Below are 72,089 nucleotides of genomic sequence, written 5' to 3'. Positions count from 1 at the left end.
GTATTTATTTTGTTTCCTCACAGTACAACTTATATCTTCCTTTTAATTGTATCTTACTTTATCAGAATCAGAATCAACTTTATTGACCAGGAATGTATGTTATACACACGAGGAATTTGACTTGGTGAACTGTGCTCTCTCTGATAGTGTAAACATTAAATAATAACAATCAACTAGAAAAAATAATAATAAATATAAACATAAATATAAACAGTAGTTAGACTAGAATGTGCAAAACTAAATAAAATAACAAGATGATAATAATAATAATAATAATAATAATAATAATAATATAGTAGTAGTATAAAAAAAGTAAAATCATAATAATAATAAAAAAATATAATAATAAGATAATAGTGGAGTAGTGCATTGATGAGTAGTGCAGGAGAACATTAAATAGTATATACATGAACATTCTCAGTGACAGATTGATCCACGGTTGTTATGTTTAGTTCCAGGTTATTTCACAGAACCAAGTCTGACACTCTATGACTGTTTAGAATTGATCACAGTGACAGCCTGGGGGAAGAAACTGTTTTTATGGCGGGTAGTTTTGGCGTACAGTGATCTGTAGCGTCTGCCGGAGGGGAGGAGTTTTAACAGATTGTGTGCAGGGTGTGAGGGGTCTGCAGTGATGCTACCTGCCTGTTTCCTGACCCTGGACAGGTATAAGTCTTGGATGGAGGGCAGATCAACACCAATGATCTTTTCTGCAGTCCTGATTATCCTTTGTAGTCTGTGTCTGTCTAGTTTGGTTGTAGATCCAAACCAAACTTTTTTTTTTATATACGTTTTTGTTTAATTATGGGTTTTTTATTTATTAGTATTTTGTTTCCTCACAAAGTTAAAAACTAATAATTTCTGAAAAAATTGATTAATATTTCTTAAAAAAACAGAATTTAAAAAAATTGATGTGGAAAACAGAATTTGGTTTAAAAAAAGAATGGAAAAAAAGCACATATGCATTTAAATATTTAAAATATTTTTAAAAATTGTAAATCGAACCGAGCTGGCAATATCTGTCAGAAAAATCGCAATTAGGTTTTTTGTCAAAATTGTGCAGCCCTCGCTGAGTCGGCACAGGGCCACATAGAAGAACAAATAACCTGGATGATGCATTTTAATTACTGAAGGATTGGATAAACATGGCTGCTTCACACCAAGAGCCAAAAGAATGTTTTTTTTTTTTTTTTCATCCATCCGTTTTCTGATCCGCTTGTTCCTGTTTTTATGTTTTATTTCATTCTATCCTGTGTTTCTGAGGCACATTTAATGCATCATCACTGCTTCACACTTAAGACTGAAGCCTGGAAGCACATTTCTACCACAACAAGTGAGAGCAGCTCACCTAAAAACTTTGAATCAGGCGTAGAAAGATGATAAACTTGATTAGACGCAGGTGGTTTATGAAGAATGTCGTGCTGCTAAACCTTACGCAAACTGAGGGGCTCACTTGTGACAAATAATAGTTTTAATCTTTCTTTGCACAAGCAGTTGTGAAATACCTAATAGTGAAAGGTTATTATTATTAGTATTATTCATATTAGAAATGTTAATGTATAAGCCTAATAGCTGCTGAACAGTTCATATTAGCATCTGTGGCAGACAAGAATATGGACGTAGTACTATTGAAAGTGTATTTTTAAGTCACTCATTGAGTGTGATGATGTCACTGTTTACTGTTTAAGTTGTGACAGTGTGATAAACTGGTTCTAAATGTGAGGAACCAGTTCCTGTTCTTTATGTTGAATCTGGTTCCAAATTCCAATGGTACTTGTGAAAAGGCCTGTTTTTTTAATTATGCTTTTTAAGAGGAAAAAAGAATTAGCATAAAGTGATGCAGAGATTATAAGCAAAATGTGCCTTTTTTTGTAAAATTTGCTGCTGATAAGGAACACGATAAACCCTCTGCCTCTAGTACCATACTGAATGGCAGCTACTTATTTACTATTAAATGTTTTTGTCTAATTTTTTGTATCATGCTGAATTGCAGCTATTTATTTACGATTCAATGTTTTTGTCTAATTTTTTTGCATCATGTTGAATCACATTATTCACAATCCAATCGTTCACATTGTGTAGAATTGAATCTCCATCAAATTGAATCAGGAACAAGGATGAATTGTATCAGCAGGGGATTTAATGTATCGTGGATGGGCGATATGGACCAAAACTCATATTTTGATATTTTCCTGGACTTTTGGGCCATTATGGTCAAAACACTTTTGTCACTGAGACAAACCAACCAAAAAATTATGTTGTAAAGATGAGAGCAAACACTGCGGTCGACACGCTCTTGTCTGGATACGGGCTTGCTGTGTTTCACTATCTGAGCACTAAAGGGTTTTCTGAGCAGCGTTTGAGATGGGAGACACAAGTGTTATATATGTTTGTCACGTCAGCACTGTAGTTACGTGTAACCCTCTGGTAACATGTACCCCTATATGGAAGCCTGACGTGTGGCTATGCATCAGCTGCATGAATCTGGTTTCTGTCTGTCAGCGCACATCAATTCACCTACTTAAAACTGTCGCCCTAAATGGGAAAAAATGAATAAAAGATCATTTAAGACACGGCCATTTTCTAATGATTTATAAAAAAGTGTGTTTAAGCAATTTATCAAACTGGTTCCAAGTACAATTAACATCAAACAAAAAGGCTGACAAGTTATTTTAGTCTCAGTCTTTTTACTTTGTTTAACTAAAGTGGTGTAGCATTAGCATCACTTGCTACATAACAAGGCATCATATCAGTCTAGTGATTTGTTTGTTATTGAGTAACACACTCGTATTAATAAAATCCTACTTTAAACGGTGTTTGAACGCCTCATTTCACACAGTTTATACAATCATATCCTTTATAAGATAAAACGTTACTGCTTTGGTTACATTAGGCCTGGGTGATATTACGGAGCGTATTTCTGACCTGTTTAAGCACTTAATAATTCTTTGGTGTCTGTAATGCTGACATGCTGACTAGTAGTGGTGCAACCGATCAAAAAACGAACGGTTCTGATCGTATCACGGTTTTGATTCATGGATCAGATCATTTTTCTGATCAGCAGAAAAAAAAAGAAAAAAACCAGACAAAAAACTTTTCTCTCCATTTATTTAGTAGAACACTTAGTGCAACATTTCTCTGCTCATTAAATACAAACATTTAACTTGAGGTGTCAATCTAATGCTTAAATAACATTTTTAATCATATAAAGTGTAATATAAGGCATGATACATCATCCTTTAAACAGGTAATTACCTGTAATTACTATACACATAAGTGTATGGAGAAAGAAAAAAAAAAAAACAAGTTGACACCTTCTTTTTTAAACATGGAGAGTGAATTAAAAACTAGTCTATGCCCACATCATGAAAAAGAATGAAAGACGTAAAAAAAAAGCAGATCTGAGTTTATAATTTAAATTTCCTACAATAGTCAAGGATGGCCATCTGGACTAGAGCTAATATTTATTTAATAAGAGCTTTAAAAGACATGGATGGAGACATGACGACATTCATACAGACTTATTACGCACACAGAACTGTTCCTTTCTCTGCCTCCCTCTGTGTGTGTGTGTCTCTCTCTCTTCAACTCTCACACAATCACACACAGATACAGGAGCGTGAACCACACATGCGTGGGTACGGTCGCTCTGTTGCGCACACACACACACGGACGTCGCAAATGGAACAGGGTTCATCGAGGCATTACTAATAATGATTTAAAAAAAATAATAATTTCTTCCGTCAACCAATCCGTGGACCAAGTGTGTGCCGAACCGTGGAGAGCGATCCGTGCCGATCATGGATCAATGATGATCTGTTGCACCACTATTGACTAGCAAATGGTGTGATTTGGCAGAGAAAAACCTTGGATGTGCTGTGTATTGACCACAGACGCAAGGATTAAAATGTGAACTACAGACGGTTCTACAATCTCAGTGATTTGGGAGATCGTCATGTTTTAATCTTTAATGATCTAATATCATCAGATCACACATCCTAAGCTCCGATACCAGGTGTCTGCAACCTGCGACTCCAGAGCCTCATGTGGCTCTTTGACTCTTTTGCAATGGCTCCCTATAGGTATTAAAAAATATTAAAAATACCGAATTGTTATTTCTAACAGAGGGCATTAATGATAAATGACTGACACCAAATAAAATCACAATATAACAACTTGTCAACCTAAAAATAAATCGCATTGTGTAATAATAACTCTGCCACCTCCCTATTTCTCCTCCTAAAACATCTACAGACCATCAATTTTCCTTGCACCTGTGGCTAACCTTAAGTTTTAAAACCCAGGTAAGATAACTAAACCAACAAAAAGACTAGTCTGGAAGAAAATAGAGATTTTATTTGTGTGGGGAAAAATGCCAATGTGCCGGCTTAACATGCATGCCTGATATGCTGCAATAAATGAGCAATTAGTATGTGTTGACTGACATGATCATGTATTATCAAATTAAAGATATTTTATGTAGCCCGACAAAAACATCAACTAAAAAAACATTGAGGGCATTTTTTTTTCAGCTCCGGAAGGACTTTAATCCAGGTGAGATGAGGCAAAATGGCTCCTTTCAGAATTAAGGTTGCAGACCGTTGTTCTATACTATATCACCAGATACCAAAGCTCAGCTATCCTGCTCCCTCCTTATTTACTTTTCTGAACATCTAGTCCATCTATGAACATTTAGTACTGCATGAAAAAGTACCTGGTATTTTAGAAGATGCAGGTGCCTTTAATTAGGACATAAGGAAGTCCTTGTCCTTTTTCAGCTCCCTGTTGGTCTCCTCCAGGTCTACAATGTGGTCTTCAAGATTTTTAATTGTCTGTTGATCCTTCTGGGCTTGTTCTTTGAGTTTGATAAACTCCAGAGTCCCAACATGATTTTATGTTTTCAGACATTCATAGGGCTTATTGTGTAAATGATAAATTTATTAGGATGTTGGCAGGTGTACATTTGTAAAGATATATTAAATGTAATAGACTTACATTGGTTCCTTGGTGAACCTTTAATGGTTGTCATTGAGGAGGGACCTCTTCTTTATCTTGTGACTGTTCAGCTACATTTTTCTCAACCTCTTCCATCAGGTCCTGACTGGTTTCATTTGTTTCCATCTCTGCAACATGTGTTCTTTTACTGAAACCAGTTTCTATCTATATGAAGTTATAAAAAACACCATTTGGCTTACTTTGGGATGACTGAGAAGTCCCCGGTGTTTCTCTCATGGTCATGCACTCTTCATGCAGCACACGATGGTGTTGCTTCAGGTGGTGAAACATGTTTGTTGTGCTACCTTGCTTAGTCGCAATTTTTGCAAAACACGACCTGCACAACACCTCACTCTGGTTAACATCGTCCTTTCTGAATCCAAAATACCTCCAAATTATGGAGGATGATCTATGTTTTGGCACCAAATCAGATTCTGCACTGCCACCGGCCGCATTATCTCCCGCACTCATTTTCTTTCTTTCTTTCTTTTTAATTTATCCGCTGTCTCTGTCGTGTGTGCGCGCTGGCCTTAGCGGTGCATTCAAGGGCACTCGTTAAAGTGATGTTTATGCAGGGCGAGCGGGAAGAGGAGAAATCTATATCGTTACTTTTTTCGATATTCATATCTTGAAATTTCATATCTAGATATAGATACGATAACGATATATCTTTCAGCCCTACCGGCAACCCTCCGATTACAAGCCCAGCGTCCTTAACCACTAGGCCACCACTCCATAATATGATGCTACTGATGTCTTTTGTGTGTCTTGTTGCTGAAATGTGATATAAATAACCTTGTCTTACGTTGCCTAAATATAAATCCTTCATTTAAAACCTGACTCACTGATCATGTGACAGTACATTTATCTCCCTGGTCCAGTATAAGAATTCATATCAACAGTCAGACGACAACTATAATGTAACAGTAATGATTTCATCTCCTTCCTAAAATCACCAGTTCTACAGATCAGTAAATGAACAATTATCAGTTGTATAATGCTCCATGCATGCTTTAGAAAAGAAGGTACCACATACAATCATCACCATCAATCTATGATCAGCTGAATCTATACACATGATCAGTGTGAGTGAGTGAGTGATGTCAGTGTTTCTAAGGTGAGTGTGATATGATGAGTGAGTGAGTGAAGGACAATTGTTCTTTGTTCATCTGTCTTTGTGAGTGGATCATTTCTCAATGACTGGTGTTGAAATCATTGATGTCTCATGTTATTTTATTTTTCTATTGAGATCATAACCATTGAGGCCATCTTATGTCATTATATTCCTATGGAAATATTTGATCATCTTTAAAGTTAAGAAGCACATCAACATGCTGATGAATAGTTGACTTATAACTAGCGTACCGTAGTTTAATGAGATTTGTAAAATGTTTGAATGTTTTAGTGTCAATATTAAGTTTTCAAACAGTGGCTGAAATAACAGGTTATTTATTTTATATCATTTTAAAAGATGTAACAAAAATGTTTTAAATAACAGGTTACATGTATTTAATTTTTATTTTTCAGAAATGCTGTACTTGAATTAAGTTAACAGTAGCATAACTTATCATCTGCATTGTTTCACCTCATGAATTAAATTCAGAGGGTCCAGCTCTGATAGTGGGGTCTCCTAACCCTCTTCCCCTGGTCAGGGGTCTGCAACCTTTACTCTACAAGGAACCATTTAACCTCATCTCACCTGGATTAAAGTCCTCCTGGAGCCATAAATACCTTCTCTATGAAGACAATACAGTGTTTTATTACATTATATACAGTTATAATTATATAGAATAATGTTTGATTAAATTTGTATTTTTTATTAATCATGTAAATAGAAACCTAAGAACAGCTTAAAATAAAATAAATCAACATCAAGAAATAAAACAGTATCTTACATCTTCAAATTCTTACACATCTCAGTTTACATGAACATAGGGCTAGGTCATTTTGCCTAAAAAAAATCTCATATTTTTAAAAAGAAAAATTCAAGTTTCAATTTGATTTTCAGTATTTTTTTTAATGCACTTTAAAATGAGTGCAGACATCAGATTTATTGTCAAAAGTGCAACTTTATTTCTGTGATTGTCCTCAAAAGTTAAAATGCATAGAATAATCTCAAAATAAAAGTAAATAAGGCTGTTATTTAACAATTTCAAACTTTAATCCAGGTTTAAGCAAAAGTGCAACAACAACTTCACAGTAGCTTAAATAATCTGATAAAGAAATCATATAACTACATATTCTATAACATTACAGTAAAAAAATAATAAACTCTTCCCTTATCATCTCAGCATAGTGTGAATAAAAAATTGAACATGCCTGTGGCACACACACATATAGCCTACTCAATGGGTAAACAAATCTAAACAAAGAGGAGGCAGGCTCACATCGAAACGCGAAAAAGTAAAAAAAATAAACTGGTGGGAAAAAAATAATTAAAAAAGAAAAAATGTAAATATTAATTGAAACTCAAATTTGCTAATTAAAAATTGTTTTTATCTACAAATTTGATAAATCGATTAAATCGGTTTTTTTTGTCCAGCCCTAGTCTGTAGGTGTTGCAGGAGGTGAAGTAGGAAGGTGCTGAGTCATTGCACAACTTGATTTATTTTAGTTTAACAGATTGTTATATCATGATTTTATTTGTCATTAATCATTAATAGCCTCTGTAAAAAATTACTATTTATTTCAATAGTTTTTTTTAAAGCTATAAGGAGCCATTGCATAGAGTCAAAGAGCCACATTAGGCTCCAGAGCCACAGGTTGCAGACCCCTGTCCTGAGAGAACCACAGCTGAACATCTGGCCTGGCTTTTACTTCATCACTCGAGCTGTTGGTAAAAGCAAAGTCAAATCAAAGACCCGCCCACAGCAAGGGATGTGGGCGGGTCATACTGTCCAGGCTGACGAGTTGATAGCTGATCACACAATTCCTGCTTGTAGTCACTATGTATTAGCAGGCTCGGGGAGTAACGGATTACAAGTAACAGTGTTACGTAACCAGGATACAAAAAACATGTAACTGTAATCTGTGACAGTATATTAAAAAATGTGTAATCAGATTACATGTTGTTTTTATAAAAACTGGGATTATTTTGAGGGATTACATTTTAAAAGCAAGCAGAATATGCATCAGTGCATCAACACACAGTGCACGTTCACTACAACAAAAGAACACGTAAAACAAGCTGTAACAATCTTGTGATGACGTAAACAGCGCAGACACCGTGCGCTTGTCTGGAAACAGACCAACGTGTCCGTGGACTCACAGAGCTGAAGAGTTTTCTAAACAGAGTTGATGGATCAGTACGTGTGTTTTATGTTTCTGTGTCACATCAACACTGTAGTACCGTGGGACCTCTACACAACAATCTGAAGCAGGGCACGTATGGCGTTATATTTGTGCCACAACTCTGCTGTCAGTGCACGTCTGAACTTCATCACGACTGTAAATGGTCCACGTTATAAAGATTATCTGTTGATTGGATTAAAAGTAAACCAGCGAGTTAAAGACATGTACACAGAGCTGTGTGTGCGTCTAAAGCAGGGGTGTCCAAATAGTCCAATAATTCAAATGATTAGGATCGTTATCAGGCTTCTGCAGAGCTGGATGAGGAGTTGATCATTTGAATCAGGTGTGTTGGAAGAGGGAAACATCTAAAACATGCTGGATAGTGGCCCTCGAGGACTGGAATTGGACACCCCTGGTCTAAAGAAATAAATAAAACCAATAGAAGCTGATTTTTCATCAATAACATTAATGCACTTTGTGTTTTAATTAGATAAAATATTTAATGTGACTCTTCCAACAGCTCAGTTATAGGCCTGTACAACATTATTTAATGTATGAGTGGGGTCAGGTTAAACTATTTTATTTTATATTGTTGGAATGTCCGTACTAAATAAACATTTTCTTATTTTTAATGTATTTATTCTTTAAAGCATTAACATTAATTTATACAATTGCAATGTTTTAATTTTAGTGGTTAGTACTAGAGATGGGCGGTATTGACAAAAATAATTAATATCCCGATAATTTCTCGTATTTATCACGATAAATAAAAACTGTAAATAAAAAAATTCACAACTTAGTGTAAACAGGTTCCTTACAAACACAAATATATGTGAATACATCACTAGACACATTTAAAAGGCTACAATAACTGCTGACTCAAACAGCTCATGAGCTGATAATTTATGAAATATATTTGTGCATGTGGATCACTATTAGTGTTACTGTATGTAATTCATTTATTTCCTCACTTGAAATATTATTATTAAAAAAAAGCACATTAAAATCACAAATAATTTCAATAGTGTTTTTACTGCTGATGAAATATAATTAAAAATATTGCGTTTCACAAGTTGGGATGAATTAATAGTGACATTAGTTAATATTTATTTCACACAACGTGTGACATGTTTAGCTTTTATTCTTCCATACAAGTGTTTAATCTGATCATAAACAAATCAATGGCTCTGTGGGTTTATGACAGTAAAAGATGTTTTTTTTACTTGGTCTATTATTCCTTATATGGAGTGGTTAGCGTTAACCCAGTCTGTGTGTTGGTGGGTTAGCTTAGCATAGTTAGCTTTAGTTGAGTTTCCAGTTCATAATCGTTGCTACAGGTTCATCTCTGTCCCTGTGTTTGTAGAACTTTGGGTGGATCTGATGGAGGAACTTGGACTGGTTCACTTTGTTGGATGGTTGTTTGGTTTTAACCCAGTAGTGGTCCATGATGTTTCACTGCAAGGCAGCTTCTGGTAGCCGTGACAACACCTCACACACACACAGACGGTGGTGATGCACGTCAGAGATTCCGTAAACAACGTTCCGCTCCAGAGAATAATAAGTTGTTGACAACAGTCGCAGTTTTGGTCCGTGGAACATGTTTTTTTGGGGCATTCTTGGCTAAATTGAGGGACAAATGGCTCGTGGCCCTAGCTAATTTCTGAATTTATTGTTTATATTGAGGTATGACAAATTCTTACCGGTCATAAACGATAAAATATCGCACATTCCTACTTTGTACACATTCAGAGCCAGAAATGCAATGGGGGACTAATAATTTGCATAATTTCTTTTGGTGTTTCAGTTTCGGCCAAAAAATTTCATTTGGGTGCATCCCTAATGGAAACTCCTGCATCATGTTTCATCAATGACCCGCCATTTGACTTTGCTTTTATCGACAGCTTGAGTCATGAAGTAAAAACACAAATGGAAAAGACAAAGACAAAATGAAAAAGCAAAATGGAAAAAGAATGACTTCATTTGTATATTTTTTCATTATTGATTCTCTTTATATTTCCACATGCATTTCCTTTTAATTTTGGCATTCCTGTGATTCCATAGAATCTAACCTTTTAATATGTCTTGCTGCCTGTAGATTAGTAGGAGGGCATGGGGAGGGACCACACCACAGCTCTGCCCAAAAGGTTTTGTAAGGATGTGATTATCACAGTTTTACAGGCTTTAATGGAGGTCATAGTAACCTGTAGACAATAATTGATGCTAAAGATAAACAATCAAACACACAAAGAACGTCTAACACCGTCATTCACTCACACTTCCCTGTGGGAACGGAATGTAAGACACTGTGACTCTTTCTTCGCTTATGCCCCGCCCATTCCCCAGCCTTCCAGCCAATCAACACTCAGAACACATGTAAACAAGACTCACATTAGCAGAGAAAGCTGCATATAAACATGATGCCTTCATGACCATGGGAAACTATAGTTGTTCCCTGTGATCCAGCAGCAAATGATGAGAATGAGCAATGAAAAAAAAAAGTGAAAAATGAAGTTTTCTTTAACTTTACTGTTCACAGGAATTTTAAAGTATTTTCTTACATTTACCGAAGACCTGAGTTATTGCACTTTAAGACAATTCAGAATTATTTTAATTTCTGGATGTTTGCTTTTATTTACAATTATTTATTTATGTTTATGGTTGTCTCTTATTATACAGTTATATTTGTTGTGCAATTACTGGAACATTAGAACAAAACCTTTGTGAGATTCAAAGGAATGAGAATGTGTTGAGTTTACAATGTGTCTGTTACCACTTTATTTACACAGCCTGTCCTGTGCTTTGAATTGATTTAAGTCATTGCAGTTTTGGTGTGTGATCTGACAATATTAGATCATTAAGGATTAGAACATGACGATGATCTCCCAAATCACAGAGATCTTAGAACCGTCTGTAGTTCACATTTGAACCCTTGCGGTGCCTTGTCTGTGTCATGTCTGTGGTTCATACACAGAACATCCAAAGGTTTTTTTCTCTGCCAAATCACACCATTTACTAGTCAGCATTACAGACATTACAGAATTATTAAGCACTTAAACAGAGCAGAAATACGCTCACAGTATCGATGTGAATCATGATACCAATGAATCGATTTTTAACTGCCTTACGATTAATTGTTACATCCCTAATGAGATTTAATTATTAATGTAAATATTCAAATTTTTACTAATGCACCAAGATAAAGCTGTAGTTTCTACTATTTACATCATTAGTTTTAATGAGAATGTTTTTCATATCCAAGTAAAATTGGTACTGCTTGACATCCTTAAATCAATCAAAAGTGAATCGTGAATCAAATCGAATCGGGCACTTGTTATTCTAATCGATACCCAGCCCTAATGATACTGATACCGTTGCTATTTTTATGACACCACAGTATGACCGTATTACCGCCCATGCCTAGTGTGTGTGTGGAGTGAATTTCTCCCTGACGTGGTGTCAGTTTGGCCTGAAACTTTTTTTAACAGCTTCCACATAGTGGTGTAACAATACATTGATCCACATCAATTAGTTAATTAACGATCCATTTACATTGATGCACAATGAAGACATGGATAAACATCATCTTTAAGATACACCTTTATTTTGAAATAAACATACGTCCCTGCCACTACTTCCTGGTTGGAAATAGACTGAAGCTCCGGTGTTAGCCCCGCCCCATCGCGACCAGTAAATGAATGATGAACCTTTTCCATCAGTGTTATATGGTTGGGTTTAGATCTTAACTTGTCATGTGGCAGTAGATTGATGCCCTACATTACCTAAATGACATGTGACCTTTCATCTACAATAGTTTAAAGTAGGGATGTTCCATTCTGATATAGATATCTGATACTAGTCCAATATTAACAAAAAACTATTATCCATCCATCCATTTTCATACACGCTTATTCCCTTTTAACAGGGTCGCGGGGGTCTGCCGGTGCCAATCTCCGGCTCTCATAGGGCGCTGGGCGGGGTTACACCCTGGACAGGGCGCCAGTCCATCACAGGGCAACACAGACAGACAACCACGCACTCACTCATTCACTCCTATGGGCAATTTAGAGACTCCAATCAACCTTACAGTCATGTTTTTGGATTGTGGGAGGACACAGAAAGGACCCAAGTGTCCACCCCAGGGCTTTAACCCAGGACCTTCTTGCTGTGAGGCGGACGTGCTAACCACTAAGCCACCGTGCTTAGTTTTTTTCTTTTCTGTTTTTCCTCAACGTTGCAGAATCAGTAAAGTTAAACTGTTTCCACTGAAGACCTTCATTTTCCTCCACATCATGTGATCTCTGAACAAACTGATCGTTTTAGTCAATTTCAAAGTGATGACACTGCAAAGGATGGATGAATATTTCTAGATCCTTCATGTTCATTCTGTCTCTTCCATCCTTCAGGTGGAGCTGATTCCATGCTGATGTTACAGGTGAATGGAGGATTGTGGAACCACTCAGCCGTGACAGCAAACATGGACTCCTCAGAAAAGGTGAGAAATGAGTGGAACAAAACCAGTGAATGTAGAACCAGTGAAAGACACCATTATGGGTGTACTCATACTGCCAGCTCAGGCTGTTCCAAGCTCACAGCAGGAATCCCCCCTCTCTGTCCCTTTTCTGGTACGGTACAACGGACGTGATCACCAGCTCAACTCGGTTCACACAGAGAAACTCGTCATCTCGTTCATTTACGACACACATGGCATTACGTCATCATTAAGCGACTCTGTTCATACCTGTCAAGTTTTGGATTTGAAAAAAAGGGAATTTTTCTGGCGTCCACTATGAGCCGTCCCACCCGCCCAACCGAGCTCCAGTATTTTATTTATTTTTTTCTGGAAAAAAAGATAATACAAAATAAGTACTAATGAATAAAAAAACTAAATTAAACAAACGTATGTCAAAAATAAAATAAGATACAATTAAAAGGTAGATATAAATTGTAGTGACAGTGATTATTCTGACTGCTCATTTTTAATTATGTCATATAAAAATGTATGAGAACAACATTAATGTCACAGTCATCATATTTCCCCTCAGGGATCAATGGTTTACTGAATCTGATCAGGTTTATTGTTTAGGTTCATTTAAATTAAGTTTATCAAAACTTAATTTAAATGGTCCTGATGACATCATTCTAGACCATAATGATTACACAAAAACAAATGGAGGCAAGGATGCATCAGTTATTTCACCACTAGGGGTCAGAATATTTGACAGTATCAGAAGTTATCATTAATCTACGATGTTTCAGACTCTACAATCCCTGGTATTGATGGTCTAGTACACACATTATCAGTGCTCCCCAGAACATTTTCCCATAAAAAAACATTCCTTGTCTCACGGTGACAGCGTTTCATGTTGATTCTGTCCATTTCCGCGTTTAACCGTTTTCATTGGTCGACTCCGTGATTTATAGTTCCCTATTGGTGTTCAGCTGCAGCTGAGGGGAGGGGCTTCATGTGTGTCTGTTTATGTCTGCAGCAGTGAATGAAGTTGTCAATTGAAACAGGTGAGGGGGAAAAAACTAGAGATGAACCATAGATATATTAAGAGATAGACATGGTGCTGTTAGTATCGATACCTTTGTGAGAAAGTATAGTATCTGATACTAACTTTTTGGTATTGACACTTTATTTAGTTTTTTGACAACACTATTCTTACCAGTGGGAAAGTTCTTGATGATATACAGTATCTCTGCTAATCACGTCCATAACGTGCATACAGCTCTGAGCACAGATATATAGAAGGTAGATGAACCACTCCTCATGAAAAACCAATGTTCAGCTCCATTCAACAGTATGAAAAAAATGATTGAACCATGAAAAAAACACATTTAAAATAAATACACAAATGAGGGGAGGGGGGTGCAAGAAAAGCCCCCAGGTCTATAGAGCACTGGAGGAAACCCTGACCCACCAGTTGAGAATTACTGCTCTAAACAACTGACAGTCTGTAGTAGGTCTCCATCTACTACACCAAATATATTAACAAAACATATTTTTCTGTTTTTTGAAGAATTGTCGTTGACATAATGATTATTATTGATCATTAACTTATTCAGATATCATTCAACTACATGAAAACAGCAGATCATCAGTATTAAGTCCCTCTCTAACTACTACAGATGAGATGGTAATAAAATACTGTTTAATGGTTTTTAAATCATTTTTATTTGTAAATGATCATAAAAAATAGAATAACTTAAAAATGACTTCTTTAACAGTTACTGTAATAGGCTGAAAACAACCAACAGTCTGTATTATATCTCTCTCTATTCACTACAGCAAAGATATTAATAATAAAACACTCTGATTTTATGATGGTTTTTATTGATTAAATAACCTTAAATACTGTCATTAATCAGCAAGAACTTTTTTTTTTTTTTAAATTACTCTCGTAGCATAAAAATAACTGACAGTCTTTATTAGGTCACATCTACACACACCTCTACTACACCAAATATATATATAGAAAAACACTAAAATATGATAATAATCAACTAAAAATATAACTTTTTTTCATTTAAAAATTATCGTGTTGATGTTTTGAACCCAGTATATCGTATGGTATTCTGCAAATTAAATACGATTAAACATTTGATTTATATTAATTAATTTATAAAACAAGTAAAGGAAACATCTCATTTTCTATATTCATAAAAAGATCATTTATGAAAAGATTTTTAGCTTGTGCTAGTAAGATGATTATTATCATTATGCAGATCTATCCTAGAATTTAATGTAACTAGAGACAGACCTGATAAAGGTAGTTTATGGTTTTCAGGTTAATAGAGTGACCTTTGAATAATTTATTGGTAATAATTACATTATTAATTAGTGATGCACTAAAAATCTGACCAAACATGATGTTATAAAGACGTGAGTAAACGACGCAGTCAGTGCACGCTTGTCTAGAAACAGACCAACATGTCTGTGGACTCATGGAGCGTCTGTATTTAATACATGTGAGCACTACAGAGTTGATGGAGCAGTAAGTGTGTTTTATGTGTGTGTGTCACTTAGACACTGTAGTTACATGTAGCCCTCCATTAACACAGACCTTTAATACATCACAACTGTACTTGGTCCACGTTATAAACATCATTACTCTGATAGAATTAAACGATGTCATCACAGCTTCAATGCATTTTGTGTTTTAATTAGGGCTGCACCATTTTCACAACAAACCTAATTGTGATTTTTCTGACAGATATTGTGATTTGATTTACAATTTTTAAAAAGATTTCATACATTTAAAAGCATTTTTTAATTTCCAAATTCTGTTTTCCACATCAATTTTTTTTAAATTCCGTTTTTTAGAAATATTAATGAATTATTTCAGAAAATATTAGTTTTTAACTCCTGTAAGGAAACAAAATACTAATAAATTAAAAAAAAAAACTTAATTCCTTTTGAGCACAATTATTTTAATTTTGTTTTGTAAAATAAGTTTGTAATATGCTGCTCAAATGAATAAATAAATGAATGAATGAATGAATGAAAAATAAAGTAGATACAATTAAAAAGAAGATATAAGTTGTACTGTGAGAAAACAAAATAAAAACTAATAAAAAAGGAAACTATAATTGAACAAAAATGTATGTCAAAAATTAAAATGTAATTTAAAATAATGGGTAAAATACAATTAAAAGGTAGATATTAGTTGTAGTAACATGGATTATTCTGACTGCTCCTTTTTAATTATTCATGTCATATAAAGATGTATGAGAACAGCATTAATGTCACTATATTTACCCTCAGGGATCAATGATTTACTGAATCTGATCAGGTTTATTGATTAAGTTTTGATCAACTTAATTTAAATTAACCTAATTTAAATGATCCTGATGACATCATTCCAGAACGTAATGATTAAACAAAGCTAAATGTGCAAACATCACGTGTAAGAAGTGTTTTTTCACCACTAGAGGTCAGAATATTTTACAGTATCAGAAGTTATCAATAATCTATGATGTTTCATACTCTACAATCTCTGGTATTGATGGTCTACAACATAACAACTTTATCCAGATGTTCTGTAGCTCTGATCAAGTGAAGCTGATTAAAGCTGAGTCATGTTTTCACGGAGCACAGCAGCGCTATGAGAAACAGACAGAGCTTCACAGACATGTTAAAGTTAAACAGACACTGGTGTCTCTGATGTAGGAGTCAGTGATGATTTGTGTAGTTTTTTACCAGGTTAGACGGTGTTTAGGTGGTGTTTGAAACGACTACAAAGAGAGTTGGAAGGACATTTCTGCATAAAAAACATCCTTTCCCTCACAGTGACGGTGTTTAAACCCAATTCTGTGAATTTCTGTTGTGTTCACCTGAGGTCAGGTGTAGATGTAGTTCTACAATTAGACACTAGATGGAGCCCCAACATAAGTATTAGGTCTAAGCTCCTCCTTCTACTACTTTGACTGAAAATCTATCACACCTGTGTGTTTGGACTCTCAGATAATGTAGTGGAGGAGCTGAGATGTTGTTAGTGAGTGTCTTCAGATTTATTGAATTATTATGGTTTATTTTAAGCTCCTAAAAGCACGTATTTAAGTTAGAATATAGGTCATGTTAAAGTACACAGGCTGATTCCATGTTTATATGTATTTTGACCCAAATATAAGTTAACTCTACAGCCAACGTGTTTGGCTTTACCAGTTTGTTTGTTTAGTGACATCTTAGTCAAAATACATTAAGGTAATATTTAATCCAATTGGTATAATATACTGTATATATATAGTGATTTCATAGTGTAATTTAGGTTAAAACAATGAAGAATAAAATCACAGATATGTTAAGAATAATAAATATTGGTTAAGAGTTTCAGATAAATACATTTACATAAATACTAAAATTAATAAATAAGTTTATGGGTAAAATACATTGTTAAAAAGTTAGACTTTAATTAAAATGGATAAAATTTGTACAGCAAAGCACATGATTTAATTTTACAAATAGAAATAGTTAAACATTGTAGGTTGATTTAAAAACATTAAACATTAAATAGCAGAAAATTAATTAATTTAATAAATAAAATATTTAAAATAGGAAAAGCTCAGGTGGTTCATTCATTTAAAAACATTTGATTAGAACTCATTCTTCCTTTCTCTCTTTTTCATCCTTTTCTTTAAGGTTTTCAACCTGCTACAAAACCTACAACAAAACTGAATAAACTTTTAAAAGCTGAGGTGATCTCACGTCTTACTTGTTCTCCATCCATGTTCTTTCAAGCTGGACAAGCATTGTAGAAAATAAGCTTAACAAGTATCTCGTATGGTATTCTGTAAATTAAATATGATTTAAAATTAGATTTAAATTAATTAATTGATAAAAGAAGTAAAGGAAGTTTATCACTTTCTACATTCATAAAAAATCATTTATAAAAAGCATGTGTGATTTCCCTTGTTTAATTTTATGAGACATGTGCATGATAAATGTGTTTTTTTTTTTGTTTTTTTTTTTCACAAATCTATTTTATTTTGTTTGGTGTATTTTTCTGTAATGTATGTTTTTTGGAGTCATTGTGTGTATTAAAAAAAATTATGCCAAGATTCACGGCTCTGCCCTGCAAACACCATAAAAGTTAACAAAAATCCATGGATCTCTTCTGGTGTCCCACTTCTCTAGATGATCTGCAGCAACTTTAAACCCTGTCAGTGAAACACCCTATGAAAAGTGTTACAATAGGACATTTGTCTCATATTAAATTCTCTTCACTCTGTAGGGGGCGCTAACGCGCCAATATCCATTTTTCCACATTGAGCTGGTTTAGGGCTGGAGGTTTAACAACTGATTCACAAATGTTTGTTTGGTTCCTTCTCTGTGTTTAATCTCTAACTGTTCTACAGGACTCTGGAAGCCAGAACAAAGTGACACCTCAACGTTCTCAGGACCATGAAGCTCAGCCACAACAAAGAAACAAATCTAAGAGAAAAACTTCAGAGCAAAGAGTTCAACAGCAGAGCCAAGCTGGAGTTAAAGCTAAACATACATGTGACCAGTGTGGGAAGGACTTTAGATTTAAATCATTACTCACTAAACATCAAAGAATCCATTCTGGAGAAAAGCCATTTAACTGTGACCAGTGTGGAAAAGCTTTTACCCATAGTTCTACCTTAATAAATCACAAAGTCGTTCATACTGGAGTTAAAAAGTTTGAATGTGATGAATGTGGAAAGACTTTTAGTCGATCTGGACACCTCAGTCTACATGTCCTCATTCATCGTGGAATCAAAGCTCACAGTTGTGAACAGTGTGGAAAGACTTTTACACATAGATCACATTTAACGAGTCACATGCAGACTCACTCCAGAACAGAGTTGTATCGCTGTGACCACTGTGGGAAAATATATAAACACAAACAAACCCTCACTGAACACCTGAGATCTCACACTGGACATGAAGTGTGTCCCTGTGACCAGTGTGACAAAGTTTTTATAACATATCAACAGTTAAAACATCACCAAAGCAGCCACTCATCAGAAAAACCTCATAAATGTGACACATGTGGAAAATCTTACAAGAGCAAATCTTACCTTAATCGACACCAACGAGTTCATGAGAAGAATGTTTTCAGATGTGATGAGTGTGGGAAGACCTTCAGCACTTCATCTGTTCTCCACTCACATCTCTGTGTGGATGGAGACATGGAGCAGGAATCATCTTCAGATCCCAGCGACACACGGATGGTGACGACACCTTCTGGTTCCAGTGTTGGACTGAAGAACCCAGAGATCAGGCTGCACAGGATTCCAACATAAACCTGCTGTCAGCTGGAAAATGGACACCAACAGTTCAGGAAGTTGTTGATCTTTGAAGGTGTGGTCTGAAAGAAAAGATCAATACAATGATCAGTTGGAAAGGAAGAAGTTTCCCTTTGTTCACTTTCTATACAGGATATACATTCTATAGCTTCTGTATTCATACATGATGTATATGAAGAATGATTCACATTATTATTATTATTATTATTATACACTAATGACAGATTCTATATCAGGGCTGTCAAACTCATTTTAGTTGATGGTTCAAATACGGACCAGTTTGGGGTCCAAAGGGCTGCAGATTATAGGAAAACCAGCCTTAGTTTATGAGTAACTTTGTTTTAATTTTCCAAAATGTTGTCGAATAATTTAAGAAAAATTGCATAACTTTAAAAATTTATGCAGTGTGAACATTGCAGTGTTCCTGCAACACTTTGAGTATAAAATAACTCCCATCATGTGATGTCGGCGTGGGAAAACTGAGCTCTGCTAATATTGTGGATTTACTTAAAATTGTGTTTTTAGAGGAGTTGTGATATCTACAACTGAATTAATTAATAATTTACACAATAATTCATGTTTTCTGTCATTTTTACTTTCTCCTGCAGGCTGCATTAGATGCTCTAAAGGGCCGGATTTGGCCCCCATGCCTTGAGTTTAACACACATTCTATATAAAGACAGTCTATGATGTCCATCATGTGTTTGCATACTGTACATAATAATCATCAGTCTATAAAACTATAGACATTCTAAGAGATGTAATAATCAGATCCTAACTTGTAGATGAATATACATGCTGTGTTAATACAGACCATCTTCATCATGTACCTTTGAATCTGTTTCTTTTCTCTGTGTTTATAAAGGATTCATATTTGTAATGAGTTTTAAATGAGTATCTAATACATCACATAATAGTATTTTCTTGATTTTAGATGTGATGTGTTTTATATAAAGTATGTTTTTCTACAGTTGAAGTGAATGTGATGAAATGGTTCCTGACAGGGAAACCCTGCCTAAAGCCTGTGAATGGATCATGCAGTGTGCTGAATGAATATCAGGGGAAGGGGAGCCCAAAGTGTCCAAACACTCCCATTTTATCACCATATTTACATTTCTATCAACTCTGTGATTACAGCTCATAGATTTATTCTAACTCTGAAATGTTCTTTAATCTGTTCTTTAGCCTGTCCAGCCTTTCTTTAGAACTTACAATGTTCTATGTAACCATGATAAATCCTAAAGTTCTTCTTAAATCTTCCTTCTGACATAAAGTTTGAATCAATGTAAATGTAATGATATCAAATGTCCAGTGAAGCTTTGTTCCTTTAAATAAAGACGTGTTATTGTCTGTGCTGGATTTCTTTGAACAGAGAAACATGTCAGAGAGAGGGAGAGCTTTTCATTGGATAGCACATAATCCTCCATCAAACACACATGGTTCCCATGAGAAGAACATCCACTGGATGGATCTAAGAACAGGAAGTGAAGGTTCCTCTGGAAACTGAGTGTTTAGTGAAGCTGAAGGAGTTTAAAAATAGACTTTTAGAGTAACCGCTGCTTTCACATCCAGTCATGATGTCTTTCTAACAAATTCTGATAAAATGAGTCAGACAAGTGCAGAATTCTTTAGTTTGAGATTGTTTCTACATTAATAAGGCTTTTTATTTAAATGTAGTGTATCAACATCTGAGACAGTGAAAGAGTTCCTGTTTTGGTTCTAGAAGGATATGAATTATTCCCAATGAACAGCACTGATTAAAAGGGGGCGGAGTCTCCCTGTATGTGGACTCAGAGTGGAGGTGTGTCCAGGTTAATCACATGTCTAAGTGTGTAAATGAATATAATATAAAGTTGTATATACAGAACACCAGGGTGGTGCATTGACACACTGAAGAACACATTAGCTGACATGTTTCATAACTCTGATGATTCAATAAAATACAAAGTGTTTGGAGTGACTTCATTATTAATATTATGAATCCAAACAGACACATAAAGACTTGTGATGTTCTACATCAATGTACAGCTGTGGCCTGTTCTTAGTCATTCTAAAGCCAAGCAGAGTCACATTAGACACTGACACATCCATCATTAACATTTGGACACATTCAGCTGATTGGAAAGTAGATGGAGGATTATTTAGAAGTGATATCAGTGAACAGCTTCCAGTTACAAACCAGAGCTGGGCTTAGATCTATCAATGTGATCATCCAAACAATGTCTATGATGTCTTCACTTTTTTTGTTGATATATTTTGTTAATACATATTTCATGAGTAATATAGTTGTCTTTGTCACATTTTATTTGGCATGAGTAAATAAACTAGTACAGTGACTATCAGAAGTATGTATTCATATAGTTGGAGCTTTAGTAGAGTCATCATTTATGTCCAAATGAGTATGTGTTTGAAGGTTGGATGTACAAAGAGGTGTACTGTACATACTCTGTACTCTGTAGTGTTATAAATGGGTTTATTTGCAGGTGCAAAGTAAAATAGCATGTGTGATTTCCCTGGTTTAATTCTATGGGACATGAACATGATAAATGTGTTTGTTGTTTTTTCTTTACTCATTTTTATATATTTTTTGTTTGGTGTATTTTTCTGTAATGTATGTTTTTTTTTCTGTGTATTTTTGTATCTTTCTGTTGTGTTTTTGTGCATTTTTTGTATGATTATTATTATTGTTTTTTGCCTTTGTAGTGTGATTCTGGAGTCATTTTGTGTATTTTTGTATAAATATTTAGTTTTTTGTATTTTGAGTCAATTTCATATTTTTGTTGTCATTTGGTGTATTTTTCTGTAATGTATGTTTTTTTGAGTCATTTTGTATATTTTTGTGCATTTCTGTTATCATTTTGTGTACTTTTTGTGTAAATATTGTGTAGTTTTTTGTTTTACGTAGTTTTGTGTATTTTTGTATTTTTAAATTTGACATAAAAAGCTACAAGCTCTTCAGGCAGATGTTGCCAAATGTGTGAAAATAACACAGATGTTTGCTGATGGCTATGGTGGAGCTTCATCTTCAGCAGCATCTGAAGCATCCACAGCCCACAGGTGATGATGGTGGAGGTGGTCGTCAGGTGGATGAGGGGAAGGGGAAACAGGAGGAGGAGAGACCTCCACAGGTGAGAGTGGAGGGAATCTGAACTACAGCTAAGAAGTGATGAACTGTCGTCTACCTGGGTCAGATATCAATCAAGATTGGGTGTCATTTATTTTTGTTGTGCTTGCTAACTTTAACACAATCAGTCATTAGAAGTAGGACATTTTATAATTTAGCTAGCTGTGCATGCTGGGCAAAAAAAAAAAAAAAAAAGATTTATTGAATTTATATATAATTATTATTTTGCAAATTTGAGTTTAAAAAAAAAAAAGATGTATTTTTTTTATTTTTCCCACCACAGTTTGTTCGAACTTTTTTCGCATTTTGTCCTTGTGGGTTACCATAGCGTGATGTGAGCCCGCCCCCTTTTTGTTTACATGTGTTTACTCTTTGAGTAGCTATATGTGTGCCACAGGCATGTTTAATGTTTTATTTACAGGGTCGCTGAGAAGAGTGAACTGTTGAGAAAGTTATTTTGTAGCCTGATGAGGTAAAATTAAATGATCAAAAACTCATTATAATGTATCATAACATTAGATTAAACTTTACTGTCATTGCACAAAGTACAGTCCAGAGAAAATGTTTTGTATCTAACTTGAGAGAAAAACAAGTAAAGAATAAGAATTAGTGCATCTTAATAAGTCTTAATATATAAGACATTAGGTGGTATAAATATAAGAATGAGGTATTGTTTATACAAACAGCTGTTTTCTTCCAGCCTTAACCTCTCACTGTCTCTTATAGGATGATGTCACTCATTTTTGGGAGCCTGTCGTTGTTTCCTCTCAGTAAGTACTGTATAGAATACATGATTCAGCTATTTTTCTAGAGTGAACATATCAATACTGTGATCATCTGATCAAGTCCATCAGGTGTTTCTTTCTCACCTTTCTCTGTTTGTGTCCTTACACTTTTTAAAGGTTGCCATGTATGAGGAAATATTCTGTGTTGATGTGTTGATGTGGTAAATAAATAGTCTATGAAAATATCACTAAATCTGTCATTTATTCATTTTAATATTCATCAATGATCATGTCTCACTTCTATTCCTCTCTGTCCTAATATCAGGATCCCATTATATGTTGTACATTGTTCAGGAGGTTAACTAGACCAAGCAGCTTTTAGGTTTCTGTTAAGTACTGTATAGAATAACAGGACTGGGAGGATGGTGTAGGTTTAAGTTTATTAGACATGTACATTTACACCAACAAGACAGTTTATAAGCATTATTACAATAAAGTTTGTTTTCATTCAGAATACAGAAACAAAGTCAATAATTTACTAAGAGAAAAAAAAAGAGAATACTATGAAAAACAATTAAAAGAGAATAAAAACAAAAACAAAAAATTGTGGGAAATTATAAACAGCATAACCATGCGCAAAAGCACAGAAAAAAATGCAGACCATTTTATAATAAACAATGTAAAAGAATACAATAAAAACATAATAGCACAAAAACTCAACAGTTTTTTCATAAATACTGGAAAAAACACGGAGAAAGGGATTAATAAACACCCAACACTTAAATGGAACCATTTTGACAATGAGAAGAAAGACATTAATAAGTACCTTGTACTTGAAGAAGTAACAGAAGCAGAGGTGGATAGAATAATCACAACCTGTACCTCAAAAAAATCTAGAGACGTTAATAATCTAACTATGAGTCTAATAAAAACCATAACAGCTGAAATAACCCCACCATTAACACATATAAGTAACCTATCATTTAAGAATGGTGTTTTCACAGAAAAAATGAAAATTGCAAAAATCAGACCGATTCACAAGGGTGGAGAAAAATGTAATTTCACTAATTATCGACCTATATCAATATTACCAAAATTATCAAAAATTCTGGAAAAACTGTTTATGAACAGACTCGACAAATTTATAGAAGACAATAATATACTACAAGAAGGACAATATGGATTTAGAAAAGGACGTTCAACAGCAATGGCTATAATTGACATCACAGAGAATATAAGAGAAGCATTAGAAAAAAAACTATTTGTATTCGGAATTTTTCTGGACCTAAAAAAAGCCTTTGACACAATTAACCATGATATTCTAGAAGAAAAACTTCAAAATTATGGAATAAAGCACAACGCCTTAAAATGGATTAAAAGCTATATGACAAATAGGAGACAATATGTTGACTTTGAAGAACACATATCAAAATGCCAAACCATACAATGTGGTGTTCCACAGGGTTCAATTTTAGGGCCAAAACTGTTCATTTTATACATAAACGATATTTTCAAAGTCTCAAATAGCCTTAAACTAACGTTGTTTGCAGATGACACAACCATTCTATGCTCAGGTAAAGATATTAAAACTTTAATAGAGTCAACAAATGATGAACTATCAAAAATTCAAACATGGTTAGATGTAAATAAATTAGCCCTAAACGTCAGTAAAACAAAATTCATCAAATTTGGAAAGAGAAAAATAACAGGAGATATAAGACTGAAACTAAACATGGAAATAATAGAACAAGTAAAAGAATATAGGGTTCTAGGAGTGTGGATGGACGACAAGCTGACCTGGAAAAAACATATACAAATAGTTAAAAACAAAGTTGCTAAAAGCAGTTACATCCTATGGAAGCTTCAACAAATCCTACATACCAAATCACTTAAAACAATCTATTCTTCACTCATAGCATCACACTTAAATTACTGCTCTGAAATATGGGGTAATAACTACAAAACGTATCTTGAACCACTATTTAAGCTACAAAAAAAAGCTATAAGAATTTTACATAAAGCGCCACACAACGCACACACAAACGAACTATTTGAGAAGGCAAAATACCTAAAACTGAGAGAAATAATACACTACAACACACAAATACACGCATTTAGGGCTTCATCTAAGAAATTACCACATCAAATACAAAAATGTTTCACATACAATCTAAATTCCTATGACTTCAGACATAATAATGTGTTCAGACCAAACAGGATCAAATCTAACGTTGGTAAACATAGTACTGTGTATAGAGCCATGAATCTCTGGAATAACCTTGACGCAGAGACACAACAATCTGTAAATCTGAAAGGATTTAAGGAGAAAACGAGGAGAATATTTCTACACGCATACAGATCTCAAGTCAACTCCTCATCGAACTCTACAGCGACGACATGGAACTCATCAACTGGTCACTGAGCGCCATTGAAAAAATATTCACGACGAGGCAATTACTACACCACGAACAAGCGTGTCCAAAGGACACATACCCAAGTGGATACGTCATGGATGCACAAGGGAGAAGCCAGATGCTCTGTCTCTCTCTACTGACGGTAGAAGATGTGGAGGACATCTATCTGCTAGGGGTCATGATCTTTGGCCTGCTAATGACGTGGGTATGGATATGTGCATGTGCCTTTCTGATGGATCGTAAGCTGAGGCGACTTTCAGAGGATATGAAGGTACTCCGAAAGAAGAAGAACTTTTCGTTTGGAGAGTTGGAGGAACGTAAACAACGACTGGAAAAGAAAGCTCGAGGAGATACGGAAAAAAAGGACAGTGAGGAGGAGTAACAACAGGAACAATGACTGAGACGAGAACACATCACATAAAAAAGGACAAAAAAAACGTTAATGAAAAGATGAAATTATGAAGATGAGAATGTTTGACAAGGGAAGAAACGAAGTTTGATGTAAAATGTTTCAGGAGCTCTCACACTCCCGTCTGATAAACACGACCTTGAGCGAACAGCTGCATCTGAAGGGAACCAAAAGACAGCCTGAGCCTGGGAAAAACTGGGCCCAGAACATGTCTACTAAAGGAGACAAAAAAAAAGATATGGAGGAGCTGAAAGAAATGATTAAGGACCTGAGACAGGACATGAGACAGGAGATCATGTCCTTAAGAGAAGATCTATCTCTGAAGATAGAGACCATAACAAAGGCCCTGGAGAAATCATTGGAAGCCGTGGAAAGAGAAGTCAAGGTACTGAAAGAAGAAAATGTAAAGAATGCTGAAAAGATAAAAAAGCTGGATGCGAGGGTTGAAGATCTGGAAAGAAAAGAAAGAGAAAAGGATCTCATCATCACGGGCCTAAAGATTAGGCCAAGGACCTACGCCAGTGAGAAAAATAACAGGAGATATAAGACTGAAACTAAACATGGAAATAATAGAACAAGTAAAAGAATATAGGGTTCTAGGAGTGTGGATGGACGACAAGCTGACCTGGAAAAAACATATACAAATAGTTAAAAACAAAGTTGCTAAAAGCAGTTACATCCTATGGAAGCTTCAACAAATCCTACATACCAAATCACTTAAAACAATCTATTCTTCACTCATAGCATCACACTTAAATTACTGCTCTGAAATATGGGGTAATAACTACAAAACGAATCTTGAACCACTATTTAAGCTACAAAAAAAAGCTATAAGAATTCTACATAAAGCACCATACAACGCACACACAAACGAACTATTCGAGAAGGCAAAATACCTAAAACTGCAAGAAATAATACACTACAACACACAAATACACGCATTTAGGGCCTCATCTAAAAAACTACCACATCAAATACAAAAATGTTTCACATACAATCTAAATTCCTATGACTTCAGACATAATAATGTGTTCAGACCAAACAGGATCAAATCTAACGTTGGTAAACATAGTACTGTGTATAGAGCCATGAACCTCTGGAATAACCTTGATGCAGAGACACAACAATCAGTAAACCTGACAAGATTTAAGGAGAAAACGAGGAGGATATTTCTACACACATACAGATCTCAAGTCAACTCCTCATCAAACTCTACAGCGACGACATGGAACTAATCAACTGGTCATTGAGCGCCATTGACAAAATCTTCACGACGAGGCAATTACTACAGCACGAACCAGCGTGTCCAAAGGACACATACCCAAGTGGATACGTCATGGCACAAGGGAGAAGCCAGATGCTCTGCCTCTCTCTACTGAAGGTAGAAGATGTGGAGGACATCTATCTGCTATGGGTCATGATCTTTGGCCTGCTAATGACGTGGGTATGGATATGTGCATGTGCCTTTCGGATGGATTGTAAGCTGAGGCGACTTTCAGAGGACATGAAGGTACTCCGAAAGAAGAAGAACTTTTCGTTTGGAGAGTTGGAGGAAAGTAAACAACGACTGGAAAAGAAAGCTCGAGGAGATACGGAAGAAAAGGACAATGAGGAGGAGTAACAACAGGAACAATGACTGAGACGAGAATACATCACAAAAAAAAAAAAAAAAAAAAAAAAAAAAAAAAAAAATTTGAGAATGTTTGACAAGGGAAGAAACGAAGTTTGATGCAAAATTATCTGTGATTAAAATAGGGGACGGATCTGGATAAGCATAATGCTTTTTTCCGTCGCCCTTTCCGGCATGCAAAAGGACAAAAAAAAAAAAAAAAAAAAAAAACAATGATGTGATTTTGCTCTGAATGTCAAAATGAATTTCTGTGTTTGCAACCATGTCGGAAATGAACTGAATAAATAAATAAATAAATAAAAAATTATTAGTCTTTACACTGGATTGAAAAAAACGATGATTTTTGAACTAACAAGGGTGATATAATCATTCAAATGTAATGGTTGATGTTAGGGGTGTGCATTGCCATGAATCTTATGATAAGACTCACAATTTGACAATATGATGCAATATCAATGATTACAAATTTTACATTTTCAAGTACAAAATGCTATGAAATACATTTTCAACTTGTGAGAACAAGTACCAATAAATGGTATCTCACTGTAATTCAATTACCAATATCAAAAACAAGTGGTATGTTCATCAAACTGTCAAATTACATTTGAATTTTTGCTTCTGTTAAGTTCTTAAATTCAAAGTGACCACATACATCTATAAAAGTGCTAGTATGTTTTATGAAAATACATTTAAAGCTAAAATGAATTGAGGAGTGAGGTAGTTTAACAAGGTCTGATGAGGTTCACTGACACCTAGTGACCAGGCATTTACGTGCTACGCAGATGTTAGCGCAATTAAATGGGTTTTATTTGTTAAAAAACATGATAATGAAAAAAAATTGATTCAGACATTTTTTGGATCAATGCGACAATCATGCGGGGAAATATCACGGTACTTCACCAAATCCATATTTTCTTAAACCCTTAGTTGATGTGTTCCTAGAAAACTGTGCAGTTAATTATTTAATACAAGCTGCAAAAGAAGACTGGGTCAGGGTTTCCCCTTCATTTGAAATACATTTGAATTCTAAGCCACATTCAGCTGTGTGCATATAATATGGCTCTTTTTTTTTGTCTTTAAACATCACAGGCTTCACATGATTACCAAAAAACAACAAACTAGTCCATGTTTCCCTTTAACACACACCCATGAGTGTTTACCTGAGCTGTAAACAGTAATATAACCACGAGGTGAGGCCTTTTATCTCTGCCAACACACACTGCTGCTGGCTTTGAAATCATCACTTCTTAAACCAAGGTGATCCATGAAAAGCTTAAATCTGCTCACAAACACTGGGTCTCACACTGAAGTAGGTCATTTAAAGGAGAAAAACTAAATAGAGGATTATAATAGAGCTGGGCCATATGGACCAATAATCATATCTCAATATTTTTTCTCAAAATGGCGATATACAATATAAATCTCAATATCAAATAAAGTCAAACCAGAAAGACAATTCAGGGTTAAATTTGCTGATTTAAAATGCCACACAGACTAAAACCACATCACGTGCTTTAAGATTAGTAACAAAAAATAAGTTGTAATGTGCGTGTATCAAACATGGGGAACTAGCGTCCCCCAGAAGTAAATACACAAATGACAGCAAAAGATACAACACGAATACACAAAAGGAGTAAAAACAAAATACTCAATAGGACTGGGACAATTTATTAACAAATGACTGCACAATATGTGCCACTGTTGGCTTTTTCTCCTATAAGGGACAGCACGTGTGAGTGAGTTCTGTAGTGTGGTTTGTTTAGGGGAAAGTCTGGGTTTGGACGCACTCAGAAATTAATCTAACTTTGCTTTTCATGCTGTTCTGAGAAGTCGTGTCTCCTAAAACTATTATTTTAATACAAAATAAGCTATAAAAAAAGATAAAGGCAATATTGTTATTTTCTACATTGCCAAAATAAAGAACTCGATAGATCTTGAATCTCGATATATTGCTCAGCCCTAGATAATAACAGAACTCGCAATAAATACCTTGAAGCACTGTGCTGATCAGCTGTCTCCAGTGTTCACAGACATTTTTAACACCTCACTGGAGACATGCACCGTACCAGCCTGTTTTAAGGCCTCCACCATCGTTCCTGTCCCTAAAAAGCTGAGGATCACAGGACTTAATGACTACAGACCCATCGCTCTGACATCTGTGGTCATGAAGTCCTTTGAACGCCTCATGCTCTCCCACATCAAGGACATCACCGACCCCCACCTGGACCCCCTGCAGTTTGCCTATAGATCCAACAGGTCAGTAGACGATGCTGTAAACCTGGCTCTCCACTTCATCCTCCAGCACCTGGACTCCCCAGGCTCCTACGCCAGGATCCTGTTTGTGGACTTCAGCTCTGCTTTTAATACAATAATCCCAGCTCTCCTTCAGGACAAGCTTTCCCAGCTGAACGTGCCAGACTCCACCTGCAGGTGGATCACAGACTTCCTGTCTGACAGGAAGCAGCACGTGAAGCTGGGAAAAACCATCTCTGCTCCCCGGACCATCAGCACTGGATCTCCTCAGGGCTGTGTTCTTTCTCCTCTGCTCTTCTCCCTGTACACCAACAGCTGCACCTCCTCTCACCAGTCGGTCAAACTCCTGAAGTTTGCAGACGACACGACCATCATCGGTCTCATCGCTGATGGAGACGAGTCCGACTACAGGTGGGAGACAGACCGGCTGGTGTCCTGGTGCAGCCAGAACAACCTGGAGCTCAATGCTTTAAAGACAGTGGAGATGATAGCAGACTTCAGGAAGAACCCAGCCCCCCTCACCCCCCTCACCCTGGGAGACTCTACAGTGAGCTCTGTAGAGTACTTCTGCTTCCTGGGGACCATCATCACTCAGGACCTCAAGTGGGAGCTGAACATCAGCTCCCTTATCAAAAAAGCTCAGCAGAGGATGTACTTTTTGCGGCAGCTGAAGAAGTTCAGTCTGCCAACAAAGATGATGGTGAACTTCTACAGCTCCATCATCCAGTCCATCCTCTGCTCCTCCATCACCATCTGGTACGCTGCAGCTACGGCCAAGGACAAGGCCAGACTGCAGCGTATCATCCACTCTGCAGAGAAGGTCATCGGCTGCAATCTGCCCTCCCTCCAGGACCTGTACGCCTCCAGGATTTTGAGGCGTGCAGGAAAGATTGTGGCCGACCCCTCCCACCCCGGTCATAAACTGTTTCAATCTCTCCCTTCTGGTAGGAGGTTTCGGTCCATCAGGACCAGAACCTCCAGACACAAAAACAGCTTCTTTCCCTCTGCCACCATCCACATGAACACACCCCAAGTCACCCACTGAACCCCCCCCCCCCCCCCCACCCGATCACCACCTCCACCAGCTTGATACCTGCTGCACTGTATATATATATATTTATATTTATATTTATCCTATTTATCCTTTATTCTCTATCTATCCTTTATTTATCCCTCATCCTTTATATTTATCATTATTATTATTATTATTGTTGCTGGGTTGTGCTTTGTTGTTCTGTTTTTATTTCTTTTATTTCTTTTTGTTGCTTGTTTTGTGCACCAACCACCAAGTCAAATTCCTTGTACTGTCCTCAAAACTGTACATGGCAAATAAAACATTTCTGATTCTGATTCTGATTCTGATTCTGACAGAAAAAGTGTTTTATTTTGTATTATTTTGCTGCTGATTAATGGTGATGTTATTGTTTTTTCTTTGTTTTACTTGAACACACATACCTGTCGAGGAAAAAATCAGGCAGAGGAGGGTACGTGCGCATGTCTGGCACCCTCTCGTGCACGATGACCATGACAAAGGACGTGAATCCGAACACAAACACCACGTAGATGGAGCTGAGCACGGTCTTCCAGCACTCAGGATCCAGTCTCCTCATCTGCTGCTTGTACTTCCCGTTGGTGTACTGGTGGTAATCCTCTCCTACTGGTGCAGTCTCTGCTGGACTCTCCGTTACAAAGCCAGTCCAAACTGCCTCCTGAGCCACTGGGAGAGTGGGCGTCAAAGGGCAACACAGCTACATTGTTCTTCTGCAGCTTGCGGATGGACACCATCAGCCTCTTGATGTCGCCCAGAACCTTGAGCTCCAGCGGTGGCGAGCGGAGGTCGTACTCTGTGAGGGCGAGGAGGCTGGTGCCATCCAGTCGATGTCTGTTACATAAAAGTCCAACGTAGTCGCAGAAACCCTCTTCCCTCAGCCACTTAGCCACGTGTTTAGGCGTCCAACGTCGGACGCTCAATGCGGCCATTTCCTCCTCACTCACACAGCTAGAGAGGGACAAACAAACATGTTTTAACTAGAAAAAGCAGATATTTACTAGGGTTTACACCGATCTGATCGGCTACATTGAATCGGTTGATATTTTGCATTTTATGCACATAATGTGATCAGCTGTAATGTCTTAATTTGCCGATCCGATCAATGACGTCATTGTCGTAATGAAACTTCTGTAGATGCTCCCGTTGTTTTATCATCTCATTTACACTGAAGAGTTGTTTGCTTTACGTGACACAGCTCTATAGTATTTCACTCACTTTTGTGCACAAAGGTGAAAATCTATGCGATAACGGCGAAAATGTCTCTGGTTGAAGCAAAGTGGCTGAGCACCAGACTTCCTCCCCAGTCTACTGGGTCTGAAAGTGGGGACAGCGTCTGCTGTTTGTGTGTGTTTGTATATATAAATGTGTGTGTGTGTGTTTTGTTTATTCATCCATGCACTCACACTTACTTTAGCTTTTATACCGGAGACTTCTGTTCCGTTTCAGGGTGATGGTGGACACAGAAGCGTGTGCGCATGCTAGGGATGCACCAAAATATCCATGCAATATATTGCAATATTTCGTCTTGCGGTACGTTATCAATACACTGGTGCCAAATATCCATATTTCTATTATTTCCATTTTCCTTTTATGTAAGTATTAATAACCATAAGTTAAATGTTCTCAGGTTTTCAAGTTTATAAATAACAAATTGATATTAGTATTAGCACTAAGATGTATGAGCAGTAGGGATGTAACGATTAATCGTAAGGCAGTTAAAAATCGATTCATAGGTATCACGATTGACATCGATACTTTGAAAATTGAATCGCAGTACTTTTTTTAAACAGCAGAGGGCGCTACATATTTATCCCTTCTCTTGTCCAGCATTGTACCGGCGGGCAGAATCTGCTACTACTTTCTTTCTGGCCGCCTTCTACTCTTACATGTTAATGTTACATGTTAATGAATGATTTATTACCCCTTTAGCACCGAAAGAATATCTGTAATGTTACGTGAATATCTGTAAAACTCACGTTTTTTTATTAGCTCTGTCAGCTAGCACATATCATCTCTTCTTCACCGCACAGAATATCTGCATGGCAACCGGCCACTGGGTTACCAGCGCCCTCTGCTGGTCCAAACAAATATCTGACGGGTTTTTTTGGTTTTTTTTAAAGTCCAATTGTTAAGGCACAAAATACATTTTCAGTTGCACTTTTAAAAAGAAAAAGAACTATTATGCAGTTTTGTATTGTTTACTATAGAACCAGAATTTAAATTAATAAGCTTCTTCTTCATTTGTATTATTCCTTTATTTATTTCAAGATTTATTTTTAGTTAAATTGCATTGATTTGCATAGTTTATCAAGGGATTGTTTTGACAATAAAAAATAAAAGGAAGATAATACAGTATTTTCTAGTTTTTTCCCCCAAAAAAATAAGGGAATATTTTTCAGTCATCATTTGACTACAGTCCCATTTTGTAAAATAAATCGTGAAAAAATCGTATCGTGAATGGAATCGTATCGGGAGTTGAGTGAATCGTTACATCCCTAATTACTAGACATTTCCCATTTGAATTTTGGGCGACCCCACATGGGGCCACGACCCCAAGGTAGAAAAAAACTGGACTAGACTAAAAAAGAATGTTTGACTTTCATTATGCCCACATTAATTATTAAAGCCCTCTAAGATCATTATTTAAATTATTTATTTGGGATAAATTATAATAATCCCAACTAGACCAGAGATAAAATAAAATAGAATGAAAAATCAAATTAAATAATATTTACATAACAATTTAATTATGTTTGTTTCATTCAAACATTATTTCATAAATGTGATTTTTTTTTTTCAACCCACAACAGAATAAAGCATTTCTTTATTTAAATTTATCCAATACACTTGATTTTGTTTCGTTTATTTATTCAAACAAGTTAAAACAAAAACAAAAATACATAAAATATACAAAGTACTCAGGCAAAAAGCAAAAACAAAACTCTATAAAGAATGCAGGATGAAGTTAATAACACTTAAAAATAATAAAGTCCTCATTCAAAAAAAAAAAAAAAAAATGTCTGTCAGAAGCTAAACAAAGTAACTTAACTGTAGTTTGTTATTATGACCAAGGCAATAATGTTGGTTTAACTTATTAACTAGACTGCATCGACTTTAAGCAGCAAAATGAGATTATTTTTAGGTCAAATAAAAACTATTCTTCACTAAAGCTACATAATTAGAAACTTTTTTCATTAAAGATGCAGAATTCAGATGTTTGCTTTGTTGTTTGCTGCCCCTCAGTGGCGAAAGGCCCACATTACACCATTTATTTACCTCCACAAAAAAAACACTGAAAAACAAAAGCAGCAAATGAGCATCTATCAAAAAAAAATATATACCAGTTTTCATATGACAGAGTTTCCTTTGCCACTTTTACAAAAAAATAACATTTTTACAATACAATATATCAGACATAGGCAACTGGTGGCCCGGGGGCCACATTTGGCCCTTGGTCTAATTTTATGCGGCCCCCAAAGTTAATGTACAAAATAACTGAAAAATACATAAAACAACATCACAAAATTGCAGGAAAATACAGTAAAAGACAAGAAAAAAACACACGGAACTACTGAAAAAATGAACAAAACGACAACAATAATATACAAAATTACAGAAAAGGACAACAAAAGCACACAAAAAGACAAATGAAACACAAAAAATTACCCCGCAAAGCCACAGTATTAACAAACAAGCAAAACGACAACAGAAATACACAAAAAATACTCCAAAGAACGCAAATTGACACACACACAAATACACAATATGACTCCAAAAAACATATAGTTTACAGGAAAAATAGACTAAAGGACTACAGAACAAACAACAACAACATACACAGAATGACAGAAAAACACACAAAATTACTATAAAAACATTTTGTTCTTTCCTGTATTAAACTCAGATAACTCATTATTCTAAATGATAACTCATGAATGTTGATCATGTGACCCTCTGATCAAACAAACACATTTTTGTGGCCCTGCTGTGATGAAAATTGCCGACCTCTGCATTATACAAAATATATTGTATATTCTGTATTATTATTTGGACCCTGTTTGCTGCTTTTCTTTTCTGTCTGTAATGCTGCTGGGAATTTAATTTCCCTGAGGGAGCCTTCCCAAAGGATTAATAAAGTCTATCTAATCACAAATGATTATACTGTGTTGTTAGCACACTGATATACAACGTATATATACCAATAAAGCACCAATGAATCTCTAACAACCAAGATTAAAGAATGACAAAAATTAGAAATTTAATTTTGAGTTGGAAATCTACAGGTATGTTTATTTCATTTAACTTAATTTAAGTTAATTCAACTAACAATTTAGTAACCTATCTAAAGCAGTGTTTCTCAAACTTTTTGGGGCTCTCGTAACCCCTTCCTCTTATTCTGAATTCCACATTTTGCTCAGAAAACGATCTAAAAACATCTATAGATCACATCGATGGTATGAATGAGTGATAACACATATTTTAAAGAACATATCAAGCTTGCATATTAAACCAACATGTTGGCAATTAAATAAATCTTTCCCCACACAATTAAAATCTCTATTTTCTTCCAGAATAGTCTTTTTGTTAGTTTAGTTATCTTACCTGGGATTTAAATGTTAAGGTTAGCCACAGGTGTAAGGAAAGCTGATTGTTTTATCATCATTTTATTTGAAGTTAATGTCATTAATCATCAATACCCTCTGTAAGAAATAACAATTCATTATTTTGATATATTTTTAAAGCTACAAGGAGCCATTGCATGAGGCTCCAGAGCCACATGTTGCAAACCCCTGAGGTTTCCATCATCATTGCCTTTACTGTGTGACAGTGGGCGTTTTATTCATAACCCTATCACGTGACAGGCAGACGGTCATATGACCGTATTAACTCTAAATGACTGCACCCATTCTTAACTGATCAAACAACAACTGGAACCAAACACGGTGAATAGTTGCTACTTGTCGGTGAGTCGTTGTTTTTCTACTTGTTCACGGATTGCGTCATCAATGTTTTCGCTACACGGCTTCACTGCAGCCAGTGTTTTACCTTGTGTGTTGTCCGGTGTTTATCAGGTTTTTACCTTGTTCTTCATTCCTCTTCTATGAACAGTTAGTGGAGCACATTCCACACGGTGTGGTAGCAGCTGTGTTCAGTGTGCAAATAAAGCCATTATGAGCATTCGGTGTCTTTCTACGGTCATGCTTTACGGTAGACTCCTAATGCAGCTCCGTTTACTCCAGACATTACGGTAACGTAGTAAGGCCGCCCGGAAGTGACCTTTTTTTTGCCCGGAAGTGACCTGTGTGCGCTCGATTTAATCTCCTGGATTTATTAATTTCAGATATTCTAGCATCAGGTTTAGTATAGAGGAAGATTTGTGTCTTTATTATTCAATAAAAAATAACTAAAAACTTTTCAATTGAAAAGAGTTTAATTCAATCAAAAACAAATATTTTTTTGTTTTGATTGGACTGATTTTTTTTAAAATTTATTATTGAAAAGCTTTTTTGTTTTTTAATAATTAAAAAAAACAAATCGACCTCTATAGTTTAGAATGCACAAACTAATTCGTTTTTAAATATTAGTTTAAAAGTCATTCAAAAATAGTGATAAATATGGCTTTTTGTTTTTTTTAATATCTACATTAATTAATTTTACTTTAATTAAGTCAAAATAAAAATAGGATTGTACATAACCTTAACTTTTATCTTTATTTTTAAACCAAACCTAATACTGTATAACCAAACTCAAGCGATGGAAAATATAAAAAAGTCGTAAAATGGGCCGACCGGATGTAGACGCGTTTCGCGCATGCGTTGAAAGGATCGGGCAGATTAAAAATCTGACACATGGAGCAATGGACCGCAGCGTTTCCAGAGTCGCGGTTATAGGAAGCCTTACTATTGGGCTTGGTTTTATGATTGGTTACGTTTTTGGTAAGAAACTGAATATAAACACGATGGGGAAATGTGTTTTTAAACTTTTTATCGTCATATAACAGACTGACAACGTGCCTGGTACACTAAATATGTTATGTTCTGGCAAGATATAACGTTGTTATTTGCTTTTATTTCACCAAAATATGTGTAATTATCTTGTTGTTATGTTAATAGCAATATGATTATTTTAGAATTCAATAATAAAAAGGAAAATAGAAAACAAACACTCACTTGGTGATCACGGAAAAGTCAGGAAATTATTGATTTTTTGCGAATATGGGAAATTTTGCAAGTTTTTTGCTCGTGTCTTGTTATTTATTGAATATTTTTTCATACAGGTCCTTCAAGGACCTTTATTACTACTATTACATAACATTTCCTGAAAAAACAGTTGTTTGAATAAATGAAACCATAACATATCAGGCCTTATTTGTAACAAAAAAGTCAAGTAAAAAAAAAAAAAAAGGACTATCTACAGCTGTAAAGAGTGAAGTCCACAGAGAGATCTATCAAAATAAATATTAGTTATTAAAGGAGACATAAGTCACATGATGGTTTTAATCGTGTGTATTATGAGACCAACATGTAGCTTTTGAACCCTTCCAGTGTTCATCTTTTTCTCTGTCAATGTTATGGCAATAATTCAATTTTTCTGATGAGATCATTGAAGTTTGATCTAATCTTAATCCAATAACTGCTGCACAGTAAGTCCACCAGGCTTCTACAAGTCACTCAGAAGATCAACTGACATCATTCAGCTTTTACAGCAGTAGAACTGCATACATGGATTGTTTTTTTGCCCTGAAGGAAAGCGGAAACTATCCAGAATGAGCATCTCCAAGAGTCACTGCGGGGGGAAAGACGACCCACTGATGCAGTACGTCCTCAGCCATTCCATGAGGGAACATCCAGCGTTGAAAAAACTCCGACTGGTGAGAAACTGCAAAACGCTCAGTGTTTCTGACTGCAAGTGTTTGGTTTGTAGGGTCGTTTAAATCCTAGCCATGAACCCCACAATTACACACATTCTGCAATTGTCGATTTATGCCATGTCAGCATGTTTTACAGTTGTCTATAGCAGTGGTTCTCAAATTTCTGTTGGTGGCTTTCAGAGGACGATGGAACACTCCTGGAACGTGATGATGGTCGCGCAAGAACAGTCCCAGTTTATGGCCAATTTGGCGAAACTAATTCAAGCGAAGAAGGCCATAGAGATCGGTACGCGGCGCCATCGCACCCACACAGTGAAGTCGACACATTAATCACTGAAGTGTTGAAACCTGATCGGCTGATTTTGTGTTGCACAAAGTTGACTCGTCCGCCATCTTTTTTGTCTATTATCACATCAATACTTCAAGCCTCCTTATTTTTGACTGTGATGTGTTTTTTTTGCTGATTTACAGGCGTTTACACAGGCTACAACACTCTGAGCATTGCCCTGGCCATGCCTGATGATGGAGTTATTGTGGCGTGTGACATCAGCGAGGAGTACCCAAACATTGGAAAACCATTTTGGAAAGAGGTACAACCTTAAATTGTAATATGGAGGCACCATTATGCTGCTTGTTATGCCACAGCAAATATAGAATGCAGGTCATTCATGATTAGTTCTTGGTTTCTTTGTGGTCAACGCTTTGTTTTCAGTCTGTTTGTGGTCCATTAATGCTTCGTGTGTGGTCTGAACCACGAATGAACCACACACGTTTTTCATGTTTGTGCTTCATTCGTTCTTAGTTCATAGTTGGTGCTTCGTTTGTGTTTCCTTCATGGTCCGTGCTTCGTATCTGGTTCATTTGTGGTTGGAGTCAGAAATGAACCATGGATGAACGAGGAACAAAGCACTATCGCTCATTTGTGGGTCGTTCATGGTTTGTTTTCATTGTAATTCCAGGAAGTTCTTTGTCTTCTTTATGAAGGATATGTTGAGGTTTAATTTATTCAGACAACTAATCTTCAGGAAATTGACTTTGATCTCCTGACATGTTTCAACTGTCAAAGTAAATTTCCCTAAGAACAATTTGTCTCAATAAATGAAACCTGAACATATTATTAAACATGAACTTGCTGGAATTATTACGCGGAAGTCAAGGAAACATCAAAGCGATCAGCAGAGGCTTCTGAAGAAGACTGGCAGTTGACAGTCATATCAGGAGATCAAAGTACATTTCCTGAAGATCACTTGTCTGAATAAATGAAACCTTAAAATATTGTTTTCATTGTAATTCTGAAAAGCAATATCCCATCTGCATTGCACTTTTCACCTTTTAACAGAAAACTGTGATTCTGTGTTTCCAGGCTGGAGTGGAGAACAAAATTGACCTTCGCCTTCAGCCAGCTTCATAAACTCTAGGTACAGCAAATCATTATACACCCACCGAATGTCATATAATAATAATAGACATATTGGATGGCTTGTAAGAGTTCTGTGAAATATATATATATATATATAGTTTTTTTATCTGAGCAAGAAGATCCTGGCCCTTTACTAGAAAGATATTCTAAGTTGAGGTTTTGTTTATTCAGACAAGGTTCTTCAGGAAATGTTTCAACTGTCAACTTCCAGTTATCGTCAGAATAAACAAAACCTCAACTTAACACACTATTAAAAAAGAAGAGAAAATGGATCTCGCTGGAACCATTACATGGAAGTCAAGTGAAACTTCAAAGGAACCATCAAAGGCAATCAGCAGAACTCCTCTGAGGAAGACTGGCAGTTAACAGTTGAAACATGTCAGGAGATTAATACAAATCTTGAAAAACATTGTCTGAATAGGCAAAACCACAATTTAACATACGGTTAAAAAAAGACAAAAATGAATCTCGTTGGAATATTTACAGAAAGATATCCATTTAAGGAGTTCTTTAATAAATCTAATCTCATTATTAATACTCTGGAGTCCAATTTTGAGCAATTGAGTCAATAATGTATTGCTTAACAAACACACCATTGTATTGTAATTTAGAACTGACCTGAAGTTTGGAAACAGCTTCTAATGACATTTTTCTTTACAATGTATTTAAATCATATGTTGGGACAGTTGTGTGCTAATTAATATCTGTCCCCGTCAGATGATCTCCTGTCATCAGGCCAGGCTGGAACCTTCGACTTTGTCTTCATCGACGCGGACAAAGTTAGCTACGACACCTATTATGAGAAGTCTCTGCAGCTGCTGAGAAAAGGAGGCATCGTTGCTATCGACAACGTGAGAACTTTTTGTTAATGTTTGTAAAATCCAAGCAACAGGACGAGTTTGACGCACATGCTTTAAAACTAAACTGTGTGTGTGTTGCTGCAGGTGCTGTGGGGGGGGCGTGTCCTGAACCCGACACCAGACGACAACGACACCGTGGCCATCGATAAACTCAACAAGAAGTTGCTCAAAGATATTGGGATCAGTCTGAGCATGCTCACCGTGGGAGACGGGCTGACTCTGGCGTTTAAACTCTGACAAGGTTTTTTTGTAGCGTGTCGTTAGTTTGTAGTCGACACTGAACTAACGTCAATATACAGCTTATTGGAGCCTTAGAGCAAGTTTTTTTTTTTTTTTACCAACTTGTGATACAGTCGTTGAAATGAAATAAAAGCTCATGATTTTGTTGTTATTTTATTTACTCGCTCGCATTCAATTTTTTTACTGGACCATAAATCAGAACAAAATGAAATGTTTGTTTTCAAAACTTTATTGTAATTTCTTTCCACACCAAAGACATAAACTGTTACTGTTTGTACTTCGGGTTGACACTGGAGAGGACAGCTCAACCTAAGAATTATCAGATAATCCTTAAATTTATAAACGCTTCATGTCTCCATTTCCAAACCAAGGCCAAGTTTGTGTCCACCAGCGTTGATATTCTTCCCGTCCAACAGGGCAGAGAGGGTGAGTTTTATACCTGGGGAAAAATAATTTGGCTTGATAAAACCTGGCTTTTCTTAAGTACTTCAAAAATTGTCCTTACCAGGCCGCAGACTCTGAGTGTATCCCAATCCTAGGAGGCTGGAATTATTCACCTTAGCCTGGAAAACACACACAATTCAATACATGGAAATATTAAATACAGAAATTATAGATTAACTGTAATTGCAAAAAATCTGTTGCTGTTGTAATCATAATTGACCGTTTTTTGTAGAATTTTCATGCCAACTACAATCACAATTTATCTAAACAAAACTGGGGAACCATGTTACAATTCTGTTGTTTACACATATTTAGTCAACAAATGACGTCAAATTTGCAAGATGGAAGTGCCCCTAGGGAGTGGGAACAGCTACAGTACACGCCCACTGGTTTACCCCTTGATTATTATTTTTTTTTCTAAATGGTCAAATGTGTGAAAGTTTGATATGAAAAATATTTTAATTATTAACTACATATGTGTAGAACTGTACATAGAACTGTAACATAATTCAACAGTTTAGTGTTAAATTATAAATTTAAGACATAGGTCAAACTGAACCGTTAGCATTAGAGATGCTAACAGAAAAGGAAGGTTAAGTTTTATGGGGTTATTTATTTCAGACTCAGTGTAATTGAACATGGATAATTGAAAACGTAATTGTAATTTATAAATGAAATTGACCCCAACCCTGGCAGACATATTCCATGGCTGCACCAAGCAGTCAGACTAATCTTACCGATATGGAAGCGCTGGAGTACAACTGGTATTTGGCGGCGATGCCGAAGCTGGTTGTGTCGCTGTCATGACGCCACGCCATATTCATCGCAGTCTCCAGCTTATCGTTGACTTTCTGATAAATGGATCCAAAAAACCCTTTGCCGTCCTCACTGTGGGAGGGAGGGGATGAAAAGTAACTACTTGTTAAACAACTAATGAATAACTTTGAAGAAACACATGACAATAAGAAATGGCAGCATCAGTAATTTGATTTAAAGGTAAATTCTTCCTGGCTTTCTGTCATCATTAGGGATGTAAGGATAAACTCAAATCAACGATTTGATTTGAAAATGGATTTTAAAAAACAAAAACTCAAATCAAAGATTAAGAAGTAACAATGCCCTTAAATCCTTTCAATTTGAATACATCAAGATCATTTTTTTGTTGTCAAAATACAGATTTGTCTTCTCTTTATTTAAATTGTCATGTTTTTTTTTTAATAATTAATATGCACATTTCTGCATTCATCACCACGCCAAGTTGAACAAAAATATGTCTTTTAAAAATATATAAAGTAAAAATGTAAGAAAGTTTGCTTATGTTCCTGGTTTGAAATTTACATATTTCTCTTAAGGTGTGTGTGTGTCGCGGATGGTTCAAGCTCACGTTGCGTGTAACGTAATGTGTTTCGAGAGATCATTCATGCACAATTGCACGTGCGCAGACGTGAAAAGTTTGGGGTTGAAACAGGTTTGAGTTAAAGAGACATCAGCTTCGTTGGAATGGACGGTTCGGGCCGTGTATTGTCTGGCTTGGGTTTGGTCTTCTTTAATTGAAGCTCTTCTCCTGCCGCTGGTTCTGGATTTAACCCGCTAACTCAGGGCTGAACCCAGAGCGTGACGTCCAAACAAGTGGCACTAAAACAATCACAGCGCCCCCTATAGAGGGTATTATCTACGTCACGTTCTGGGGAGTAACCTGGATGGGCGGCCATATTGGAGGCCCTCAGAAGTAAACACTGCGATGGATTCATACAAGTTGGATCAATGACGACCCGGAGAATCTTCCATCTATTGCGTATCCTGATGTGATCAACTACCTGGTTTTAACCCTATCCCAATCTGGATCATCCTTTTGATAAAGGTCTGACCTTTGACCTGGAATACAATGACAAATACAGCTCTACATTTTAACTACTGTGTTGCTACTGTAGCAGGTTATTAAATGTGATTATATTAAGTCAATAATGCCACATGCAGTAGCGTAATATGAATGATATTATTATCATCACACTGCTGCTATCAGCAATTCTCTAACCTGACAAGAAATGGGCTGAACACATTCAGATGTTGTCCAGATGTTTGCCTCGTAGATCCTGGTTTAGCTTCGCTAACCACTAGCTCCTCCTTTTCTCTGATAACTGTTGACATTGTTCTCCCTGATTTGTTCTAACTTTTAGCAGTCTATAAAACTCCAAATGTTTTACACGGTCTGACTGATAGGTACAGCCAAAAACATAACAATAATTTATTATTTTCTCTCGTTCGACGTTCAGGATCTGCTTTGTTCACCTGCTGAGTACCTCCAATATGGCCACTTCTGGTTTGATGATGTGGTGATGACGCGCCGTGAAAACCCTTTATTGTTTAAGCAGAATATCGATCCACATACAGTGCTGCATCGATTTTAATCCCCTCACATTTGCATACATTTTTTGCTGATTTATGATATATCCTTACATCCCTCGTCATCATAGTGTGAAATAAATGTAAGTATTTGTCGGGTTTAAAGCAGACGTACATGTTGGTGTGAATCTGGGTGTTTTCAGTCTTGTAACCGAGAGAAATATTGCCCTGGGTCATCTTAGACTTAGCGGAGTCATAGGTCATCTGGCAGCCTCCCAGCCAACATATATATCCATCCACTGCTGCTCCGTGGAGGGTGGGACCAGCAAAGTCCAAATCCACATCCAGACCCGCATTAAGGTACTCCCTCTCATAGGCTGTTTTCAATATGTTCCTCTTCTTTCTGTGGAATGAGGGATTAAATAAAATCTTAAACAAACAAAAGATGAGATGACCTTGGATATTAAAGGTTTGCACTTACCCAGTGTTTGGTGAAAACATGGTGTCAAAGGAAAGTTTCAAACCTTTGGTGATCTGAGAAAAAAATGGTTCAATCAGCCACATTTGACTCACTTTCTTTAATAAGGAGGTGAAAAGAGTCACGTTGGTGTCATTGAACTGACCTTATCCTCAACACAGACTCCTGCCCCGACTGTGTTTTCTGTGGTCCACTTCTCAGTGAACGTCAGCCCGTGTTGAGGCCATTTGTATTGGTTTTCTTGGGTTCCAGTGACCCTGTTTGTGTCCATGTTCATTGAACCAGACGTTTTAAACTCCTGCAGTAAACATGACAGACAATATCAGGTAAGAAAAAAAAAAAACACTTGAAGAGAAAATGCATATGTGTAATAAAGTTTCAATGATATGCCACAAAATGAACACATTTTACAGATAATGTATTTGTCTAAATTGCCTTTAACTCTGTGTTAATATATTGAAGCAAATATATATTTATATTTCTTCTTCTGTATGTTAGAAATTGAACTCACCGCTCCTTCCAAGGTTATAGGCTTCACATCAAGGTCCAGCATTCCATAACCTACATTCAAATGGACAGTTAACGACTACTTCATGATTGTGAAAATGAAATAAAACTGTCTGCATCATACAGCTAGGCTGTAGTTGTTGAGAAGTGTAAAGCAGGTGAAGGTATTTCAATTATTTTCTTTATAATCTGTCAAATATATATTATCTTCTTGCATCAAATTACCGTTTGCCTTGCTGAAGATGTCTTTCACTATTTGGTCAACGTTTGTAGACGATGGAGGGACTGCCATGGTGACTATCGAGGAAGCAAAAAAAAGCACAACAAATACATAAGTGAAAAATTAGCAATACATGTTATTTAATAAAGTTTGCAGCAGCCAGGAACACTCAAACATGAGTTGTAGAGTAAACTCATATCCTGATGTAGTTTATGCAAATTTGTAGGAATTGACTTTGGGTTTCAACATTAAAACATGATGAAATGCACATATTTAATCAAATACTACAAAGGACACATCATCTAATATAGACACAGATTAAGGGATACAGAGATGTTACTGTAAGAATCACATATGTTCAACCTGGAAAAATTCTCCTCTTTATAATGAGACCAATCCTTCTTAAATGTTTAATAATTGCTTTATTCATCACTATAATAAAGTCTTGTATTTTATTTCCATTAAGTGTATAGAACAAAATACTTATATGTGTGGTTCTAACCTGTGTAGTTAACCTTTCTTATATTTGCTTCTGTTTGGTAAAGGTTCAAAAAATATGTGCAAATTTGAAAGACTTGCAGAGAAAAAGAAGTGAATAAGGGATGGAAAGACATGTTTGTTTGTTTTTCAATAAAACATACATCTAGCTAGAACTACATGTACCATTCTTTCCCCCTGCGTAAAGTACAGGGAATCAAATGTCCAGATATATTTCATTCCAAAATACATCCAGACTCAATTCAAAGGATTAGTGGTGATATATCTCTGTTATATTCCATTTCCATAGGGTTACTTGGTGTTAAATGTACACCAGTCACACCTTCCCAGGGTCAATGTTAAACTGGATCCTTTACTGTAATACCTCATTAAACTACACAGGGAAACTACTGTAGATAATATGGTAGCAAGTGCAATATAAGTAAATATAATTTAAAAAATACATTTTAAAATAATAATAATAATAATAATAATAACAATAACAATAACAATAATAATAATAATAAATATAATAATAACAATAATAATAATAAATATTATAATAATAATAATAATAAATATAATAACAATAATAATAATAAATATAATAATAATAATAATAATAATAATAATAATAATAATAATAATAATAATAATAAAACAAAGACAACAGCAGCGTTGTTAGACAACCAGCATTTCATTAAAAGTGGACTTTTAACAACCTGCTAAAGACATGTCAGGAATATTTGATATTTACCTACTGTAGACACAAGAAAAGTAACTAAACAATAACTAAAGTCTGTCACTTACCTTGTTGTCAGTGTTTAGTAGTAACTAATTGTTTCAGGTCGATATAGGCGTGGCTAACTTCTATGAACTTAATTAATGTAATAAGGCTTCGAATAACGTCGCTCCAGGTCCTTTCAACTTTTACATTATTATTTACGTCACTTCCGGTTTACGTAAGGGTTCTTTTTAGTTTTACACAAAAACACGTAGCATAAGAAGCTATTTTTTTAGTTAGTCAATGAATTAATAAATTAACACAAAGGTTTGAGCATGTATATTTTTCTTTTTTAAAGATACAACTAATTACTCATTTAAATGTCTTTTATCCTTATTGTCCACTTCCATCTGTCATTCATTAGGCTATTTTTATTGAGTGTCTGTTAATTAAAACGTATCTGCACTTAAGAAATATTTAAGAATTAAATAATGTTTATTGTCTTTTCATTTTATTTAGTGTAAAGTGGTTGAACAGTGGTGTATGTCAGAGTCCTGAGCTCAACACTGTAAATCTTCACTTTTTGCATGTTTACCTCTGTGGTTGTGCAGGATTTCTGAAGATCTGCAGAGATAATGTCAATCACCTTTTATTACTTTTCTAAGTCTCAAAGAAAAAAAAACACATTACACTTAAAGCACAATGTATTTTAGACAAATACAATATTCAAAGCAACTGTAAACATATTTCTTCATGTTGCTGGAGTTTTGTACACAGGATATAAAAATACCTATTGACACACATAAAATCAAATCAATTATAACAAACAAACAAATTGAAGTGATCTGTTATTACAGATGAATGCCAGAGAAATTGGTCTTTAACTGACACTGATTGATTTTCCTAATATACGAATAAAAAAAAGTCTAACAAACACTTTTTTTTGGTTTTTTTTTTAGACATGCAGACATTTCTACACCGAGAACACGACCATGGTACAACACTTAAAGTGACTGACAAATGGCATTATGTTTAACACAGCTGGAAACACTTTTGGCTGATGTCACTTTTTTTTTTTCTTCAATATTTAAGAATACAATAGAAATGTAAGTTTTTAATGTACGTAAGAGTTACTGGTGTACAGCCTAAAGTAAATACCTATATAGGAGTTGAATACTGGTTACCGCACATTTAAAATAATACATGGAGTTTCAATATTCAATCGACCAGTTTTCAAAGTAAATGCATGTGCTTGTAGTAGCAATACCAGTAAATGACACTAGATGGAAGCACAGGTACTAGATAATATACAACATTGGAATGATTTTACAAATTTACAAATGACCAGCTGGGGAAAAAAAATCAACATGGATGCATTTTGGATTGATCAGAGAATCGCGCGACGTAATATCGCGATATATCGCAGAAAAAAAAAAAAATCAAGATTCTAGTACATGTGAAAACAGGACAAAATGAAAGACAATATAGAGAAACATTATATAACACAAATAAATAAAAAAACATGATATATACATTAGGATTGGCAAAAATATGATTTTAAAACATTTTTTAAATATGCCTGAAGTTGACTTGTCTTTCAGGTGCATAATTTGTTCCATAAGTGTAAATAGTTGGTATTAGGACGATTTGTGACCAAGTTAGAGTTTGAAGAAAGTCGAGTATTGTACGAGTAGATATATGATGGGAGTATTTGATCTTCTCTTGAAATAATCTTGGTTATGCAGTTAAAATAATCTTCTTTATGAATATTAGTAAATTATAATGCATTTTAGTTTCAATGAGGGGCCATGATAAGGTGCACTATTAGCTGAACATCTGAGAACGTCACAAAAAATGTATTAATATACATTTTTGAAGGATTTTTTTTTTTTTTTTAATCTTAAAAATTATATATTTTTTGAGTAATTATTTTATTTTTAATCAGTTTCCAAAATAGCAACTCACACTCTGTGACAAAAAAGTTGAGCATAGTGAGGACAACGGTGTGGCCGCTGAACATGTGTGTACTCCTGTTAGGGACATCCCAAACCCGCTCCAAATGGCCACAGCTCGCCGTACTTTGGCCCACATGTCCCAGTATATCTAAGGAGGAGGAAAAGGATTATGTTGAAAAAGATCTAGTATCTGAGGAGAAGTTTCTCATGCGTTACCTTTCCTGAGCACTGCAGATGCTGCCCTGGTGTAGCCGGTGTGTCTGACTAGTCGACCTTCTGCGTTGTGTTGAATGAATTAATGAGCTGAGCCACACACAGGGGTTTGACATTCCGGTTGTTGTTTGTTTTGTGCACCAACCACCAAGTCAAATTCCTTGTACTGTCCTTAAAACTGTACATGGCCAATAAAACATTTCTGATTCTGATTCTGCTCAAGAAGTGATGTCTCCGTGTTCACAGATAGTAAAAGATGAGGAGGAGCAAACACGATCGATTCAACGCATGCGCGGAGACTACGTCACTTCCTACACTTGTAAAAACAAAAAACAACTCATAATAATCTGCCGTGATATTTTAAATGGAAACGACCGTAAGACATTTTAAAAATATTGTTATAATATATGTAAATGTTTAACTGTTTTGTGGTGTGTTTAATTGTTAATTACAAAAAAAACATAGAAAAACCCTGATTTAGACGTTCACACTCGTAACATGCTTGTCAAGATGGATTCATCCATATACCAGCAACAAATAACACGTTAATAAAATACTTATAGATACTAAAATAATATGATTATACTAATAGAAAATAATAATATTAATAATAATAAAAAAATATTTATATGAGTTATTTATATTTTATTTAAAAATTTAACACACTCCTTCAACTGGCAATGTTTGTTATTTCAATGATCAGATTTATTTATTTATTTTTTTTAAAAGAACAACACACATTCATAAACGTTTCAGTAATAATGTGATTGATAATTAATTACAATTATGGTGTAATTATAATGGTAATTTAAAAAACTGTTGCTGTTGTAATTCTAATCAAATTGTAATTGGTTCAGATAATTGACATTGTAATTGTAATTGGCATGAAAATTCTATAAAAATTGTCAATTACAATTGAATGCAAAACTGGGGAACCATGTTATAGTTCTATGTACAGTTCTACACATCTGTAATAAACAATTTTTAAAATATATTTTATATCACTAAAACTGCTGGTCTCTGTAATCGTAAATGAATTGTGATTGAAAACGTAATTGTAACTGAAAAATGTAATTGACCCCAACCCTGGATCAGGGGTTCTTAACTGGTCTCACCCTGGAACCCACATTTTACCACCGTCATTAAATCATCATTTAGAATTCAACCAAACAAATTTAGTTTTTCAAAAATAGCTGCTGAAAACACACATATATATTTTTTTATTTATTTTTTTAAATATAAATATATATTATGCACAACATACATTTCACAGAAGGTCTGTCAAAAATGTTTCTTTCAAATTAAGAGACAAGTCCAAATGAGAGACATTAGGAATTTATTCATTTATGATTAGCTGTCTGTGACCCAACAAGTTCAGGTTCAAGACCCACTTTGAGCTCCAGACCCACCAGTTGAGAATCACTGACGTAGGTTACCCAGTGTTTACCAGTTATAAAAATAAAGAGATTTTTCAAGCCTTTTTCTTTATCTACAAACCTTTTCAAAATAAAATAGTAACATGCTGACTTTGTGATAAATAGTAAATAACACAGTTTAAATAAATCCAGTGATGTTTGGTTGAACCTGAGGAATTATTTACATTTTATTTTTTATTGACAGATATTTTAACTTATTTTGAAAAACAACAGGTGCTGCCGCTGGGTGGCGCTGATTTATATACTTGGGTTGGACGGACACGCCTCCGTTTCTTCTTCTCCGCTTTTCTCCAAGTTTGGAGCAAACATTCCGTCTTACAGGTGGTCGTGATGACGTAGCTCAGCCTTCATCATCATCATCATCATCATCATCATCATCATCATCATCATCATCATCATCATCATCATCACTGTCCATCTCACTCAGTTTCACTTTTCTTCTTCCTTTGAAAATAAATTATATTTTAAAAGTTATTAACTCTGATTTTAGTGAAACAGTTTTTCTTTGTTCAAGTCCCACTTGTTGTCCTGCAGACACCTGCAACACACAGACAGTGTTTACCAGTGAGCTGTGACATTCATCCTAGTCTGGTAGACGTCATTAGGAGAGGACACCTACTTCAGGGACCATTCCAGGTTCATGTCTGACTTCAGGGAGAAGGTGCTGAGCATCTCCTGCTGTGGGGCAGTGAGGGTGGGCACTGGGCTGGAGGAAGGGGGCGGGGCACAAAAGCTCTGCTGATCTGCTCCGTTGTAGCCATTCTGATGAAGAGCTGGTCGTTGATGATGCACAAACTGTTCAAGTGTGAACGAGGACCACAGGGTTCAAAGGTTAGAGACTTTCTATGGTGTTAATATTACAGTAATGTAGGTCACACCAAGGCTGTGTCCCTATAGTCCCTCCTATCTCCTTTCCTATCCACTGTCCTTTAACACCTGGAAGTGTTTAAGTGGTGGTTGTGATAAAAGAGCATTTTCTGAGGAAAGGAGGCGTGGCCGTAGGATTATTACATCACCTAGTGGAAGTGCGTCTGATCGTCAAAACAAACGTGATCACCTTTTCCTAACTCCTCTCCTAACACCTTTCCTTAACTCTATGACATCTTCCACAGGGTTAAGGAAAAGTGGATAGGAAAGGAGATAGGAGGGACTATTCAAACACAGCCTAAGCCTTAGTTCATCTTTAGTTTGACTGTGAGCAGGGTTTGGGGTCAATTACATTTTTCAGTTACAATTACATCTTCAATTACGATGACAGTAACATTTTATCCAATTACAATGATTTTTTTGTCCTCTGAAAGTCAGTTACAATTACATTCTCAATTACTAAAGTCCAATAACAATTAATCACAATTACTGATCCTGAAATAAATAACCTAATAAAAGTTAACACTAATACACTAAATATCTATCATCTCATTTATTTCCTATCTATTAGAAATAAGCTTCCTAATCAATGAAAATATAGGTTTTAATATTTTTAAAATGATAAAATGTGTGAAAGCTTGATATGAAACATATTGTTAACTACATATGTGTAGAACTGTACATATAGAACTGTAACATGGTTTACCAGTTTAGCCTTAAATTATAATTGACAATTTTTATAGAATTTTCATGGCAATTACAATTAAATAGTCAATTATCTGAACTCAATTACAATCTAATTACAATTATGACAGCAACAGATTTTTTAAAATGACAATTATAATTATGCTATGATTGTAATTAATGATCAATTAAGCAATTATAATTATATTGTTGCTACAATACAAACAGATGTTGGTTTGATATATTTATTAAAGTTGTTTGTTATTATTATAATTATGATTATTATTGATATGAGAAATAAATATGGTAATAACAGGAATATTTTGAGATTATATTATTTAATATTTACTACCACACAAAAGTAATAAAAAGTGGTATCGTTGAGTATCGATACTGATTTACGAGTAATGAGTATTGGTTTAAATGTGAAAGGTGCCCATCCCTAGTAATCTCTACAATAACAATAGTTGTTATGTAAAAGCATTAATGTTTATCATTTTATTTTATGGACAAATAAATATAAATATAGTAAATATAGGAATACACAGAAAACACATGTTATGAAACAGTATTTACTGTTTGTTCATTCCAGTCATACTAGTGGAGGCAAGCATTATCTGAAGCTACAGCTGATAATGAGCACTTTGGTTTTACGTGTGTAACCTACCCAGAATCCACTGCTGGAACTGTGATGAACACCTTGTAGATTCTTTAGATTTATCATCTACAACAACTGAAAAACCCAGGAAAGCGTTAGTGAGCAACAGATGAGTTGCAGTGGATCTTCTTAAAACCATGACGACTAAGATACTGACCTTCTTTGAAGACTCCGCCCACTGTGAATGACAGCAGCGTATTCTGTGAAAACAAAGCAGTTTGGCTGAGAGTGAACAACATAAATGATGTAACTCAGTGTGTGACAGATCAGACGTGAACTCACTGTGTAGGCGTTTACGTCCACGGTGAAAGAGATGATGTCATGCTGGGTTTATGGCAGCTCGTTGAGGAACGTCACCACATTCAGTCGTGTGTGCTTCAGCAGATGGAAACGCATCACTAGGGCAGTTAAAAAACAAGACAAACATCAGGTGTGCTCCATCATTACTAGGGTTGGGTATCGATTACTACTCGCTACTTTTTCAACACTTCTGGTGCTTAATCATTATTTTAAACTAACTTCAAAATATCAAAATGCCCTTTTATTTCCAGAGCCAAATTTAACACATTTAACTAAACAAATAAACTTATTAGATAAACTTCACATCAGCGTTTCCCACACATTCATTTATTTATGGAGGATAATGTCACGCACCTTCTTTCAGGCCGTGTTTTGTGTATGTGCTACGGTTAGAAATGAGGTCATTGATCAATGATCTGAGCAGCGACAACAACGTCATGTGTATCAAGTTAATGTGTGACACCGACATCTTTGTTCTTATCACCACTAATCACTGATGTCATTTCCTACTTATTGTTAGAAACGCTGTGAAGCGACATAGAGAAAAGTGTTAGAAACTCACTGTTGCAAAAAGCGCTGAATGTAGACGTTTAGCGTCATCAGAGCCAAAGCAGCTTCTCTGTGTGATCACATGGTCAACATTTAGCAGGAGAAATGAGACGTTCATTACAGAAAAGAAAAGGCTTGAATCTAAAAATATAGTGGCTTCTATATTCTTGTACTTTGACAAGTGACGTTTTGAACACAACAGACAATTCAGCATCACACTGACTAACCTTACAAGGTGGGAGAGTGGTGGGTGTGTCCACATCAAAGCCAATGGGTGGGGGGAGGTCATTTCCATCCTGATGAGGGACAATACACAGTTTAGTACAAGTTGGAAAACATCAGTTCATCTGGTGAATATCTGGTGTTATATGAAACATAACATTCTCCTTAAAAACCACTGGAACAAAACACAAACTAAACTCAAGGAACCAGAACAAATCTAATCTGTGACCTCTGAACTAATCTGGTTGGTCCATGTGAATAAAAACAAAGTCAATAAATATATAGTGACTGGTACATCGTACTCAGGTCCAAAGCTGTAGAACTCATTACCACAGAACTTAAAACCATATCTGAGTTTAAAATGTTCACTTCTAGGGTTTAGTCTGAAAACAAACCAAAGTAAATAACACTGAGTCTGTGTGAATGTACGTGTGATGGTGTGTGTATGTGTGTGATTGATAAAGTTTTATACAAATGTTGTATTAATGTGTAAAAAGGCCCAACCAGGGACATGAGCTGTGAATTAGCATTAGCTAGAAGCTCTTTATGCATCACATCAGCTGTAAACCTTTATTGTAACAATGTTGATTACATCGTCCCTAAAAATAAAGAAATAAATATTTGGGGGAATAAAACTACTTAATTATTTGATGATTTTACATCTTGTAAACAACTACAATGAACTGTACTTATAGCTGCTAGATATGATCTTTTATTTATTTATTTTTTTAATCAGATAAAGACATACTGTAGACCTCAGATTAATATACTCTAAATGTAAAAGGTTGAAATTGTTGCTTTAAAGTTAATTTCATTCATATCAGGATTTCTGATTGGCTCGACTCCACAAACTTTCAAGCTGCAATTTCAACTTTTGTTATTATTTTGTCGTTCAATTGATGTTTGAATTATAGATCTATGGAGGCCTACACCATGTCTTTGATCTGATAGATAATTATTGTTCACAGCAGCTTTAACACAACTGATAATTGACTAAAAGCCTTTAAACACTAAGGTCCTCTAGTATCAACACTATGGTGGTAGAAATGAAGAGTGAGTGACCATAAACTGCTGATGAATGAATGAGTGAGTAGACCTACCAACTTCAGAAGCTGAGGAACCTTCTGGCACACAGCACTGGTATGTAAACTAAATAGAAAAGCAGAAGAATTAGTGTGAGAATTCAAAGTTGACACAATAAGCTGTAAAACTCAGTAAGACCTGCTGCTCCACTAACACATTCATTTTGTTCACTGCAACACTGTGTAGAACAGCTGGGAGATCACATCTGCATTTAGAAACATCTGTTTCAATATGACCAGCACCAGGAAGGATTTCAGCTTCCTTATTGTTGAGTATACGCTAACATACATGTCTGACCATGTCCCACGTTCACCTGAACGCCCACCCTGGAGTGTACTTACCAGCAGGTAAACTCACCCTCTACACACAGATTAGACGTGGCAAAGCAACACATACACAAACACGGTCGACCAGTTTGAGCTGAAAACTGCCAAACAAATGGTTTTTTCTAAAGAGAGAAGTGATACGCTGCTGGGAGAGAGGTGGTTACCACCAGTCTGGTCTTAACTCCTCCCACTCTGGTCAATATGCAGGACAACCAACAAGTCACCGTCACTCAAGAACAAAACAGAGTTTTTTTTATAAAAAATGTTTTTTCATAAACTAGATTAATGAGAGTAAATGTAGCCTAAGAATGATTACAGTCTTCACTGCTCTCCCTTAGACTGAGCTTTGTGTACTGATCACAACCATCACAGGATTTTCAAGGGATTTTCCTGATCATTTTTCAGACAAAGGCGGAGCTTCAACCTTCCATCCAATCACATTTACATCTGCAGTTTAACATATTAGCCAAACTCTCCACTTCAATGAAAACAAGAGGCTTGTTTTAGGCCAACACCAGACTGTGAGTGGAGGCGGACGCTTTTTACGTCTTTGGCTTTCCACTGATTATGAGCCCCGCCCCCTCTCGACCCTCAACCCAACAGCATCACCCGTAGGAGTCCTGTTGTCTCCATCGTTCATGACTGCACGACATTGAAAACATTGCTTTCATTAGGTCTGGACTTCACTTTGATGATCTAACTTTTAAAGTATCCACAGTATATGAAGATACACAGATTGTTGCTGATTGTCGTACGACCGTTACCTGAGGAATGTTTTCTTCAATGATCTTAATGACGGCCTCCATGTTGTTTCCTGTTTAAAACCACTTGACACCAAGTCTGTTAAACAGATAAAAGTTTCAACATTCACGTCCACTTATGAAAGAATCCACAAGGTCATCATGAAACAACACAATTCTGAAGATTTTAAATATTTAAACCACATTTTAAGTAATAATAATAATACATTATGAAACCAACTGTAATCAATGAATAATAATTCTAACCACAATAATGTAAACTGTATATAAAAGTATCACCTGGTGCTTCTAAGCCTGTTAAACCAAGTAATACAAACCATTTAGATTGTGTTTTTAAAAAGCAGTGATTGATAAATACTTCCACTATATAAAACAACACATTTCACAATCCAAGGTGTTTCCTTTGAGATGTCAAAGGATAGTGGTCAACATTGTGAACTAATCTAAGGCCAAAAGATGTGGTGTGGTTACCTGTGTCTGTGTGAATACTGTTCAGATCCAAAGCTTGTTGTGATCCATCAAAGCGTTTAGACATGCATTGATAGAAAAGAGATAAAAACATCTTTAAAACAGTTTAAAAACATTCTTTTAAATCAGGGATGATCATAGTTAACTATTTAACCATTAACAGACAACAACTTTGACCAATTAATGCTAACATATTACTTTCTGCAAGTCCTAAAAAATAAGATGTACTATTGTATGTATTATTTTACATGGATATTAACATTTGGCTATGGTATTATTATTTAAAATAACTCAAAGTGTCCAGTAAATTCATAAACATCATTCTAATAATAAATGTTAAAGAAAGAAAGAAAGAAAGAAAGAAAGAAAGAAAGAAAGAAAGAAAGAAAGAAAGAAAGAAAGAAAGAAAGAAAGAAAGAAAGAAAGAAGTCTTTGGTTACGAGTCCAAGTCAAGTCTCTACAAAATAAAAGTCTTCTGTCTCTTCTGGTTGTAATGAACCTTCTGTCATCTGCTGCTATCTGGTCTCTGAAGAATACTGTACAGTTATATCTAAGAAATTCAAAGTACTGACTGTATTATTATCATCCTTTATGTATTAGCATACAGTACCAGTACTGATTAGCTGGTTATTACAGGCTATTACAATATCAATCTTTGATTTGTTTACTGCAGACTCAGCAGTCAGCGCTCCTTTTGTTGTTGGTACCGTCCAGTTTGAAGTTGTTGGAACCAAATGTGATGACTAATGGTACAGCTGCAGGTTGCACACCTTTGAACCAAGCAGCAGCCATGTTGAAAGTCTCAGGTCAATCTGAGCCTTAATCATTAAATCTGATCAGATTCAGTAAACCAGAGGTCTTCAACAGGGGGTGCGCGGAGGTACTGCAGGGGGGTCGCGAAAGTTTTGGTTGATTAGACATTTTCTTATATTCCCCCCCACAATTTTTTCAATAAATTGAAATGTCTTTAAATACACATTAAATGAATCCAACACACTGTAGTGAACAGATAAATGGAGGCAGAAGATGTCTTTCAGTCAGCAATGCACACGTTCAGCGACACACAGGAGCTCTTTCAAGCTGGGCACTGGTTCATTCACCTGTCCCATCAACAAGGAGGACCCCCCCTATCGCTGCTGTGCCCAATCACGAGGTCGTAGTTGACACGCTATGTCTGTCAGGTTCCCCGTGATTGGCCGCCGAGAGCCCAGTCTTCTGGAGCTCAACAGTGAGGTTAAAAAAGTGGCGGTCACTCTTAAGCTATTATGCTAGCAGCTAGTGTTTATGTTGGATCAAAAAAATAAAAAATGAATCGTTTTGTAACACTACAAAAAAACCCACAAGAGCAAAGAGATAGGCCTACCCTCCACCTCAGAAACCGCAGGTGAAAATGAAAGTGACAGTGTACCTGCTGTAGGCCCCGCAGCTGTAAAGGGTAAGCGTAAAAGAGAGAAGACCCGAAAATATACAGACAATTATCTGAAGTTTGGCTTTACCTTCAAGGAGAGAGATGGCATTGAATTTCCAATGTGTGTCATTTGTTCTACTGTGCTGTCAAACGAGTCTATGAAGCCATCAAAACTGCAGCGTCACTTGGGACAACCCACGGCCAAAAATGTCCATTTGAACAGCTTTTATGCAAATATTGTTACATGCAATTTGACAGACATTGTTGATCTTGGCAGGTATCAGGTATTGTTATGTTATGTTATGTTATGTTATGTTATGTGTTATGTATGTATGTTATGTTATGTTATGTTATGTTTATGTTATGTTATGTTATGTTATGTGTAATGGCAGTGGCATGGCCACCCTACTCACTGTACCTTGCACATGTTTAAACTAAAACAAGAATATATAAACCTGTGTGTTATTTGAATATCTTAGTATTGAATGCCACAATATTACATTTATACATGGCACTATAGGACCAGTTTAATATAAAACACAATTTTATACAATATCTATAAGTAGGGGGTCCCCGCTCCATCTCTCCATCAGTTTGGGGGTCCTTGGCCTGGAAACGTTGAAGACCCCTGCAGTAAACCATGATGCCTGAGAGGAACTATAGTGACATTAATGTGTTCTCATACATCTTTATATAACATTTAATAATTAAAAAGGAGCACTCAGAATAATCCATGTCACTACAACTTACATGTACCTTTTAATTGTATCTTTATTTTTGACTACATTTAGTTAAAAACTATATTTTCTTAAGAAAACTATAAATATTTCTAAAAAAACAGAATTTAAAAAATGTATTTTATAGGGCTCTACTTATCCACAGACATATTTGAGAGACACCACACACCTTGCTTTATAAATATATACTGTAGTAAGAAACAGGATTGTGTAATTAATATAATGTCTGGGTTAAAACATGGGTATCATCTCCAACTGTGAACCACATTTTGAAAAAGCACGTCTTAATCACATTGGCTGGAGCGCTGCACATCTATTCATTATTATTGTATTACTGCTACTTTTTCATTTACATGTATGAATTGAATGTTGTTTCAGGAATAATATGTATTCTTAGACAATATTTAATGAAAGTCAACACTTACTATTAATGAAGTAATGATCAACATTGTCATCACTGATATACCAAGTATTTATAGATACATTTTATTTATAACAGAAAGCAAAACAACTTCTGTCATGTTCATATCAGATGGTTTGGCTGCACTTGTTTCTGCAGGAGATGCTGCTGCTTTCTGTGTTTGTTAAAACCGTATTTCAAGATGTGCCTTTTGTAAGACTCTACGTTTAAGTATCGTTAATAAATGGCTTATAAAATTACTTAAGTCATTATTTCAAAATTCCTCTCAACTTTTAACATTTTTATTTTTATTTTTTAAACATGGTGGGCTTCACTACCCACAGACTTAGCACGTTTTCTAGAGCAAACCCTGGGTCAGGACCCAAAAGTGGGTCACAGACAGCTGGTCAAAATAAATAAATACTTAAGGTAATGTCTCTCATGTTGGACTTGTCTTTTATTTTGAAATAAACTTTTCTTTTGATAGGCATGCTGTTAAATGCATGTTGCACAGGAAAATATATAGATTTATATTTTTAAAATATTATACTGTGTGTTGTCGACAGTTATTTTTGAAAGACTAAATTGGTTGGTTGAGTTCTAAAAAAAAGTGGGTCGTGATTTAATGACTGTGGCAAAATGTGGGTCACGGGTGGAGACCAGTTGAGAACCTGGTTTACAGGATAATAGATGAAATGACTATAATTACAGTATTGGTTATTTACAAACTTAATAAAAATAATAGAATAAAAAATAATAAAACTGTATCTTTGTTAATATTTCTTCTTAGTACTTAGATGTTGTTGTTTTCAGGGTGCTACAGCTATTTTTTTTAAGTTATTACTAATATGACATTAATACTGGATTTATGAAACATAAATCAGATAAAGTATCTTCTTAACTATATTTGCTGTAGTAAATAGAGAGCCCTAATAAAGACTGTCTACAGGGTTATTGGTGTTATTGTTGACGCTTCCTTTGGGGGTGTGACTTGTAGACGGTCCCTGCCCACTCCTTAGCTCTTAACTAAGTGTGTTTTCTGTAGTTTGTTCTCTGTGTTCCACTGAGTACACAGGTTGTTCCACCTTTACATCGTCACATATTGATAGAGAAATGTGAGTGTGAATGAAGTGGGTCACCAGTTAAACTAGTCTCCAGTGTGTGTGTAACAGCGGATGAATGTGGTGAGTGAGTGAGTGAATGAATGGAAACACACGGAGTGTTCTAACCTCTTCCTTCACAGAGCACACATCTGAAAACTCCTCCGTTTCTTCTTCTCCGCTTTTCTCCATCTTTGGAGCAAACATTCCGTCCCACACATGGTCGGGATGACGAAGCTCCTCCAGCACAGCTTTCCTCCTGCAGCCTTCATCATCATCATCATCATCACTGTCCGTCTTACTCATACTCAGCTTCACTTCCCTCCATAATATTTCTTCCTTTTCCTCTTCTTCTTCTAGTTTAACGGTAGTCATCATCCAGCTCTGTCCGTCCTCCATTTCACTACAGGTAGTCTGCAGTGCTGAGTCAGGTATATGTATACAGGTAGTCTGCAGTGCTGAGTCAGGTATATGTGTACAGGTAGTCTGCAGTGCTGAGTCAGGTATATGTATACAGGTAGTCTGTAGTGCTGAGTCAGGTATACAGGTATGTATACAGGTAGTCTGCAGTGCTGAGTCAGGTATATGTATACATGTAGTCTGCAGTGCTGAGTCAGGTATATGTAAATAGGTAGTCTGCAGTGTTGAGTCAGGTATATGTAATAGGTAGTCTGCAGTGCTGAGTCAGGTATATGTAAACAGGTAGTCTGCAGTGCTGAGTCAGGTATATGTAACAGGTAGTCTGCAGTGCTGAGTCAGGTATATGTATACAGGTAGTCTGCAGTGCTGAGTCAGGTATATGTATACAGGTAGTCTGCAGTGCTGAGTCAGGTATATGTATACAGGTAGTCTGTAGTGCTGAGTCAGGTATACAGGTATGTATACAGGTAGTCTGCAGTGCTGAGTCAGGTATATGTATACATGTAGTCTGCAGTGCTGAGTCAGGTATATGTAAACAGGTAGTCTGCAGTGCTGAGTCAGGTATATGTATACATGTAGCCTGTAGTGCTGAGTCAGGTATGTAAACAGGTAGTCTGCAGTGCTGAGTCAGGTATATGTATACAGGTAGTCTGTAGTGCTGAGTCAGGTATACAGGTATGTATACAGGTAGTCTGCAGTGCTGAGTCAGGTATATGTATACATGTAGTCTGCAGTGCTGAGTCAGGTATATGTAAACGTAGTCTGCAGTGCTGAGTCAGGTATATGTAAACAGGTAGTCTGTAGTGCTGAGTCAGGTATATGTATACAGGTAGTCGGCAGTGCTGAGTCAGGTATATGTATACAGGTAGTCTGCAGTGCTGAGTCAGGTATATGTATACAGGTAGTCTGCAGTGCTGAGTCAGGTATATGTATACAGGTAGTCAGCAGTGCTGAGTCAGGTATATGTAAACAGGTAGTCAGCAGTGCTGAGTCAGGTATATGTAAACAGGTAGTCTGCAGTGCTGAGTCAGGTATATGTATACAGGTAGTCTGCAGTGCTGAGTCAGGTATATGTATACAGGTAGTCTGCAGTGCTGAGTCAGGTATATGTATACAGGTAGTCTGCAGTGCTGAGTCAGGTATATGTATACAGGTAGTCTGCAGTGCTGAGTCAGGTATATGTATACAGGTAGTTACAGTGCTGAGTCAGGTATGTAAACAGGTAGTCTGCAGTGCTGAGTCAGGTATATGTATACAGGTAGTCTGCAGTGCTGAGTCAGGTATATGTATACAGGTAGTCTGCAGTGCTGAGTCAGGTATATGTATACAGGTAGTCTGCAGTGCTGAGTCAGGTATATGTATACAGGTAGTCTGCAGTGCTGAGTCAGGTATATGTATACAGGTAGTCTGCAGTGCTGAGTCAGGTATATGTATACAGGTAGTCTGCAGTGCTGAGTCAGGTATATGTATACAGGTAGTCTACAGTGCTGAGTCAGGTATATGTATACAGGTAGTCTACAGTGCTGAGTCAGGTATATGTATACAGGTAGTCTGTAGTGTATATTTACTAAACATGAACTTTTTCTTCTGAGAAATGATACGATACTTCAACATCAAACTCTATCATTTACCATCTGACTCTGGCTCTGAGGTAATCATCTACTGCTTTTTTATTTGCTGGCTCAACTGGAAAGCTAAGTAGCAAGCTAGCTAGCTACAAGTAGCAAGCTAACTAGCAGAAGAATGGCTCTTTCCACAACAGAATACAGCAGTCTCCTCCAAAAGATTACTGAACTGGAGACTACAGTGTGAGGAATACAAGTAAACATTGAGGTTAATGGACACTGTGGATATGATAATGATACGACTGTGCCGCTGTTTCAAAACAGCGGAGTGGATAAAGCTAACTCGCTACCAGCCCGTGCTAACAAAGCTATCAGGCCTAGGGAGGATCCTGTTCCCGTTGATAAGCCAACAGGTGTGAGTCCTCCCTGGAATACTCTGGGAGCTAAGCCTAAGAAAAAGTCATATCCACTTCAAAGGCTAACGGGCCGAGCAAAGCGCCCCTGATATCAATAATGAGACGGACTGGCCTGCACTCCCTTCTCAGACTGCAGCCTCAACATCAACTCCCTTGTCTGCCCAGGCACAAAAGTGGACATCTGCTAAAGGCAGGAGTATCACCAAGTCACAAACCCAGTTTCATGTAGAACTGGGTAATCGATTCGTCCCACTGCTGAATGACCTAGGATCTGCTCTAATGAGGTCAACACACAACCTTCTGGAACTGTGAAGACTGAAAGTGCTTCAGGAAAACAAAAGTGACATGGTAGGCCAAAGCAACAACCTCACACACTGATAGTGGGAGACGTTTCTGTTAAAGATGCTCAGAGAGATGTTTAGCAGCAACGTGAAAGTGATCTGCTTACCTAATGACACAGTATCAGACCTGGATGACAAAATCTTGCATATCGTTGCAGATTACCGACATTTGAAAAATGTGTGATTCATTTTGGGTTAAATGATTTAGCCAAGGAGGAGTCTGAGGTGTTAAAGCAGGATTTCACCATCTGCTAAAAACTGTGAGCTGTTTACACTGCCTAAAGTGTTTCAATCAGTGGCCCGATAACCTCCAGTACCGCCAAGGAGATCTGAAATTCTCAAGGATTTACTCTTTGAATAAATTTCTGTCTTCGGCTTGTGCTGCCCTTTCACTAAATTTTTATAGAAAATTTTCCTATTTTTTGGGAACGTCGTCATCTTTTTAGAGCAGATGGACTGTGTCTAAACAAGGCTGGAGTAAAACTCTTCACATCCAACTTGTTTTACTTCACCAGTCACACTGCTATCAGTTCTGATAAAGAACAGAGGACAAACATGTAACCATCGGAGAACAAAACAACAAGGAAAGAACATGGAGCAATGAGCTTCCAGCAAGAAATAACAATCGCCAAATGAAGAGGTCAACCCAAACCCCCGCATCTCCAGGACCCCACCTGCTTCACACCCCAAAATGCACCTACTTCCCACCTCATCCAGCTTCTCTCCTACCCCTGCCTGCTTGGATTTAACTGCCACAGATGAACGAGCTGGTCTTGGCTGGCACAAGACTGACACCCCACCCTTTACCCACCATGGTCAATCTGCACCACCCATCCCTCCCTCACGTGATACCAGGCCCAGGATCACTCTTCTACCTCAGGCCAGCTTGGTTCAACTTAGAGCGACACAGGCCTGTGTGTTGCTGGGTCTAGGACTGCAATAGCTCTATTTTTAGGAACAACCAGAAAAAGTCAGGGGCCCTATGGAGTATAATGCAGCTTCTTTAATTCCCTGTGGTGACAGGTAACACAGGTAAAATTGTGAAATTAAAGAAAAAGCAAAAAAGCTTATAGAGATAAAAATGTGACTCCTATAACATGTCCATCCAAAAAGTCCACCAGTGTCTCCCAGTAAAAGTCTTAAAATTAGCTCTTCTTAATGTTAGATACTTTGTTTACAAGTCACTAATATTAATGATTTTATTTTGACACATCACTTGGACTTTTTATTTCTTAATGAAAAACATGGTTGAATGATGGTATCAGTAATACTATTCTCAATGAAAGTTGCCACAAGACTTTATTTATTTAAATAAGTGTCGTACTTAGCAGGAAAGTGTGGAGTTGCTGCCATTTTTAAATCAATATTTCAGTGCAAAGAAATAACATTTGATGATTTTATCTCCTTTGAATATATGTTATTCTTACTGAAGAGTGATTCAAGAGTTCTGTTTTTAGTCGTTTATAGACCCCCAAAATATTCTGGAGAATTCATGGATGAGTTTGCTGAACTGCTGTCAGTTGTATGCACTGAATACAACTTTTTAAAAATAACAGGTGACTTAAATATTCATGTAGACAATAACATGGACAATACTGCCAAAGAACTGTATGCTTTAATGGATACTTTTGGTCTTACACAACATGTGACAGGTCCGACACACACTCAAGGTCACACTTTGGATCTGGTTATCTCTAAAGGTGTTGATATCTCTGCTGTTGATGTAAGAGACTTAGCTCTATCTGATCATTTCTGTGTCTTTTTTGACCTAGAGACTGTAACATCTGTTCCCCCTAGTTATGTGTGTTTAAAGGAAGGTTTAAAAAAAGGTTTATGGAAGCCATAGCAATGACACCAACATTGAGTGCTGAGACAGTTGATGATCTTCTGGATGAGTATAATAGAAACGTCTGTAATGTCATAAATGTGGTGGCTCCAATCAAAACTAAGAGAAAACCAAACACACAGAAAACACCTTGGAGGAGGACTGAGATAATGCAGAATCTGAAATCTTACTGTAGAAGAGCTGAGCGTAAATGGAGATCAACAAAACTCCAAATTCATCTAGAACTGTACAAAATAAGTCTGCGAAAATTCAATGATGGCTTGTTCAAAGCAAGGCAGCAATACTTTTCTGAAATTATTGCCAAAAATGTCAACAACTCTCGCACGTTGTTTTCTGTAATTGAAAAGCTCACAACCCCCCCAGATCAGATAGCCCCTGAATTACTGTCAGCTTGGAAAATGCAATGAATTTGCTGTATATTTCAATGAAAAAATACAATCAATAAGGTCAAACATCAGAAAAACCAGCAAAATCACAAAAAGCTTGAACAGCTTCAACCACTGAGGGATGAGTCAACTACAATGTTAGAGTTTATTACAGTGAACCCAAAAACAATAGAGGAAACTGCTCAGCAGCTGAATCCATCAACGTGTTGCCTTGACACAATACCCTCAAACTTCTTTAAAACTGTTGTAAGTCAATTGTCACTGATTTGTGTCAGATTAATTAACTGCTCATTCCAATCAGGCACCGTACCAAAATCCCTGAAAGTAGCTGCTGTGAAACCGCTGTTAAAAAAGAGAACACTGGATGCCTCTATACTGGCTAACTATAGACCAATCAGAAACCTTCCATTCATGGCCAAGATCATTGAGAAGGTGGTCTTCAACCAACTGAGTCAATTCTTAACATTCAACAAATATTTGATAATTCAGTCAGGTTTTCGTTCTCATCACAGCACTGAAACTGCTCTTATCAAAGTGATCAATGACATAAGGTTGAACACTGATTCAGGAAAAGTATCTGTTCTCATTCTTTGGATCTAAGTGGCTGCAATTGACACTGTAGATCATTACAATTTTGTTGCACAGATTGTAAACATGGGTTTGGACTAAATGGAAAAGTAATGCAATGGTTTAAGTCATACTTTGGAGGAGCGAAGCTATTTTGTAAGCATTGGAAACTTTGAATCTGACAGATTACCAATGTCCTGTGGGGTTCCTCAGGGATCTGTTCTTGGACCTCTTCTGTTTAGCCTTTACATGCTTCCTTTAGGACAATTTTACAGAACTGTAAGGTTGATTATCAGAGCTACGCAGATGACACACAAACTATATCTATCACTGAACCCCAGATGGACTATGGTCCCATTGAGGTGTTGTGGTGACTGTTTAGAAAAGTAAACTGCTGGATGAGTGAAAACTTCCTTCAACTAAACCATGACAAGACGGAGGTGATTGTCTTTGGTAACAAGGAAAAGAGGGACTGCTGTCAGCAATTATCTTGAGTCTCGATCTTTAAAAGCTAAAGACCAAGTCAAAAACCTTGGTGTTCTGATTGACTCAGATCTGACATTCAGCATCAGATCAATCTATCACAAAAACATCTTCTACCACTAAAGAACATCTCCAGAGTGAAAGGTTTAATGGCTCAGAAAGATCAGGAGAAACTGGTCCATGCTTTTATCTCCAGCAGACTGGACTATTGTAATGGTCTTCTGACAGGAATCCCCCAAAAGAGCATCAAACAGCTACAGCTGGTTCAGAACGCTGCAGCTCGGGTCTTAACCAGAACAAAGAGGTCAGAACACATTACTCCCAGTTTTAAAGTCTTTACACTGGCTCCCAGTCAGCCTCAGAATAGACTTTAAGTTCTGCTGCTGGTGTATAAATCTATGAATGAGTTTGGTCCAGAATACATCAGTGACATGTTAGTCAGGTATGAACCCAGCAGGTCTCTCAGATCTATGGACACAGGTCAGATAGTGGAGCCCAGAGTTCACAGTAAACATGGTGATGCTGCTTTTAGTTGTTATGCTGCAAAGAAGTGGAACAAACTGCCAGCAGGAGCTGAAGTCAGCATCTAATGTGAACATTTTTAAATCAAGTTAAGGCACTTTTTTTCTCTACTGCAGTATGATTGAGAGAGAGATTTTTGTCATGTTGTTGATGTAATGATGATTTTACTGATGATTTTAATTGATTTTACTGATGATTTTAAATGTTCTTATTGATTTAAATGTTTCTTATTGATTTTAAACAATTGAATGTTTTATCATGTAAAGCACATTGAGTTGCCTTGAGTATGAAATGCGCTATATAAATAAATTTTGCCTTGCCTTGCCTTGCCTTGCCTAGTGCTGAGTCAGGTATATGTATACAGGTAGTCTACAGTGCTGAGTCAGGTTATGTATACAGGTAGTCTGCAGTGCTGAGTCAGGTATATGTATACAGGTAGTCTGCAGTGCTGAGTCAGGTATATGTATACAGGTAGTCTGCAGTGCTGAGTCAGGTATATGTATACAGGTAGTCTGCAGTGCTGAGTCAGGTATATGTATACAGGTAGTCTGTACTGCTGAGTCAGGTATATGTATACAGGTAGTCTGCAGTGCTGAGTCAGGTATATGTATACAGGTAGTCTGCAGTGCTGAGTCAGGTATATGTATACAGGTAGTCTGCAGTGCTGAGTCAGGTATTGTATACAGGTAGTCTGCAGTGCTGAGTCAGCTATATGTATACAGGTAGTCTGTAGTGCTGAGTCAGGTATATGTATACAGGTAGTCTGCAGTGCTGAGTCAGGTATATGTATACAGGTAGTCTGCAGTGCTGAGTCAGGTATATGTATACAGGTAGTCTGTAGTGCTGAGTCAGGTATATGTATACAGGTAGTCTGTAGTGCTGAGTCAGGTATATGTATACAGGTAGTCTGTAGTGCTGAGTCAGGTATATGTATACAGGTAGTCTGCAGTGCTGAGTCAGGTATATGTATACAGGTAGTCTGCAGTGCTGAGTCAGGTATATGTATACAGGTAGTCTGCAGTGCTGAGTCAGGTATATGTATACAGGTAGTCTGCAGTGCTGAGTCAGGTATATGTATACAGGTAGTCTGCAGTGCTGAGTCAGGTATATGTAAACAGGTAGTTTCAGTGCTGAGTCAGGTATATGTATACAGGTAGTCTGCAGTGCTGAGTCAGGTATATGTATACAGGTAGTCTGTAGTGCTGAGTCAGGTATATGTAAACAGGTAGTCTGCAGTGCTGAGTCAGGTATATGTATACAGGTAGTCTGCAGTGCTGAGTCAGGTATATGTATACAGGTAGTCTGCAGTGCTGAGTCAGCTATATGTATACAGGTAGTCTGCAGTGCTGAGTCAGGTATATGTATACAGGTAGTCTGTAGTGCTGAGTCAGGTATATGTAAACAGGTAGTCTGCAGTGCTGAGTCAGGTATATGTATACAGGTAGTCTGCAGTGCTGAGTCAGGTATATGTATACAGGTAGTCTGCAGTGCTGAGTCAGGTATATGTATACAGGTAGTCTGCAGTGCTGAGTCAGGTATATGTATACAGGTAGTCTGCAGTGCTGAGTCAGGTATATGTAAACAGGTAGTCTGCAGTGCTGAGTCAGGTATATGTATACAGGTAGTCTGCAGTGCTGAGTCAGGTATATGTATACAGGTAGTCTGCAGTGCTGAGTCAGGTATATGTATACAGGTAGTCTGCAGTGCTGAGTCAGGTATATGTATACAGGTAGTCTGCAGTGCTGAGTCAGGTATATGTATACAGGTAGTCTGCAGTGCTGAGTCAGGTATATGTATACAGGTAGTCGGCAGTGCTGAGTCAGGTATATGTAAACAGGTAGTCTGCAGTGCTGAGTCAGGTATATGTATACAGGTAGTCTGCAGTGCTGAGTCAGGTATATGTATACAGGTAGTCTGCAGTGCTGAGTCAGGTATATGTAAACAGGTAGTCTGCAGTGCTGAGTCAGGTATATGTAAACAGGTAGTCTGTAGTGCTGAGTCAGGTATATGTATACAGGTAGTCTGCAGTGCTGAGTCAGGTATATGTATACAGGTAGTCTGCAGTGCTGAGTCAGGTATATGTATACAGGTAGTCTGCAGTGCTGAGTCAGGTATATGTATACAGGTAGTCTGCAGCGCTGAGTCAGGTATATGTAAACAGGTAGTCTGCAGTGCTGAGTCAGGTATATGTATACAGGTAGTCTGCAGTGCTGAGTCAGGTATATGTATACAGGTAGTCTGCAGTGCTGAGTCAGGTATATGTAACAGGTAGTCTGCAGTGCTGAGTCAGGTATATGTATACAGGTAGTCTACAGTGCTGAGTCAGGTATATGTATACAGGTAGTCTGCAGTGCTGAGTCAGGTATATGTAAACAGGTAGTCTGTAGTGCTGAGTCAGGTATATGTATACAGGTAGTCTGTAGTGCTGAGTCAGGTATATGTATACAGGTAGTCTGCAGTGCTGAGTCAGGTATATGTATACAGGTAGTCTGCAGTGCTGAGTCAGGTATATGTAAACAGGTAGTCTGTAGTGCTGAGTCAGGTATATGTAAACAGGTAGTCTGTAGTGCTGAGTCAGGTATATGTAAACAGGTAGTCTGCAGTGCTGAGTCAGGTATATGTATCAGGTAGTCTGATCTGTGGATGTGACGTGGAGCAGGAGATAGAAAGCAGCATGTTTTCCTCAAGAAAGGAAAACCAGGACAAAAAGTCAAAGAAAGGCAGAGAAGGTGAAATGAGGGAAAACAACTGTTTACTCAGTTTTCAGAAATTTAAAACACTCACATCTTTTTTAGACAATATATTATTTAGTCTGAAATTAACTACGTGCACTCTCACACATTTAAATACTGGAACATTCCTTTTGCACATCAAAATCATGATTCTAATCATTCTATATTTACCTCCTAATAACCTTTGTACACATTTGCTTTGTCTGTGTATAAATATATACTGTATATATATATATGTATACAGTATATATTAGTGATACCTCCCCCCCCAAAAAAAGCCACTCCTTAAATTGTAGCAAAAATATGTCACAAACAAAATATTCAATAAACCATTAAAATATAGTAGAACAGATTTATAAAATACAAACAATGGATATGGAGTCATTAGCTTATTGCAGTTTTTTAACCTTGGGGTCAGGACCCCATGTGGGGTCAGCCTGGAATTAAAATGGGGTGGAAATGTCTCATAATTGGTTAAAAAAAAAAAGAAGAAAAAAAGGTAAAAACGGATTAAAATTATTTTTTATATTTTTTAATTATTATTTTTCAAATACACGTCACACACAATAAATATTATATATCTGTATCCTATACTTAAACTTTCACAAATATAAATCTAGTTAAAAATAAATATGGCACACTTATCACTGTGTGCACTAATCCTGGCTACTCTGTATTTGTAACATACTTTATTAAACATGATCAGAAACTAATTATATATATATATATAAATGTCTCTGGGGTCACTGGACATTAGTGGCTGTGGTTGTTGTGGTTGATGTTGAAGCAGGGCTGGTTAGGAGAGGAGCTGTCTGTCAGTGTGTCAGCTGACAGTGCACTTATCATTTCAGTTTTGGCTCTAATTATTGATTTATAATCTTATTATTTTTTTATTATTTTAATTTTATTTGTTGAAATAGAGGTTCCTGACAAAGTCAAAAAGCCTTGATCAATAAACACATGAATGTGACTCTTTTATGTATTTAAAAACTAAAAACTAGTCGGTGCTGACACTAACACAAGACAAAGGTTAAAGCGTTCTCTGGTGGTCGACTGCCTTTATGGTTAAACACATTGATGTTAAAAACAGCCAAATGAAACTGCACTGGCAGTGTTTTCAAATGTTCATTCACTTTCTTTGCATAGGTGCACTTGTGGAATCTGTGTAACCATGGCAACAGAGCCAGAAAACATCTTCTCCAGGGAGATACCACAGCTAATGTCAATCATTAGTTAATGAAATAGTAATGATTATTATCTGCTAGCCTGGCTCACTTATCTTTTCATTTTATATATGTTACAAGAAGAATACATCAGCTTCTAAAGACACCTGCTTGTATGGTGGATCATCCAGGTCTGGTAGTAGTGTGTCTGAATGTGTTCTACCTGCAGAATGCATTCATTATATATACAGTATTTAGAGCACACTATGGACCTCTACAGCTATGGAGATAATATGTTTGAAATGAAAGACTGAAATCACACAAATCAATGTATAAACATGAAACTTTTATTGTTGATGACACACACAAGTCATCCAAAACACATTTTTACACAATATGTTGTGTTTTCAGTGGTTCTAGGTACTTGGCATAAAGAAGCTTTGTGAGCTGGTGTTGGGGCTTTTTGGGTTCCTCTCCCTGCTTGTGTTGTCCTAAGAATAAGAACTGAGTTCCCAGACGACCAAGGACATTATGTGGGGTTCAGACCTGCCCTTGACTGAACCTGGACACATATCTGCCAACCACCTGCTGCTTCTCAGGTCTGTCAAACTGAGCAGACAGATCACAGGGACGGGGATTGACATCAGCTGGGGCGGAGTCCTCCAAGACCTTTTCAAATAGGAGGTCTAGGAGCTGATCCACGTAATCTGTGATACAGAAAAGCACTTTATTATCTTTACTGTTTAAAACCTATGTTGTTGTGTTTTGATATCTAATGATGGTCCTAACTAATTTTTTATTTTTTTTATTAAAAATGCCTTGCTATAGTCTTTTGATTTTGGGTGATTTTTGGTTTTTGTTTTTTGTGCCTTACTGCTTTCTTAGCCTAGTTTAAGTATGTGCATTATATTTGCAGTAGTTTTTATGGTCTAATGATGGTCCTAACTCAATTTTTTTTTTTTTTTTGAAATTTTAAAAAAAATATGGCTTTGCTATAACCTTACTTTTGATTTTGGGTGATTTTTTTTTTTTTGTCATTTTTTGTGTCTTACTGCTTTCTAAGCCCTGTTTAACACTAGAAGTCCCAGGGATTTCTATATCCCCCCAGAAGTCCCAGAGCAGGGTCAAATGAACTCTAGGACCAAACTGACGACTCTGATGGCTACAATTTGCATCTATTTATTTTTTAAATGAATCACCTGAGAAATCAGCAGGGGGGAGAGCCTGACTCTAACAATGGAAGTCTGGAATGTTAGGGGGAAGTGCCCTGGAAGCTAAAGTCACAATGCCCCGTTTATTAACTCGTTCTGCTTGATGCTGGGGGAGAACAAACACAGACTACAAACATTGAAAGAAACAGAGTCACCTCTTCCAACACACCTGATTCAAATGATTATCAGGCTTCTGCAGAGCTGGATGATCATTTGAATAAGGTGTGCTGATTAGTGGCCCTCGAGGACCGGAATTGGACACCCCTGGAATACCCTGTCGTCATGCAGTCTTTTGTGCTGTGGGGAATAAATAGCTGGCTGCTTCCACCTGCTGACACTCCACACTTATTCTACTCAAAATGCAGAGAAGGTTTACCACTCAAGAAGCGTTGGAATTGATCCTGAACAATGCAAACCCTTGTGACTCAGATGGGGAGGACATAAACCTTCAGCCAAATTCGGATTCGGACTCTGAGCTGTCTTCAGGTTAGATTTCCCAAACATCCTATTTTCATTTCCTGACTTTATTTTATTTAAAACCGAAGAAAAGAATAATTTGAATTTGTTCACATTGCAGATGACGAGACTGCTCCTCATCTGGAAAAGAGAGCTCGGTTGGAGAGTGAGCCCACAGAGACGGCGAAAGAGGGCACAGTGTGGCATGAAGAACATGTGGGTACAATTCTCCGTTTCACTCCAATGGAACCGTACGCTGCAGATGGAGAGCCAACAGCAAAGGCCAGAAGAAGAATCAGGAGTCGCCTTCAGAGCTTCCTCTGTTTCATTACTGTTGGCATGCTCCGTCCCATTCAAGAATGGACTATTCAGCATGCACGGCAAACGGAGCAGACGGACTGGTTCATGATCCTCCATGAACTAATGGCATTTATTTCTGTTATTATTTTGAGGGGGGTGACCAAGGTTCCATCTCTGCGTGACAGCTGGTCAGCATGCCTGGGAAACCCACTTATCACTGGAATTATGTTACGAAACCGTTTCCAAGACATCATGCGTCACCTACGATTTGATGACATGTTTACGCGCAGTGAGCGAGTGCAGACAGATAAGTTTGCTGCAATTTCGGATGTGTGGGGATCGTTTGTTACCAACTGCATCACATGCTACAACCCTGGTCGACACATCACAATTGATGAACAGCTTTTCCCATCGAAGACTCGCTGCTGTTTCCTGCAGTACATTGCAACAAAACCCGACAAATTTGGCATAAAGTTTTGGGTGGCTTGTGATTTGAAAACAAAGTACATCTGCAATGTCCTCCCATATCTTGGAAAGGACCCCAGTCGTCCCAGTGAGGAGAGACTTTCTGAGAGTGTGGTGATGAAGCTGATGGAACCATTTATGGACAAAGGCAGGACGGTCACCACGGACAATTTCTTTACATCACTGACACTTGCACGACGACTGCTCAGCCGGAAAACCACCATCCTCGGGACAGTCAACAAGATTCGCCGGGAAATTCCTCAGTCAACTAGAAAGATGGACCGCAAGGAATTCACCACTCAGGTATGTTGTTGGTCTTTTTATTCCATCAACATCTCTGAGTGTGTCATTGTGTTTAAAACCGCTATAATAACAACAATTTCTTCTTTTTTAGGTGTTTTCCACCACTGGTGCCACGCTGACGGTGTATGCGCCCAAACGAAAAAAGACCGTCTACATTCTCAGCAGCATGCACAGCGTGGTTGAGACTGAGGAAACCATCAAAAGGAAGCCAAACACCATCACCCAATACAACACCACAAAGTGCGGAGTGGATGTGATGGACCAGATGGTGCGGGAGTACAGTGTGCGCACAGGAACACGGCGATGGCCAGTCGCCGTGTTCTACAACATGATCGACATGGCGGCACTCAATGCACATCTGCTTTATCAAGCATGCACCGGGGTGCAGGAGAGACGGGTGGACTTCCTGGTTCAGCTAGCAAGAGAGTTGGCTAACTCTCATGTGAGTGAAAAGAAGTAAGTAATATTTATTTATATAGCACCTTTTACAGACAGGAGTC

The 72,089-nt window shown here is 36.6% G+C and overlaps 1 protein-coding gene and 2 pseudogenes across 1 annotated transcript; 1 reads left to right on the top strand and 2 right to left on the bottom strand.

The window, feature by feature from the left end:
* Positions 1-25,830: 25,830 nt before the first annotated feature.
* Positions 25,831-35,918, bottom strand: LOC114459621 (sphingomyelin synthase-related protein 1-like; annotated as a pseudogene).
* Positions 35,919-36,458: 540 nt separating this feature from the next.
* On the top strand, positions 36,459-40,065 carry LOC114459628 (catechol O-methyltransferase domain-containing protein 1-like; annotated as a pseudogene).
* A 335-nt stretch (positions 40,066-40,400) lies between these two features.
* LOC114459620 (voltage-dependent anion-selective channel protein 2-like) lies at positions 40,401-47,645 on the bottom strand. Its single transcript, XM_028441805.1, has 10 exons — positions 47,418-47,645; positions 47,212-47,349; positions 44,051-44,122; positions 43,830-43,879; positions 43,464-43,616; positions 43,322-43,374; positions 43,016-43,243; positions 41,235-41,385; positions 40,559-40,616; positions 40,401-40,492 (listed from the first exon to the last, which is right to left on the bottom strand). Exons 2-10 carry the CDS (start codon positions 47,264-47,266, stop codon positions 40,401-40,403), a joined length of 912 nt encoding a protein of 303 aa, XP_028297606.1. The 5' UTR covers positions 47,267-47,349; positions 47,418-47,645.
* Positions 47,646-72,089: the final 24,444 nt, after the last annotated feature.

This window comes from Gouania willdenowi, unplaced genomic scaffold (assembly GCF_900634775.1).
Source record: "Gouania willdenowi unplaced genomic scaffold, fGouWil2.1 scaffold_332_arrow_ctg1, whole genome shotgun sequence".
Classification (NCBI taxonomy): domain Eukaryota; kingdom Metazoa; phylum Chordata; class Actinopteri; order Blenniiformes; family Gobiesocidae; genus Gouania; species Gouania willdenowi.
The sequence above is the reverse complement of the archived record's forward strand: the minus strand, read 5'-3'. Positions and strand labels throughout refer to the sequence as shown.

Coding starts and splice junctions, on each gene's coding strand:
- LOC114459620 (XM_028441805.1), bottom strand. CDS start 47,266: ATGTTCAGCGGCCACACCGTTGTCCTCACTATGCTCAACTTTTTTGTC. Junction 44,123..47,211: donor CAACTTTTTTGTCACAGAGT/GTGAGTTGCTAT, acceptor CTTCCTCGATAG/TCACCATGGCAGTCCCTCCA. Junction 40,493..40,558: donor CACTCAGAGTCTGCGGCCTG/GTAAGGACAATT, acceptor ATTTTTCCCCAG/GTATAAAACTCACCCTCTCT.